This window comes from Dermochelys coriacea, chromosome 11 (genome assembly GCF_009764565.3).
Source record: "Dermochelys coriacea isolate rDerCor1 chromosome 11, rDerCor1.pri.v4, whole genome shotgun sequence".
NCBI lineage: Eukaryota > Metazoa > Chordata > Testudines > Dermochelyidae > Dermochelys > Dermochelys coriacea.
Genome location: NC_050078.2, coordinates 53691686 through 53755218, shown reverse-complemented (window position 1 = coordinate 53755218; position 63533 = coordinate 53691686). Strand labels below are relative to the sequence as shown.

The window sequence follows — 63533 nt, the reverse complement described above, 5'->3', positions numbered from 1 at the left end:
TGCTCGACTTACATGTTCAGAACAATTAAGTGTACATTTTAAAATGCCTTTCATGGTGAGTTTGCACCTAGTGTTGTCAAGTACCAAGTGTTTGGGGAGTTCCACTGTGTGGATGCATCTTAGAATTTAAAAATAAAATAAAAAGGAGCCAGCAGGGGTTATCAAAAGATTATTGTGAGTCATGCCGAGGATACTAAATATGATGAGAACCAGTAATAACAACCACTACTACAAAAAATAGAGACTTGAAGGCCTTGCAATTCTAGGGCCTACTCCTGCTCTCACCAAAGGCAATGGCAAATCTCCCACTGGTTTCTCTGCAAGCAAGGTCAGGCCTGAGATTCGGTGCTTCAGGCATAACAGTGGAGAAGGGCCACACAAGGCCAGATTCTCTTTCAGTTATACATGTTTAAAACTAGAATAACTCCTTTTTATTTAGTGGCCTTTTACTACTGTAACTAGGGAGACCAGATAGCAAGTGTGAATAATGAGGACAGAGGGTGGAGGGTAACAGGCGCCTATACCAGACAAAGCCCCAAATATCAGGACTGTCCCTATAAAAACTGGGACATCTGGTCACCCTAACTGTAACTGAAAGCAGAATCCTGCTACGGGATTCCAAGCTTCCTAGTTCCTGATTGCACAATCAGCTTTTTATTCCCATTTGTGAAATAGGTCCCATCATTATCATGTTTAGCAACAGCTGAAAGACATCAGTGAGCAGGGAGAAATGATGCACATTGCTCTCCTACTACCAAGCAGAGCATAAATGTACAAGAGTAGAGAGCCTTTGGGAGGTGGCTGTTTGTTTAAACCATGCCACCAGTTCAAAGTGTTACATTTGATTTCACATAACTTAAGTCTTATTCCTAGCACGTGAAAGGGGCAATATTGTTAGCTGCAGAGACCTCTAACCTTAAAAAGCAAGGCTGTTGCTGCACGGCAGGGAACTTCACTATGCGTAATGGCAAAGATTCTGTCTGGGTGGAGTGGGCTGATTATTATTTTAAACATCTTGTAGTAGTGAGACATGAACTTCCATCATACAATTTGCCTTTGCTTAATTTACAGAAACTAATTCCATTGCTGACTATATTTGTAGTGACCAATCTTTACACTGAAAAACAGAGGCAATGATTACATTGGGATCTAGCTGCTACTCGGATAGCCACATTAGTAACATCAAAGATAGACTGACAGATTAGAGGAGTATTCATCACTACATGTTTTCAGTTCATGATCATGGTGAGGATAGCATGGCACTTGATATTCTGTTGAGAAAAGTACATATTTTTGTAACAAACAGTCCCTTCTCCCTATTTTCTTACTTGTTTGGGAGGATGGAGAGTGGGGATGGGAATGGAAAATTATTGCAGGCTGCATTTTCTGTTAGATTACCTCTACCTCAAATTCATTGGGCCTGATCCCATTAGGCAGACCTAATAAAATCAAAAGGAGTTTTATGGTTTGCTTGCCTGAAGAATATAATTGGGCTCAATCCAACTTCCAGTTCAACCTATGGGAGGCTTTCCACTACTTCCAGTGAGAGTTGGATAAAGTCCTTTGAAATCTACAGCTAAAAAGCACTCCGTCGCTTATGTAGTAATTTATGCAGGATCTGAATATTAAGGGATTTTAAAAAATGATTCTCTGTGGCCATACAAACCCTATCTCAAATATTTTCAGAGCATTGGATGCATCTCCATAGCACTGAGAATGAGGCACAACCTTCTATCAAAAAGCAGAATGATCCTTCTTCCCCTTTTCAATAGAATTATAAGAATCTAGTGGAATAATCAGAGCTTGAGAGTGAAAATTTCCTCTGTGCAGATCTTAAACTCTTTTCAGTATTTTACTGGAATATAAATGCATTGTAAAAGCATCTAGAAATTGCCCAATTTCCCTTTTCATTCCTATTACTGTTGGTTTTTAATGGGGTATCCTTAAGTAGTTGAAGTGAAGTTAAAATATTCCTGTTTATTCCAATATTTCTGTAAGTGTTTAATTGATAACAGCTATAAAGACAAATACTATCTACACCCTGCACACCCTACCCTGTTATATCTGATACATGTGTGCTCCTGATATTCAGTCATTTCTCACCCCCAGGGCTGCTTCATGCAAGAAACGGAACAAACGTGACAGCCGTGTATGTGGGTGAGTACATGGCTCTGAGCGTAGGCCGGTGTGTGGGTGTGTGTTTGTGCCTCTGCCTGTTTGCTTGTGGGAGTAGAGGATTGGTGAGAGAAGAATACATGTTAAAAATCAGAGCCTTGCTCAAGGTCTTGCACAACAATTTTGTTTGCATTCTCTTTAATTGATTGATTGTTTTGCAATCAAGCCCTCAGGGCTGGAAATCTGACACCGTGACTATTCTACTGAACCTATAACTAGAAGAGTTTGGGATATTTGTTTAACTTCAGGGAAAGCTCCCACAGCTTTTGGGGTCTCTGGATACCTATTTTAAGACTCCTCTGGGTGCAATACCTGCTGTCTCTTGGCACTTGACCACTCTCCACAATGAGCCCTCTTTTTCCTTTTCAGATCACTAATAAAGTACCCAAATGCTCATGGGTGTTGAATGTGTTTGGAACAGGGAATGTTTTTCTTTCCACTTTGTAGTTATCACATCTATTACACATGGATTGTGCTATATGTCATACAGTAATGTAGATACAACATGCACAAATAAATACTCTCTCTATATATATATATACACACACATATACACACAAATTAAAAACAAGTACAGCTGGCAAATCTCAGTTTAGGAATTAACAGAATTCTAAGGAGTGAAAATATAGTGGCATACTATAGAACCTGTCTATAGTATTCATTTTACAGGGCACCCACCACACAGTATCTAGGGCTCAGAACGCTGTGGGCTTTTTTCAGTTTCCAGAATATAAGAAATAAAAGCTGCTGCTATTTTAAAAACAGGCAGGCTGCCAAGGCAGTGGCCTTATTAACCATAGCACTGCATGGCATAGGCAGTGAATTGGATAGCAGCCATCCCATAGACAGAGGACTTGGCTTTAGTTTTAGCTTCCATGCTCAGCTACAGGTACTACTGTTTAGCATTCACCCAAATTTATTGCAGCTCAAGCTTCACATAGTATTTGAAAAATATGTATCTGAACATTATGGAGAATACCCTATAGGACATAATGTACAGTAACTTGATCTAATGTGCTATCAATACATGGACTTAGGCTTTGTCTACACACATACTTGCACCAGTTTTCAGAGTAGCAGCCGTGTTAGTCTGTATTCGCAAAAAGAAAAGGAGTACTTGTGGCACCTTAGAGACTAACAAATTTATTAGAGCATAAGCTTTCGTGAGCTACAGCTCACTTCATCGGATGCATCCGATGAAGTGAGCTGTAGCTCACGAAAGCTTATGCTCTAATAAATTTGTTAGTCTCTAAGGTGCCACAAGTACTCCTTTTCTTTATACTTGCACCAGTTTATTTAAAGCCCTCTGTAGACACTTATTTCAGTTTAGATTAAACCTGTTCCTAGTCAATTTATGTCAAACTGAAATAAGCCTGGTTTAAACCAAAATAAGAGAGTGTCTTTTGAACCAGTCCAACTCAGTCTGTTTAAAAAAAAATAAATCACACCTTAAGTTAAATCAGTGTAAATCTGCATGCAGACAAGCCCATAGTTCACATATTAATGGAAATACACCGTTTGAGGGGCTAGTGTTCCTCTAATTGCAGCTGGTGCCATCTAATCCTGTTGAGAGCAAGACTAACCAACACAGTGCTTAGAACACTGGTGGCAGCTGGTGGTTGTCAATCCTGGTGTTCCCAATTTTACTAACCCCGAAGGACCTAAATGATAGAGAAAGCCTATAATGATCCGGGCACTATATTCTCTGACTCCTCCGATTTCTAAGGGTTAGCTCGCTGGCAAGTAAAACCTGTTTTATTGTACTCCTAAAAGTACTCAGGTACTTGTATGGCCTCCATCATCCCAGCATTGAGCACCTCAGATCTTTAATCTTTTTATCCTCACAACACACTCATGGAGGTAGGGAAAATATGTAGTAAAGTCTATGGGCTGAATTCAGTCCTGGTGCAGGTAGATGCAGCTGCCCTGACTTTGGGGGAACTGCATCCTCTAAACAAAGGCTCAGGCTTGCTCCCATTGGGAGAATTGGACCCTATGTTCTAGATGTTATTTAAATTCAGAATTTCCCACAGATCAAGCTTTGCCAGCCCTAAGCAGTCAAAGGTAACGATAACATCATAAACTACGTATTTTATTCCAGGATAGGCCATGCATGGGGATTCCTGATCAGTCAGTAATAAAGCTTTTGCATCATGCATATTAGGCTGGAAACCCTCCAGAGAAATCTATGTCCTCATCAGACAGCACTGAAGAACTAGCTCTCTAACTGTAGCCCACTTGTACATGGAGTGAATTAATTTGCTATTAAAAGGAAAGTTAACCTTAATGGAGTCATTAGGCTTTGCTCATACCATAATCAGTGATCACGTGATCTTATAACTTTGACACTCCTCCTTCCTTACCCCACATCTGTATTGTTTGTTACCCTCAGTTGGTGCATCATGCCTAGTTTTAGAGAGTCTGCTCTTTGGAGCAGGGACTATGCCTAGTTCTTTCTGTAAGGCACCTATTGCACTTCCAAGTGGTGGCGGTCATCACTATATTCATCTGGTATCTAATGGCCTCAGACATGGTTAATCATGAAATACTGTACCTATCTAGTTAAAGACACCTTGCTTATTAAGATTTTTCTCCCCTTCCCTTTTCAGTACAGTCATTCAGACTTTGATCCTTGTGATTTCCTGTATCCACTGATAAACAGAGATGTTAAGGTCAGGCTTTGGCAGCCCGCTAATGAAAAACCCACACTAGAAAGGAAAGCAAACATGTAAGGGAGTCCTCCACCCACTGGAGGATTTTCTGTTCAATTTGAAGTTAAGCCAACAACAAAATGCCAGGATAGGCTTTAATAGGCAGAAAGGTTTGCATTGGCAACCTTCCTGCAGTGGAATAGTGTGAGTTTACTAGTACTAGCTCACAGGTCTGTTGGTATTTCTATTGTGAACCCCTATTTTCAAGAATAAAAATTAACTGGGCCATAAAAATTAGCTACCAAGAAATGAGCTGAAGCTTCAGTTTGCAGACCATGGGGAGGTGTGTCTGTATGTGTCCTGGGGGTCACTCATTGTTTAATCTCATTATAAAGATATGGGAAACATCTGTATATATTTGTACAGTGCCTGTCACAATGGGGCCCAATCTTGGTGGCCACTAGCACTACAGTAATAAACATGATTATTAATTACTTATAGGGCTCTTATCACTGTAGCATTAAACACCTCGCAACCATTAAAGGATTTTTTCCTCACAATACTCTTCTGAAGTACGGAAGTGATGCCCCTATTTTACTGATGGGGAATTGAGATACAGGGTAGATTAAGTGATTTGCCCAAGGTGTGGCTGAGCTAGCACATATACCCAAATCTCAAGTCCAGTCCAGTGTTCTATCCGCTCGACCATCCTTTCTGTCTACATGGAAAGTTAAAATCCAAATTCAAATGTGAATTGCCCAGTGCATGCGGGTATTCAGATCCAGGGCTGTAGCTCCACCCGTATTATATCTGGTAAGTCATGATGGCCACAGTGCCTGGCATCTGTTCACAACCTCCAGGCTGAAAACCGAGGAAATAGGAGTAAACTGCACTGATGCAAATTCTGACTTTGCCCATCTAAATTAGGGGTTTGCACTGGAGCAGCTATATTGGGGGTTGGTCACAGATGGCTGAAATCCACAGTGCAATTATTCCCAATTTACAGAAGACAAGCCTGAGAAACAAAAAGCGATGAAGTGATTTACCCAAGCAAGCCAGTAGCAGAGTCAGGATTAGAACCCAGGTTTCCCCATTTTCACTCCCATGCGCTAGCCATCAAGCCAAGTTGCATGAGCATCCCCAAGGTGGAATTTGGCCCTCACATTTTTAAATATGTGAATAAAAAAGACTGTTTGATGAGCAGTGTTGTAAAGATTTTATTTCCATGAACTCAGTATTACCCTCAAAAGTGGGGCAGCACCCTGCACAATCACAGTCTGTTCATGCCACATCTGTTCATCTTTGCAGTACTTTCCCCTCTGCATTTTCTCTTTTGAAGTGGAGAAGTTATGATACCATTGCTAGAGTTAGATCTTAGTGATAATTTCTAGAAAAACACTCGCTACACTGATTCTGCAGACACTTACACACATGAGTAAATGTGCATGGTTGTAGGATCAGGCCTTTGGTTTGCACTTCAACCTAAACACTGGTAAAATATAAGGAGATTGTCAGGTCACATGTGGCTTAACATTTAAGCTTTGTAAAAATAAAACTACCACAAAACTTATGTCCAGGAAAAAGATGAGGGAGGAGGGCTGTTTTTTTTTCAATGTATGTATTTATTGAGCATAAGAAGAAATAAGGTAATTCCAATGGAAACAGGGTTTAACCCCGCACCCCCAAAAAGCCCCCCTCCCCCTTTTCTTCTTTCATGTTTGAAACCCATTCCTTGGGGTCTTATGTATAAGGGCAGACAGTGAAAATTTAAGTAACTGTTAACAACAGCAAAATTAACTAGTCTAGTTTCTCTGTCCAAGCTCAGAGACTTGAAAACTCTTTAAAGAGGAAATGGAAAGTTGAAAAATGCACCCCTCTCAGATGCCTGGGCCAGATCTGTCTTACTGTATTCCTGGAAGTAGTCCCACTGAAATGAACAGGGCTACATGCAAGGTGTCTTTTTAAAAAAAATTGGGGCAGAGGTCAAAGTGTAAGCATAGAGAACATTATATTATAATCCTGCAAAGACAGGGGGAGGGGGAACCACAAATAATAAGAGAATATTAACCTATGAAAAGCCTGGGGGGCAAACCAAAGTTGAGGGCACTATGGCCCTTGCCCCATAGCAAATGATACTCCTGGCTACGTAATTTAGGTAGAATTTATCCCTGTGTTGAGTTATTCTTTACTTTGTCAAGTTTCTTCTTTTTCACTGAAGCCTTAATATTCAGGGACTACTGTACACTCATTAATTCCTATTTTGAGCAATGTGGTGGATGCAGACGTGTTCAGGCATGCAGTTCAAAGCAGTGGTATGACCCAACTCTCTCAATTAATTGTTGCACCTCTTTCTCCCCCCTCCTCCATCAGCAGTGGTATGTGGGGGTCTATGGCCACCAGCTAAATATGCTTGTCCACAATTTAAGCACTGATTTCAGGATGCCCATCCTCGTTTTTTCTTAGTTGTGTCAGCTTCCAGAAGCATTGCAGGCTTCCAGCTACGAAAGGTTGTGCAAGCAAGGCAGAGTGCCTCTAATATGTGGAGATGCATATCTGTTGGCACGCTCACTGCTTAAACATCTTATTGATTCATACCCAAGGACTGCCATTACAGATTTGCTTGAATGGATTGTGAATTACTCTAGTTATGGGATAAAGTTCATACATAAAATTAATCAGCCATGAAGAGACGTAACAAGCGAAGATTGCATGCTATAGTTATTTGCTATTTATTTCTTTGGATTTCTACAACAACAAAGAGGTGCCCATCCAAAAGCTCTGGGCGCACTGCCATTATTTAAAAACACACGCACAGCGTCAGCCAAACGCCAGGCAGGCTCACCCCCTACAGAATGCAGCTGCCACCAACCAGCACCAAGCAGGTTGCCACAAGCAACCCAGGGCCTCGGACCCTCCTCCTCGGAAGTCACACTCTTCTTAACTGCTCAGAAAAACAGATGGGCTTTGCACAATGACTTGAAGGTCAATACATCTGAGCTATTTTGGTGGTGGTGGTGTGGGGTAGGCAAATTAATCATATTCCAGAGAGGAAGGGAGAACATCATGCCAGCAGTCCCTCTCTGCAGTATATCACGGGGACCGCTAGCTTGAGAGCCTCTGCTGACTGCAGTTGTAGGGTTATTGCGTGGAACAGAGGCCATCTCTATCTCTCCTCAGACACACTAATTTTTCTTTTCCTTCATAGGGCAAAATTCTGCCCCTTTGAACATGGGGTACTCTCAACTGGGGAGCAAACTCCTAGTGGCTGAGTGGAGGATTGAGGAGGCCTTCTACCCTAGCAGGCTGGCTCAGGGGGCCAGCGAAAATAGGATGCATTGCTCTAGCAGCACACATGCAGGGGTACTTTGGGCCTAGCCAAACCGCTAACAGAGTCACTGGACACAACAGCCTAATGCTGACAGAGTTCTAATTCCATATCGTGCCCTCTTCCTGTGTGGTTGTGCTAGGGGTGAAGAGGGCTCTGCTGTCTCTTCTCTCCTGCCCCCAGTCCACCTTCCCAAGACAGGCTGGAATCCCCTCCCGGTAGTACTGTGGTTTATGTTTTGCTGTGGACCTTAGTTACATCAGTTTCACAAAGGTCCTTGGCTCTGAAGGCAGAAAGAACATCAGTAAAAGAACATTCAAAGCACCAGCTGTTCTAAAGCTGTAGGGACTGGGCTCAAGCAGAGGCTGAGCATGGCTACCCAATGTCACAGTAGCTCAGCAATGAGGGATTTGACTACTCAAGTGCTAAACAATGACTTGCTTATTCCCATTATTATAGCTGTCTCCTAATTGTAATAAGGAAGAAAAGTCAGAGCTGGATATGGAGTAGCTGGCAGCCGAAGTACTTAGTAGCCTTACAAACACAGACTTTGGCCCTGCATGTCAAATGTCGGCATCCAAATTCAGCTTCCAAGTTCTGCCAATGGGTATACAGAGTGGGTAAACTTGCCCCATACTAGGCAGAAAAGGGAGTGCTGCTCTTCCAAACCAGGAAGATAAATGGGAGCTTATAAGAGATGTGGGAGCTGTGTTTCCTCTCCTCCTATCCCCATTTACATACTGTATCTGCTAACTTTAGCCCCTGGATACACGGGCAGCCAAATACCCACTATAGCTGCCAAATGCCCCTTTGAAATGTCAGTTGAAGTGCTCAGATAAGCACCAAATAATTATCACTATAGTACCTAAAGCTAGTGCTGCTCAAAATTTTTGCTGAATCTCTCTCTCAAAGGAAAATTGGGTTCTTAATTAGATGTATTTGGGGTTGTTTGTTTGTGATCCCCCCCACCCCAAGAAAACTTTGACTTTTAGTTGAAAAACCAGAACATCTGAAAACTTTTTAGTTTCCAGCCAAACCCCCAAATATTTCAGTTCAGAAATGGCACCACAATGCTTCAGGGGAGTTATAGTATGGACATCTCCTGTTCTCATTCTTCTTTATGGGCTGGCCTTGCCTGCCAGAGTTCTATCCCCCATGCTGTGGGTGGCTCAACAAGGAGAAACCATAGTGCATTATGGGAGACTTAGAGTAGGGTGACCAGATGTCCCGATTTTATAGGGACAGTCCCGATTTTTGGGTCTTTTTCTTATTTAGGCTCCTATTACCTCCCACCCCCATCCCGATTTCTCACATTTGCTGTCTGGTCACCCTAACTTAGAGAGGAAAATAGGAGATGAAGCACCCAAACTATAACTCCCAATAGGCACTGCAGAATCATTTCTGAATCAAAATGTTTCTGATTTTGATGGAAATATTTTGGTTTTGATTTTTCTCCAAGTTTTGCCAAAATCTAAACCTTTTTTTGTATTCATCGACATTCTCTGCAGGAAAAAAAAAACAACAACAAAGTCTGAGAGGTGATATCTAAGACATAGTTAAAAGACTCAATGGCCAGAAGGGACCATCATGATCATCTAGTCTGACGTTTTGCATATCACAAGCCACAGAATCTCACCCATCCACTCCTGTAACAGGTCCATAACTTCCAGCTGAGTTACTGAAGTCCTCAAATCTTGTTTTAAAGCAAGGGTGGGCAAACTCTGGATGGAGGGTCGTATCTGGCCCTCTAGACATTTTAATCTGCCCCTTGAGCTCCCCCCAGGGAGCAGGGTCAGGGGCTTGCCCCACTCTGTGTGGCTCCTGGAAGCAGCAGCATGTCCCTCCTCCAGCTCCTATGTGTAGGGGCTGCCAGGGGGCTCCACATGCTGCCCCCACCCCTCCCTGTAGGAGCCAGAGCGGGGACATGCCGCTGCTTCTGAGAGCTGCTTGAGGTAAGTGCCGCCCACAGCCTGAACCCCTGGCCCCCTCCCATGCCCCAACCCCCCTGCTCCAGTCTTGATCCCCCTTCCACCCTCCGAATCCCTTGGTCCCAGTTCAGAGCACCCTCCTGCACCTCCAACCCCTCATCCACAGCCCCACCCCAGAGCCCACACACCCTGCTGGAGCCCTCATCCCCTTCAGCACCCCAACCCCCAATTTCGTAAGCATTCATGGCCCACCATACAATTTCCATACCCAGATGTGGCCCTCGGGCCAAAAAGTTTGCCCACCCCTGATTTAAAGCTTCAAGTTACAGAGAACCCACTATTTACTCTACTTCAAACCAGCAAGTGACCCCTGCCCCATGCTGCAGAAGAAGATGAAACATCCCCCAACCCCAAAAATGGAATAGATTAGAATAGCAACGCTCTGCACAAAGGTTGATATTCATACTGTTATGCTGAAAGGTGCTCAAATGTCATCATTTCATGTGGGATGAAAATTGTGAGGTTTGGTCAGCTCTAATGGTCATACAAATGCGGAAAGTATGTATATTGGGGGTATTCTCCACCATCTTCACGTTTCAGAGTAGCAGCCGTGTTAGTCTGTATTTGCAAAAAGAAAAGGAGTACTTGTGACACCTTAGAGACTAACAAATTTATTAGAGCATAAGCTTTCGTGAGCTACAGCATCCGATGAAGTGAGCTGTAGCTCACGAAAGCTTATGCTCTAATAAATTTGTTAGTCTCTAAGGTGCCACAAGTACTCATCTTCACATGGTTCACTGTGAGGAAATGGCACTGCATTCTCCCTCCAGGAGGGTTTAGTGGCAGCATAGAAAGGGCAAAGGGATGTGGATTTGTAGTTATTAGGAGCGCAAGGTTCAGTGCGAAATCCTGGCCCTCATCCTAGATCATGAGGCATCATCAATTCAGCATGCCTTCTCCTTTGTCTGCCCTCCTGGCCCACTCCCCTGAAATCAGTTTTGTTCTTATGTAACCCACTTTAAAGTTACATATGTCATTTAAGTGGAAGCCCTCAAGCAACAGTGCAGCATATGTAAAGCACAACAGCTGTAAGCCAGAGTAGCTTGGCATCATAACTAGTTTGGGTATTTATTTCTTAATTAACATTATACCAGAAATAGCAAGGAGACTTCTTCAATTATTATAATAAAATTAAACCTAGTATTAAATAAGATTTAATTTAAATTAGTTCTTAGATATTGTTCTCCTGTTGAATATTTAGTTCCAGTCTAGGGTCTGATCCTACCCCCTCTCTTGCAGTCAATGGCAAAAATCCTGTTGATGGCACTGGGAACAGAATCAGGCACCAAAATTTACAGGATACGTTACTGGGTGATGAAGAGGGACTATATTTTGCACCAATTCTATTATTCACCTCTTGCTTAGGTACACTTTTAAAGGCTGCTATATTATGAACACTCTTACAGAGTAAAAGTCCTGAGCAGCTCCAACTTCAGAGCCTCTATTTGCATCCTGTATCTGTTTGCATTTTTAGATCTGTTATTACAAAGTAGAGCTAGGGCTCAAACCACAAAATTCAGATTTGAATGCAGATTTCCCAAAAGACAAGATTGGTCAAACGCAGAATTTTGGTCTAGCCCGCTATAGAGAAAAAGGGGATAGTTCAGAACTGACATTTCAAGTTAGTCCATTAGAGAGAGAAAAGATGACCGTGTAGTAAAGGCAATGGACTGGGAATCATGAGAGCTGGGTTCTGTTTCCAGAGCTGCCAGGCACCCTATGTGACCATAGGCAAATTTCTTAAACTATCACTCCCTGCTTTCCCCATCTATAAAATGGGAATAATAATGCTTCCCTTCTTCAGGAGGTTTTTGGCTGCTATAGTGGTAAGCTCCATAGAAAAATCCTACCAATAAATAATATATACACTGAAAGTCTCACTTCTTTTCCCATAGTTTGGGGATGTTTACCTCCAACCTCTTCTCTGTTAAAAATGGAATAGGTTAGAATAGCAACGCTGTGCACAAAGGCTGATATTCATACTGTTATGCTGAAAGGTGCTAATGGCTGCCATCAAGGTGGTCTTGGATCTAAAGCCAAAAAGTGACCTCTAAAGTTAATGGGTGTGCCAAGCATTCACTTTCAGACTCAACAGAAGGAGCAATTTATGTAGTGAGAGAGCTGCAGACAGGGGAGGCTACTGCCCAAGGCACTAAGCCTTATAGCCTGTCTGAGCAGAGCTAAATCAGGTAGATTAGCAGGGGTCTTCTGGTTGCCCACTCAGTCTGTAACCACTATCACAGCTCCTGTGTTAGAGGCAGAAAGTGAGGTGAGCATGGCCCTGAAACGAAGCTAAGAGACAGAGATTCTTGGGCACAGAGCTCACAGAAATGGCATACTTGGGGATTTCTGGCAGGGAAACTGCCTGCTAGTTGTTTCTACTGCATCTTGGGAAATGGGACTTTCTGTACTTTTTTTGTAAATAAAAAAAGATTACACCAAGACTATACCTAACTTGTGGCCCTGATCTCTCATCCAAATAGTGACTAACCACCCAGGCCAAAGGGGCAACATTGTGTGTATTCAGGTATTTGATCCAAAATTCAAATCTGAAGATTACTGTGAGTTTGGGAAATAGCACACTTCCAAACCCCTTGTCTGACTCTTTGCCTTTAGAACCGCAATACAACTGGCTTGATTCACTGAGTCAGGCAACCCTGAAAATGAACTTCCTTGTCTTGCCGGGTTATCTTTATTAGTTGTAATAAAGAGGGGTAGTAGCTTCAATGCATGCTTCTGAAATATTTGACACCAGCAAGATTAACCTTGACTTTTTGCCTTCATCCCACTCCGATGTGCATTCGACATCCAGTAGCACAGACAGAGACAAGACACCCGGATATGGTTTGTAAAATTTTGTAGATGTTTTTGAGTTGTGGTGGGTGTCTTATCCTTTTAAGGCAGTGAAGGCAATAATAAATAACTGAAATGCTGTTATTAGTCCTTAAATCAATTGACACTGACAGTTACAGCCTAAATACAGCACAAAAAGCAAGAGGTTTACCAAGAACACTAGGGAAATGTTTGTTAGCATTAATTCACACAGATTATCTTTCAGAAGTAAAATGGCTTGTTCAAAGTTTATTAGTCAGGCAGCCTCTTCCTCTGTGTAACACAGATCAAGGCAAAATAGGAAAGAATATTCTTAAAAAGGCAGAAAATGTTTAGCAAACTCCAAAGCCCCAAGACAGACATTTTGGGGACAGTAGAGATGCATCTGTCGCCCTTCTGCACCGTCCAGTTTGCAAAGAGTTACAAATTCAGCATAACCGCTCTATCAAAAATATCCACTTGGAGCTTGAAGATAGTGGAGTCATTTAACTCCAACTGACACGTACATACAATGCTGCTGCTGCTGCTGTCCTTCCCGCCTTTCTCCCTCACCACACCCTGCCTTTATAGACCCAGAGCCTGAACACTCAGCACATCATCACAGCCCGGGAGTCAAACTGAGATCTCCTGACATTGCTCAAGCCATCATGGCTGCCTCTTCACAGGCTAAATCCTGACAAGTTCTGAGCATCCTCAATTCCTACTGATTTCCTACTTACACTGCCCAGGATGGAGGCCCCTCTGCAATCATCTTACATGCAGAGAACCTGCTGGTAGCTAAAAGGACTATTGTAGACTCCAATACAAGCCTACCTTGCTTGTCACCATGAAAGGTTTTCCTCTTCCCCCCGCCCCCGCTGCTGCTGATGGCTCATCTTAAGTGATCACTCTCCTTACAGTGTGTATGATAAAACACATTGTTTCATGTTCTCTGTGTGTGTATATAAATCTCCCCACTGTATTTTCCACAAAATGCATCCAATGAAGTGAGCTGTAGCTCACGAAAGCTTATGCTCAAATAAATTTGTTAGTCTCTAAGGTGCCAAAAGTACTCCTTTTCTTTTTGTAGACTCCAAAGAACTTATTCGTCAGCTGGACCACTGTATTATTATAGACAAGGTGCCATGTCATAATGCAGGACACAGACGGTTAAGGAGAGATTATTGGGGAAGAGAAGAGTGTAGGAAGAATTCCTGGGGGGAAAATGGGCTATTAAACGAGGGATCTGAAGGAAGAAGAAAAGAGATGCACAGTCAAGAAATGGAGGTCTGGTTCGGGGTGAGGGATAGCACCATAAACGGCTTGGGACTGAGTGTGTGAAAAAGATGAAAGGAGTACAGGGAAAGGTCTGGGAAACAGGGTGGGAGAGAGCAGGAGACGGTGGAAATGTAGTCAGAGATGTAGACAGTGCCATCTAGCAAGTATGTGACACAGCACTGAAGTTTAGCTACGTATATTCACTCTATATACGTTTCACTAACTATAATGGAGGAGGGGGGAATATCAGCAAAGGAAAGCATGCAGGTTTGGGCACCTGCTTGTACACCCCTGAAACTAACAAACAACCAAATATAAACAGTAACAGATGTACAAACACATCCTTGGACAAAGGTATCGTTAGTCTCTCTCATAGTTACATGATTTCCCCCTTCTTTTCTATACACCTATGACTTGCTGACAGTGCACCTATTTATAGTTTGTGAGAGAGAGACAGATCCAGAACTAGCCCTTTATTTTTCATACCTTACAAGAGTTCCTTTTTTGTTCCCACTTAACCTTTTTACATCAAATGTTGCATATTGATATTAATTCATTAGCAAACAGAAAGCTGGCTTCACTCCTTTATAATTAGGATGATTGTGGAAATAAAAAATAAATTGCTAGATAAATGTTCTATTTTGACCTTACATAATGTTAGTGATGGTCTGTCACTATTTTAATAAGGCTCTGCCCCAATGTTTTCCCCCTTGGCCTATGATAAATCCTTTGTACTGGTCCCTGTGCTCACAGACAGGAGAAAAGAGGGAATGGAAGCTCTAGTCTTTTTTTGTTGTTGTTTAACAAAACTGCTTTCTCATATGCACAAGAGGAGAGGCAGCACCACTTGGCAACTTAGGATCAAATGCACTGGCTGGAAATGCTTCTTTGTTCCTGACAAATATTTGGGGTGAAATGAGGGCCCCACTGAAGTCAATGGGAATGTTGGCATTGATTTCATCCAATGAGCATATTAGGAGTATGGCAAATAGGGTAACCAGATGTCACGATTTTACATGAATAGTCCCAATATTCCAGGCTTTTTCTTATTTAGGCACCTATTACCTCCTATCCCCATCCCAATTTTTCACACTTTCTATCTGGTCACCCTAAGGGCAAAGTGCTTCAGCTGTATAATTTACACTGTATTTGGCAAAGGGGAGTGAATATCCTGTAGTGCAAATCCACAGTGGTGACAGGGACCATTCCTTCCAAGGATATTTTTAAAAAAATCCTGCCATTTGGTGCAATGCGATCCAGTCCAAGTACAAAATGTTTGGGCCTCAGCTTCCAAAAGTGACTAGTGATTTGGAGTGCCTAACCCAAGACACAGTAGAGGGCCTGATTTTCAAAAAGCGTTGAGCACCCAAGCTTTGAAAACAAGGCCCGTTTTGGGTGTCTCAAGTTGGGCATCTAAAAATTGAAGAACTCAAAAATCACTAGCCTTTTTGAAAATTTAGGCCTCAGTCTTCAGAAGTGTCCAGAAGGGACCAGTGATAATCTCCAGCAGATATGATTTAGCAGTATCCAGACTGGGTGAGGGGAAGCTCCATCAGAGGAAGGGAAATCTCCCTAGGTCTCCCTTAATTTGATGGCAGAACCTCCCAGAAGCCTTCTCCAGCACATGGATGTGTGAGTGTTTCAGAGTGCTTACAAATATGAAGTTTCCTTCACAGTATCTCTCTGAGATAAACAATTATTTTATACCCACTTTACAAATGAGGAAACTGAGGCACAAATACATGATTAAACCCAAAAAATCACACCATGAGTAAATGGCAGAACCGCTAAGAGAACCTAGAGACCATTACTCTGCCTTTAACTACCAGGTAACAAGCATATTTGTACCCTCTAATGGGTGCAAGAAAGAGTATCAGAGGTATCTTAAATTCTGAGTGCCCCCCAAAAAATTATTTGTTTCATATCTAGTAAAAATAGTCAGACAAATTTCACATGAATACCTGAATCCAGTGTTTCTAGATCTGCTTTTTATCCCTTTGAAAGTGTTAAGCTGCATATGCCAATCATGAAGTGCTCACTAACACTTAATTTGCTGCTAGAATTTTAATACTATGTATTCAGGATTCCTTGTTTGCCCTGTAAAAAGTTTCTTTTCACACATCAGAAAATGAGAACAAAGCAAGTGCTATTTAGCCATAGGATTTAAGCACCTATTGTAATCCTTTGTTGATTTAATTTTTCCATTTTAATTAAAAGACTTATAGTTTGGTTTGTAGCTTTTTTTTTCCGGCACGTAGCACAAGTTTTGCCATCTGTTGTGCAGGATTCTATTCCGGAATGATGTAGCATATCATTCCTAATTCCCCAAACACGTAATTCCCTTCAAATATTTTTGATTTCCCCCAGAATGCATATGGAAGGCTACAGGAATGTTTACGCCAAAACCTCCGCATGGTTTAAGGAGAGCCATATGAAATACTGTCATGAAAGCCAACAAGATAGGTACAACATTATGGTACACTTCTGACAGGGGTGCGGTTAGTAGAAATTTTTTTGTGCTATGTTTGCAACAAGTCAGCTCAATCCCTTCATAGCAGTTATGTGCATACATAGGTTTGCATTAATTCCCAGGCACTTCATGGGAACAGATTACCAAAGGGATGTGGAAAATTCTCCACCCTTTCAAATCTTTAAATTGAGACTGAACAGCTTTCAGATGCAAGTTGTTCAGTTAAATGCAAGAAATACTAAATGAAAGTCTATGGCCTGTCTTACGCAGGAGGTCAGATGAGACAATCATAATTGATTTTAAGATTAAAATTTATTACTGTATGTTCTAAGCAAGACAATGCAGTTTATCTGGGGACAAATTCTGCCCACAATGTACATGGATGGGGTCCTATCTAGATAGAAGGAGTCATACATGGGCTCACATGAGCACAGAATTGACTTGAGTTTTTCTTGTACTGTCAGGCATATATTTTCATGTAGTTCAGAGGATACTTATGTAACTTGAGAGTTGCCCGCTATTATGTCTGGTGTACTAAGCCTTTGTTCATGTGGAGAGCTCAGTTTGGTCAGCATAATGCTCACGGTAAAATTCCTATTGAAAGGCTTCATAAAATCCAGATAACTACAATATAAATTAAACTGGCCTAAGTCATATAGGACCTGGATGACCATACCTATAATCACATGCCACAAACCCACTGGCTCCCGATTCTGATGCCCTTAGAACATAATCAGATGCATCACTTAATGCCATTGGCCAGTCCACTTACAATCCTAGAATCTAGGCCATTGTCATATCTACCCATCACACTTTATTGCTCCAGTTTTCATCTCTATGTAACTGAGGCTGAATTTACTTAAATGTCTCCTGGCTTTCCAGGGGACTTTAATGAAGAGTAGGTCCACTTTCTCCAGGTGTCTAGACCGCCTATGATTTGTTATCATTACTTCCAGACCCAATCGTAGGAAACTGGTAATTCCTATAAGAACTTTTTCTAGATGGAACAATAAAAACAGTTGCCTCCTCATATCTGCAGCTTCCTGGATTAATTCTCATTGGTCTTACATAAATCTCAACAGTTACTACAACCAGATACATCTTCTGCTATTTCAGGTTTCAGAGTAGCAGCCGTGTTAGTCTGTATTCGCAAAAAGAAAAGGAGTACTTGTGGCACCTTAGAGACTAACAAATTTATTAGAGCATAAGCTTTCGTGAGCTAGCTCACGAAAGCTTATGCTCTAATAAATTTGTTAGTCTCTAAGGTGCCACAAGTACTCCTTTTCTTTTTTCATCTTCTGCTATCTAGCCCATCACATTCTTATAACAGCAACTTTGACTTTCTCCTACCAGTTGCATAAATTAGGGTCTCTTTCAGACCATCTCAATTACTCCCCCACCTACACTTATGGGGCAACCTGATGTATAGCATTTGCATTCGGTATTACACATCCTTCCCCATGATATCATAATGCTGAATAATATTACATATATATTGTATGTTTATACCACATAGATGGCTATGCAAGCCAACCACAAACACACGTGCATCAAAATCATGGTATAAACATTACAAGTCATATGAACCAACTTTATATTACACTTTAAGAGGTTGCTAAATTCCTCCCACAACCGAATTTCAATAACTAATAGCTAACTCAGTAAAAGTTATATTAAGGATCTTCTGCAACTGATGCTCGCCTCAAAATGGCCACTGAGCTATTACACAAGATTTTCAGGTCCATCTTCCCCCCCTCTTTTTTCCTCCCCTTTAAATAAAAAATAAAAATAAAAAAAAAAATCAATCACTCTCTACCAAACAATGGAATGTTGTTAGCCCTGAATCACCTGAAAGGAAGAAAAAGCAAAGACAATTATAAAAATATGATAAAAAAAGAGAGAGAAAACATTGCAACACACATGAGCATAAGCTAAATGTGATGGTGTGGTGTACTTTAAAGCTTTTATTGCAAGTTTGGAAAGACTTCAGTATTCATTCAGGGCTCTATGACTCAGCAATCATCCAGAATTCTTGGTAGTAAGATTTATAACTCTTCCCCACATATTTTATCTATTTCTATGAAGTAACAATTCATTGTTTTTTAAGTAAAGAAAACATTTTAAAAGCTTTTTATAGTCTTGTGCAAAGTACAGGAATAGGCAAGTTTTTAAAAGGGCAAATGCCTCATATAACTAATGAATTTGCGGTGTGAAAACCTGAGCATTTGCACTATTCAAAACATTTTCTATTGTAGATCTAGGAACATACAAGGGCATCCTGCATATACTGAGGAATTTTGCATATAAGCAGCCCTGGTCTACATTACAAACTTCTGTTGGTATAACTACGGTAATTCAGGGGTGTGGATTTTCCACACCCTGGAGTTTTCATTAAGTCCCAGTGTAGACAGCGTTATGTTGATGGGAGGGCTTCTCCCATCAACATAGCCACCACCTCTCAGGAAGTTGAAGCACCTACGCTGGTGGGAGCAACTCTGCGATCAGCATAGGTAGCATCTTCACAAGGCGGCAAAGGTGCAGTTGCCCTACTGCAAGTGTAGACAAGCCCTAAGCATAGCAACCTGCATGGAGCTAGGAGCACAGGTTGCAAAAGAGTAGAATTTGGAGGAGGCACCAGGAAGCCAGGCTTTGTGCCTAGGGTTAGAATGGCAACCGCACCACCTCTGTAAATATTCTCTTAATAAAGAGTCCATTTGGTTTCAGGAACATGGAATACTCATGTTATTTCCCAGCACATGCACATGAAACATTGAGTTACTCTTCTCTAGTTATCTTAGGTTAAACTAGCATTTTTTTCCCCAAAGACCACTACGGTATACCAGTGGCTCTCAACCTTTCCAGACTACTGTACCCCTTTTCAGGGGTCTGATTTGTCTTGCATACCCCAGCTTTCACCTCACTTAAAAACTACTTGCTTACAAAATCAGACATAAAAATACAAGTATCACAACACAGTATTACTGAAAAATTGCTTACTTTCTCATTTTACCATATAATTATAAAGGAAATCAATTGGGATATAAATATCGTACTTACATTTCAGTGTACAGTATATAGAGCAGTATAAACAAGTCATTGTCTGTATGAAATTTTAGTTGATGCTGACTTTTCTACTGCTTTTTATGTAGACTGTTGTAAAACTAGGCAAATATCTAGAAGAGATGATGTACCCCCTGGAAGACCTCAGTGCACCCCCAGAGGTACACATACCCTGGTAGGGTTGCCAACTTTCTAATTGCACAAAACTGAAAACCCTTGCCCCACCCCTTCCCCGAGAACCTGACCCACCTCTTCTCTGAGGCTTCTCTCCCCACTCACTCCATCCCCCCTCCCACAGTATTTTGCTCTCCTCCACCCTCACTCACTCATTTTCACCCGGCTGGGGCGGGGCACTGGAGGGGGTGAGGGTGTCGGCTGGGGGTGCGGACTCTGGGGTGGGGCCGTGGATGAGGAGGTTAGGGTGTAGGAGGGGGCTCCAGGCTGGGGCCGAGGGGTTTGGAGTGAGGTAGGAGGTTCCAAGCTGGGGCAGGGGTGCAGGAAGAGGTTCGAGGTGCAGGCGGGGCTCATGGCTGAGGCAGGGGCGTGGGAGGGAGTTTGAGAGTGGGGGGGGCTCAGGGCTGCAGCAAGGGGTTTTGGAGTGCGGGCTCCAGGCAGCACTCACCTCGGGCAGCTCCCTAGAAGCAGCAACATGTCCCTCAGTTCCTAGGCGGAGGCGCGGCCAGGCAGCTCTGCACACTGCCTCCACCTGCAGGCGCTACCCCCACAGCTCCCATTGGCTGTGGATCTCAATGGGAGCTGTGGAGCTGGCGCTCAGGGTGGGGTGGGGGGCAGCACACAGAGCCCCCATGGCTGTCCCTCCGCTTATAAGACGAGGGACATGTTGCCGCTTCCAGGGAGCTGACCAGAGCCGCCAGGGTCCCTTTTTGACCAGGTGTTCCAGTCGAAAACTGGCACCTAGCAACCCTAACAACTACTGTATACAATAACTGGGTTAGAAGAGCAAGAACATACTGCAGATAAAAATGCCACTAAGCTACATAGATATAAGAAATTAATAGAAGAACAAGCAGGGCATGACTTGCTTAATATCACTTATATTAAAAGTTGAGACAACCACAGTTAACCTCATGATTCAAAGCATTTTACTCACTCCTCCCAGAATTCAAGAAGGATTTACCACCTTAAAAAAAAAAAAAAAGTTGTTTTAGCCATACACCAAAAAAAAATATTCTCCAATACATAAACATGTTACAATCACATTCAGACGCCATGGGGAGTATCTGTACTTCTGGGCTTTTGGAGGAACCTGGCTGCTCCTCATGCCTCACAATGCATCCGAGGCCTGTCAGTATCTGTCACAACATGCAGCATGTCGTGTCTCACTGCTTAATCAAGCAACAAGCAAAAATGAAAAAGATTTGGATATAATATGTGAGTGGGCTGATGTGTGCAAAAGAAATGAATATGAAGTAAAACATACTGGATGCTAAAGTAATAACCATATATATTCAAAAAAAGACTGGAACTGATCCAGGAAGGGGAGATACTAAGAATGTTTTATTAAGAAAAGTTGTATTGAATCAATGTAAAAAGTTCCTAGCATTCCAAAATTTGTAAACAGCATAAGAAACAGCCAGCTTCTGATCTTGGTAATACTGGTATAAGTCTAGCACATGCCCAATGAAATCAATTAAATTATTTCAGGGTTGTTGTTTTTTCCTGTTTTTTTTTTTTTAATATGAACACCCATGTAACAGAGAATTTTAGCCATGGATCTTATGTTCTTGGGAAACTTCATGTAAGCGAGGGAAAGGTCCCACTATTGTGGGGAACTTTCCTGGCTTATACACTTCCCCAGTGGATATGGCTAGTGAAAGGATCTAAGTCCTCGCTCCCACTCCCTTTACCCAGAGGCCTGCCTGACTTCAAGGACTCCCCTTCCACTCTCCTGTGTGGCCAAATCCTTGTAACCCTGACAAGGCTGGGCCCCAGGATTCCTGGGGTTCAACCCCCAAACTTGCTGTGGTCACTTAGGACAGAGGCTAGTGTGTCCCCATTCCAGGGTACTCTCTCTGCTCTGCACACTTCCCTGACACACTGATCATTACATACAGTTCAAAGCAAATACAATTTATTAAACAGCAACTAATTTAAAAAAATAAAGGAAAAATGGGAAAGGTTAAAGGAAAACATGTAGCCCTGCTCTGTGGCAAGGGGAGATCGCAACCAGCGTCTCTGGAATGGAAGGGAAGTTCAGTCTGGTCCTCACAAATCCCAGGCCTCCTGCTCAGGCCCTGGCTGTACTGCAGGGGGGCAGCAGGTCGGCCACTTGCTCTGCCGGAGGCCACATGCCCTCAGGAGCTAGGTGGCAGGACCCTTCTTCCCAGCGTCACCCCTCTCCCGTCAGGATTACGATCCCCCTCCACGTCCAGCCTGCAAGGCGTCTCGGCGTCTCCCTGCACTGGTCCTTCCGCCCAGGGTCCCCCTCGCTCTCCCCAGCTGCTCACCGCACCCAGTTCCAGCTCCAGCTCCAGCTCCTGCCTCAGCTCCAGAGCTGCTGCTCCTCTGCCTCCGGCACAGCTCCCGGGTTGCTCCTCTGGCCCCTCGGCCTGCTGCTGTGGCTCTGCTCCCAGCACAGCTCTGCTTCCCTGCCTCTGGCTCGGCTCCCAACGTGGCGCTGGCCCCTGGGCTGCTTCTCTGGCTGGCTCTGCTCTCTCCTTAGTTCAACCCCTCTGGCCAGTCAGCTCCAGCTCACACAGAGGATGGGACCCCACACTCCTGACTCCCTCATTAGCCTGCCTGCCTTATCAATCAGACTCATCTGGAGCATTGACCTCTCCCCACTGGCCCTGGGAACTGTCAGTCTCAGGATCTCGATTTCCCATCGGCCCTTCCCCCTTTCTTTTGGTACTGGGAGATGGCCAACCAAAACCCCTCTACTAAGTTTTAGTAGGGGGCCAACAGTAGCCTTACATTCATTTTGAATCCAGTGATCAGGTCTAGTTTCTTATTTTTAAGATGATTTCTAATTGGGCTTTTGGGTCTTGGTGAAATAAGTTGGGAAAGCACAGACATGCCTCGTTGGAATTCCTGATGGATGCTGCCTGCTATGGCACACAGCTTTGAGTTCTAACAGGAGCACTGATAGGCCAGACATAGCTGGAGGCCCAGAAAGATGAAAATGGCAGGGCAAGCTATCAAGGGGAGAAAACAACTCTTCAAAACACACACTTTTCACATTACATTTTTTAACCCACTACAGCAGACAGCTGCTTTCAAAGGAAATGGGCCATGAGAATGATAAACATGACCTGGGAAAAATAAATGAGAGACTAGCAGAAGACAAATAAAAAGCCTATGCACACCAACAAACTGAGCTTTAGTTTCTTATTGCAGCCATCTACATTGGCTGTGGAAGCAAAACAGCATGGAAGAAACCAAACTCGGGAACATGTCTGCTCAGGTTACTAATTTAGGCCCTGATCCTGTAGCTAACTCAGCCAGGGCATAAGGGTCAGCCCACTCAGGGCCAATTTCAGGATCAGGACCTTAGGGTCCAAATGCATCATATTTACTTATGTGAGTAAGGCCTACTGACATGAGTAAGGACTGCATGAACATCCTGATAGTAAACCCAATGACTCTTCATAAGAATGTAAGATCAGCCATACTGGGTCATACCAATGATCCATCTAGCACATTATATTGTTTTCCAAAAGTGGCCAACGCCAAGTATTTCAGAAGAAATGAACAAAACAGGCAGCTTCCGGCAATCAGAGGCTAGGGCCATCCAGGGCATGGGGTTGCATCCCAGGCCATCTTGGCTAATAAGTTCATGGATGATAGTCATTTATATCTACCGTAATTCTTTTTTGCATGCTGTTAGTTTGGGCCTTCATAACTTTGGCAATAAGTTCCACAAGTTGACTGGGAGTTGAAATCTGTTCTAGAAAGATTAGAGCTGATGCAATTTAAATTAATGTCCAATCTCAAGAAAAAGGACCTAACTTCTAAGATTTAGATAAGCCACTATACTAACCGAAAAAAGGAAAGATGGAGATATCTTGTGGAAAGATAACTGGAACTGGTAGAAAGCCAAGTAAGGTAGAGGAGTACAGGAATGATACAAGAATCAGCAAATAAGGGACTGCTGAATCCCCATTCTACCGTGTAGCTGAGGACAAAACTTGTCTCCTTCCTAACTATTTGAGAATGCCTATAATATTCTGTGTGGATTTCATGAAAGCAGTTTAATTTGATTTGCTTTTTCGTGGTTGTGACATTTTGTACATCCTCCGCTTTGCAGATACTATATAGCCAGAGAGTTGTTAGGCACATAGTGTAACAATGATCAGTAATTTTAAAAGTACCTTGAACACCTAAGAGAATTCCTCCCCCCCCACATTAATATTTTGTAATGGGGGTTCATGCCTATGCATCTTTTTCAAGTGCAACTGTATTCAACCCACAAGTTCTCTCAATAGCCATTTTGTGTCTCTTGTAAAAATCCATCCCAAATGCAGGGAACGATGAGATTCCACCTACGTACTCACCACTGAGTATCATCCTACGCACTCATGCCTGAGTGACCTATCTGTCAGTGCATACAACAGTAATAGGAGAAAGGCCTAGCTTGCTTAGGATTCTGTGGGTGTTTAACATGGCACTTTTTAAGCAGCTAAACACAAATTTATGAAGTGTAAACTTTTAATGGCATATAGATGAGTCATTACAGGCTTTCAAAATGTGTAATTATGATGCGAATTCTAATTCAGCTCATCACCGGTGGCTTCCTGCTAATTTGTTTGGTTTACCAGGCTGGGCACAAACCTTGGAAATCCCTGCCGTGTCCTATGATGAAAAAAAATTCCCTGCCTTTGCATTCTTGATATGGTTTGTGAAGAATCAGGATTTTCCTATTCTTTTTGGCAGTGATTTTTCACTGACAACTTGTGATTTTTATGATCAAATAGTGCTGTATTCTTGCAGCATTTGGTTACAGTTGAAAAATAAGAAACAAAAGCTCAGTTTGATTGTCTGCATAGGTTTTTCCAAGATACTTATTTATAATTTTTCTAAATAGCATAGAGAACAAAGCCATCCAGAATCCCTCAGGTAATGAGAAATTAACTGTCTATGCATAGGTTTTAAAGCTACAGTAGGAATTCATAATTGCTAATAAGTAGATACTAAATATTTAGGAAAGCAAACATGATATTTAAATAAGAACTGGCTACAGTGATTTAAATTTAATTGGTCTAGGCTAAGATACAAGAGGCTAGTGTTTACCTTCACTTACATGTGCGTCTTCTGATTGGCTGCTGTGGGGCTATACAATCATGTATGTCACCCAGTGTACTATGTACCACATCATATTGTAGTAAATGATAGACTTCGCAAACTAATATTTTGAAGACCCTTGAATTGTCTTTTTAAGATAAGCAAAAACATCAAATATTTCGGTATCAAAACATCAGCTCCTGGGAAAGCAGTATCCTTCACACAGGACATGTTTTATGAGGTAACTATACAAAAACCAAAAAAGCTAGTACAGATGTAGGAGGTTTTGTTAGTTTGTCTGTCTGCAAACTAGATGGCTCAAGGTTTTGACAATAGTCTAGGTTAGGGGTTCTCAAGCTCCGGAGCACGGACCACATCTTACTAGAGAGATTGTCCCATGGACCACCGCCAATTTGCAAGTGCATAATGCTCCCATGGAACCTTACACAGTTGCTTACCAACTCTAATGACCACTGATTGAGACCCGCAGGTCTAAGTCACTGCTTGCTTCACTTGGTTCAAATACAACCTAGTGTAGGAACTAGTGGAAGTTTTTGCCATATTATGAATCTTTGATGGCTTTTGCAAGCATATTGCTCCAAGCAAATAGGAGTACACCTCCCAAAAAACACAGCAAAAAGATGCAAGTAGTTTCAGAAGACAAAACAAAGATTGAAGGGACATAGAAAGTACACTGACTTCCAGTAGCAACTTCCACCAGGTCAGGGTTCAGGCTCATAAACAGGGCTGCATGGGAAAGCTTCCCTTGGAGGATACTCATTCTACTCCCTAACTATTCATTTGCTTTTTTCCTGCATTGGTTAGGTTAGGGATCCTTGAGAGCATACCTTATGAAGGAAGCAATTAGGAATATACATTCTTTCCCCTCCAAAAGGACTTGACAATAGTCATCTTTAATATTCTTCTCCTTCTCTGCCCACAGAGTTCTTTTCCATGGTGGTGTGTAGGTGTATGTGAAGATTTTATCCTTTTCCCACTGAATCACCACAGCATGCCATCTTTTCAATCCTTCTGCAGAGCAGAATGGAAGCAAACATTATTTCTCTTTATTTTCCTGGTAAGAAAATATACAGTTAGATCAGCAGTGCAGTCTAGCTGGAGCCTAGCTAATGATGGAGAAAAGACTAGTACTGTATCTCCCAACCAATGTCAGGAGTGTTACCTAAAGGAAGAATTAAAGGTTAGTCCTTCTCTATAGCTTGAGCCATCAAGTGAACCTATCAGCTTCTTTCTGCTTATTGGCTACATTAAGCTCCAATCAACCCTTCTGTGACTAGTTTAAGAAATACACAGGTGCTGCAAGACCGGATCAACTGATGCAATACAGGTATTCCTGCTTTATCAAAGCCCTGCTGCAGTAGCCATCCCATCCTAATTCTCTATCTGATCTTTGAGTGTCTCTTAGGTTTAACCCTCATATAAGGAACAGGAAACATTTGTATCTCAGGGATTCCATTCCATGCATGTCCATCCCACCCTTCCTATAAGCATTTTTAAAAAGCATTTTCATGCCATACAGCTGGTAACAATGAGTAAAAGAAAGAATTGCTTCTATAGTCACAGTGGCACCTTTTATTCTGATTTAGCTGAATGCTGAAATATCCCATAATAGCCAACTATGAAGAAAGGGCCAGATTCCAAAACCAATCATCCAGTTTAGTAACCTTATTCCATGAGCAGTTCCATTGAGCTCAATGAAACTACTCATGGAGTAAAATACTATTCAGTGTGAGTAAGTGTAGCAGAATGTAGCCAAAACACTTACTAATTCCCAGATCATTATGTTAACAAACATGTGGCTTTTAACCCCGGGTCACCAGAAAACTTCTCAGCACTGGGAACTATTTCTGGAGCAGCTGTTCTATTACAAGCTTTCTTTATTTTTAAAAGATGAAAGAAATGAGGCTTTGCAATTAAAAGAAAAGTTTATAGTCAGCATTATGAATAAAATTGTGGTTGTGATTAGATCCTCTTCCCTCAAGCCACATAAATTGCCTATTCAGAACCTCAGAGATAAGGAAACAGCACTTTAAGCAGGTGGCCAATAACCAAAGTTTACATTACAATGACTTTGTTGCCTGCACGAGGATAGTCACATCCTGGAATGCATGTTGATTGTTAAATAAACACCAGCAGCTAGGCTACAGTGGTAGGTGGTTGGTTTTTTTTTAAAATATTTTATTGCTTTCAAATGTAATACCTTCCAGTTGCAGGTCTTGAAGAACTTTTATAAACAATGTTAAGTTTCACAACACTTCTGAGATGCTTTAGATATCATATTAACCCCATTACAGACGGAGGAACAAGAGGTTAAGGACCTACCCAAGGTCACACCTGCAGTTCATGAGAGAAGAGGAAATATAATCCAGATTTTCTGACTTTCAGATCTGGGCTTTAGCTACTAGGCCAGGCTTCTTAGTAAGGGGAAAAGAGTACATCTAATGACTGGTGTGCACATTAAAAATAACCAAACACCATGAATAAACTGCCTGGTTAACTTCTCAGTCCCACTGTCCTTCTCATTCATAACAACCTCCCACTTGTTTCTATGTTGTCTAGATTGTGAGCTTCTGGGGGTAGCGCTTGCCTACCTCTGTCTGTAATGAGCCTAGCAGTACTAAATTAATGGTGAAGCATGTGCTCCTTCCAAGCTTTCCACATTCATGGATAAGGATAGGGTGGAAGAAAATTATATTTAGTCCTTGGCAGTCATTCTCCTCCTCCTCCTCTTTTTCTCCATTCTCAGGGCCATTGTTTTGTTTTGTTTGGTGGGAGGAGGTGAAGGTGGGTGTTTTCCTCCCTGAGTCCATCTCACCAGTACTGTTTTGAAATGCTCTTCTCTGCTCTGACTTGCAAGTCATTTCTTGTTCTATACCAGTGGTTTTCAACCTTTTTTTCATTTGCAGACCCCTTTGGAAATCTTAGACGGTCTGCAGACCGCTAGGGATCCACAGGCCAGGGGTGCTGGAACAGGGAGAGCCAAGGGCTCATGACCCTCCCACTTTTGAAAGTGGACAGGCCTTGTCCCCTGCTTTTTTTTCTGCCCGAGGCCCCATCCTCCCCACCCGGCCCAGGTAAGAACAGCCCAGGGAGCTCAGAAAGCTGTAGGGAGCCACACACTTTCCATCTGTCTGGGGTAGGGGTGGGGCCCAAGTGCAGCTCCCAGCCCATGTCCCCATCCCCCAGGCCCTCCACCCAGGACAGATGGAGGGTCTGCAGCTCCCACCATGGCCTGGCTGTGGCTCTTAAACCTCCAAGGCCCTGGCCCCTGGGTAAGAGCCTCACAGGCAGCTTGGACCCACCACCTGTCCTGGGGGATGGGGACATGGACCAAGGGCTTCCCCTCCCCCCCCCGGGCAGGTGGAGAGGCAGGACCAGGGCATTGTGGCCCTACACTTTTAGGAAGAATCTGTCACCTCTACCAGACCACAGGCTGAAAACTCTCAGGTAGGGTGCCTTTGTTTTTATATTTCTATGCTTTAATATTCTATCTAGCTTGTTCCTCTTCTCTCAGCCCTCCTATCCCTTAACCTACTCCCCCTTTCCTATGTCAACCCTATATCTCACCAAACCTCCCATTTAGTCTCTTCCCAGAAACAGGCTTCTTTTCAGAAAGTGAGGTGAAGTGTGGCTACTGACCCAGGCACCTGCTGACAGTGGCAGAATGGCTGAGTGGGATAAAGACTTGCCACTTGAAGTGCTAGCCAAGGCCACAGTCTCTGCTTCCACGTGGCTCTAGTCTAACAACAGATGGGACAGCTGGCTTGAGATATCTCTCAGAGTTGTGTGTGCATGGAGGGAGAGGAGAAAAGGACAGGGTGGCCACATAGGGCAGACCATGTTGCAGGACCCCTGTGCCACACATGCAGGCAGCTGGCCAGTTGGCAATTTGACTTGCCCAGGTGACTGAGGCCTGCGGAGTTTACAGCAAATGAAAGAACTCTATTCTAAAGACACCCAGGGCATTCCCTGTTTTCAGAGTCATGGTGCCAACCTTTAAAGAGGATTAAAGTACATTAGCAGAACTACACAGGGGAGAGCGCTTCTGCCAGCAACTAGAAAAGGAGTACTTGTGGCACCTTAGAGACTAACAAATTTATTTCGTGAGATACAGCTCACTTCATCGGATGAAGTGAGCTGTAGCTCACGAAAGCTTATGCTCAAATAAATTTGTTAGCCTCTAAGGTGCCACAAGTACTCCTTTTCTTTTTGCGAATACAGACTAACATGGCTGCTACTCTGAAACCTGCCAGCAACTGTGGAACTTGCAGCTTCTCCTCCTCCCTCACTGCAGGTTTCTGGGCGACTCCTCTTCCAGGAAAAGTAACCCCTCATTTTGGAAAAAAGGAAAATAGGAAGAAAAACAAGAGGGGGAGGGGGGAAGAAAGCTGTCCTGTGAAATTTATTTTTAAGCAACAAATAAGTTCATAAGAACAGGCATCATTTGCCAGGCTGGACTTTGGTCAAAAAGTACCCTGAGGGGAGCCAGAATCCATCAATTCCCCACAGCCAATAGGCTGAGTAAACCTTCCCCTAATTCCTGCAATGGTGCCTCCTCTTCATCAGCAGCACAATAAGGTACCCACTCTAAGCCCAGCCCATCTCTCCTCAGAGGGGACTGCTGTCAGCCAAGACTCCCTGCCTTGGAAAAAATGAGTGATACACTTGATAATGGCAAATAGTCTATGTGAGATCTGGGAACATCTTAAATAGTTTTGTACTTGGGAGATTGAAACTATCACACAGCTGCAAATTTAACATGATAAAAAGTGCCTCATATATTGGGAATGACATGGTCCATTGGATTATAAACCAAAATACCATCCTAGAGCTAACCCACTGACGACAACTTAATCATACTGTATTTACAAACTCAAAATAAAAATATTATATACTTTAATTTTTAGTAAATGTAATACATTAGTGTTTACAAAATAAATGTTGTATTCTAATGAAACCATGATTAATGAAATGAGCTATTTTCCCCTCCCCCTACTGTAAACCAGACCAGTAAACTCTTAATATATTTAAGAGCTTTGTGCGGTGCAGCAGAGATTCTGAGCATGCTAGATGTTGACAAAACGAACAAAACAAAACAAACCAGACGGAAGTTTCCTGAATCTTTAAAAACTTGTTGCTTGTTAAATTCTATTACTAAATTTGTACAATTCAAGTCTTTACAAGCTTCCAAACTGTAATACTGTACACGGAACTACCCAGATACAAACCAGTGCCATGACTAACATCATAAACTGAAGAAACATACTTACTACCCATTCTATTATCTCTCAACATAAAGGAGCAAATATAACACATTCAACCTCTTATTTCTAGCAATGAAGTCACAAATTCCACTAAAAGTAAGTTTCTTCAGTAGTGAGACAGTACAATACAATTCAAGAAACATTTAAAAAACCCAAACATTTTAATAGTATAAAAAGTTGTTTACTGGTGTTTCTACTATAAAGCTTTGTTCCACAAATCAAAAGTGATAAAATTAAACATGTTTACAGTGATCAGAGACTGCAGCGTAGACATTCCAGCTCACATTTTGTTGACAATTTCAGTACAACGTACATTATGATTGAATAATCATTACATATCTAGGACACAGCAAAACTGCAGATGAAGTGCACACCTCACTGTGGAAGTTTATCCATTACTTGGTGACTTACTTCCCCGCCTCAGAGAGCACAGTGGGTAAAAATTATATTCAAAACTAAAGGTGTATAGCTATTTTGACTGCAGAGATGCAACTATACAATAGGAGTTACACTGACATTATGGATGTATACACCCCCCCACACACATTAAATACCAAAATCCCTAAGTTAAAAAGCTAATTCCTTATCTTTAGGCAAAATGGCATCTGCGAAAATGAAAAACATACATAAAAAGGGTCAAATAAATAACGAATACAGATGTTAACTAACATATGCAAAGGAATATATTGGCATACTGTATGCAGTATATGATATACTCATAGAATCATGTGGGTTGGGAAGTACCTCATAATGGGTCATTTACCAGTAACGTATCCCCTTCCCCCTCTTCTCTGTTATTTTATTGTTCCTGGATATTGAATATAACCTTTTGAATACTGATGCATGAATCCTGCATTTTCCATCTTTGCCACACTTGTGATGCATTTTGTCTTTAACATCCACAGAGAACTTCAAAATATTTTAAGTGCCTGAAACACAAACTTTTGCCATCCTGTCCATAATGTCTAGTGTTCTGAGTTCCCTCCCATATGAGAGCATAGGAGCCCTGGCTTAGCTACACAGTATCTGAAATGATTGTTCTGTCTAATGAAATTGGAGCCAATAAATAGAATGCTCCCATATTCTGGCTGATATTTTCCTATTCACCATTCCCATGTAGTGGATAGGTATATACTGTAAATGTATTACACATAGGCTGCTGAAACCATTAAAACAACATTAATAAGTGTCAAATGTGTCTGCTATAATACAGGATCAGCTTTATCAAATGCTATATTCACATAACATTTTAAACCATTAAATATTTTATGTATTTGCTATTTTTTCCTACAAATACCATTGCAAACTTGCTGTTAGTTGTGTCACTCTAGGTTTTCTTACACTTTCTCCAAGGATTTTTAACTCAAATGTATAACAATCATATCTATGTTAGATACATGTAAAGTAGACATTGAAATTTCAAGTAAAATGAACTGTAGCCACATCTACTGGACTCCATACGTGTCCCAACATCTAGATGTACTTTGATAAGTTATACAAATACATAATACATTCTTAAATAAAGGAGGCTCACAATATTAATTTGTGAACCTTTCCACATTATAAAACCATTTTAAAGGAATGTGTATCCATCTGTATTACTGTTTGGATTGCAAAGTCTCTTGTTTTTCAGTCTTCACAGACTGCTGTACCAGTTCTTAGGCTTTGGCTATGAAATCTCTTATTTGAATGAGGCAACACTGGTTATTAAGGCTTGTTTGTTCTCTTCTAAAGATTTATTCTTTATTCTGATGCCATTTTCCAGAGTAGGATGACTATCTTGTATCTTCAGGTTCTGTTTTTATGACTTTCCTTTCTATGTTGTTAAAAGCTGAGTGAGGAAAGTCTTTTAAAATACCAAGGCCTTCTGCAAAAAAAAAAAAAAAGGGGGGGGGGAGAGGAGCTGTTAAGAAATATCGTGTTGAAATAAATGTCTTCCGTTTTTGCCCACTGAACTACATGGGTGCTGATGACATCTGAAAATTCACAGAAGACAAGATTCTGCCCCACCCCCCTCCCAAGGCATACGAGCCCTGAACTACGTCAGAACCACCACAGTTCCACTATCACTTCTCTGCAACTCCCCATTCAACAGGAAGCAGAGCTCAGCAGTACTGCTCTCTGCATGAGCACGTGGAATATTCCTGGGTGTGGGAAGACCATGGACTAGAAGGTTGCCAACCACACAGACCCTTGTTACAGGCAGCAGGTTGCAATAGGGAGGGATTAGGATAGACACAGACATTCTGCCAAGCGCTCAAACCGCACAACAGTCTCAAGAGGAACCCGCTACCATACACCCACCCTTGAGACATCTCATTATTATTCCTAAACCTTGAGGAAGAGTCTCAAGACTGCTCTTAATATTTTACATATAAAACTGGTGCATTGGCATAATGCTTTGCCAAAACACACAGGCATCCAATTCAGACTTCATAGTGGAAGAAATATTCTTAACAGCATTCGAGTTTTCCCCTGTATGCCGGCATTGAACAACAGAAGAAACAGTGACCATAAGTCACTGCATAGAAAGGCTAGCAGAAACACTTAAAAGCCAAGTCCACAGAGTCAAAACAACAGAAACTCTGCTGTGGCTGAACCAGGTTCTAAAATGGTTTGGTCCAACCCAGATAGATGGGGCTAAATCTTTATGAACAGAGCTGAAGGCACCTTTTCAAAAAGTCTGATTGTAATAACATTTGGTTCCACTCACACAGACTGAGCCAGATCATGTTACAACCATGTTCTGCCACAAGAGAGTTCAACAGCAGTTGTTCTGCTTGGCTGTTTTGTCTGTGTAGATGGGTCCCAAGACTCCTGCCTTATGTGTGAATAGTTATTGCATCTCCTGCCCAAAGCATAACTGAAAACATGGCAATACTTAAATCTCTCATCAAATGTTCAGTATGTTTCTAGATTAACAAGTCATTCAGAGGTTTCAGTTGCAGCTTGGTTTCAAGGTATCAATCTGCAGACGGTGTCTAGGAACTAAATTCTTCTTTGAAAGGGATAAGTAGGTGTGTGGCTCCCCGCAAACTTTCTGAAAGCCACCTGTCAAAGGATGTTACGGGGCAGCTTGTGGTGCTTTGCAATGGATAACACTTACCTGAGGGCAAAGATTTTGCCTCACCACTGGAGTAAAGTCGAATCAGGTCACTGCACAGAGGCTTTCCTACGTGCTGCTCTCCATCTAGCGAAATGTGTTGCAACTGTCTATTTTGCAGATTTGACATTCGGAGATTCAGGGGCCTCTCACCTGAAAGAGATCAATACTGAAATATTCAGTATTGAGTATGAATCAAAGCAATGCAAGAAATCAAAATTAAGGCTAAAAAAAGGACACCGCCATTTGGTCAGTGAAAAACATCCTAGATTTCAACCATGCAGGAGAGATTTCTAGTACGTAAAATGCTGATTTGCAGATGACCTTTCTTCCTCTCCAGGCTGCTAGTGCTGCTACAGATTTGGTATGGCTGAGCATCAATCCCTCATTTTGCTCAAACACACATCAAGATCCAACTTCCCCTTCCATGCTGAGCTGTGTTAGTCACAGAATTTAAGGCCACAAGGTACCACCAAGTCATCTAATCTGCATACCACAGACCAACACCACACTAGTGCTAACAATCAAAGTTAGACCGAAGTATTACAGCCCACAGGTGGCTTGACTATCATGTGCCACAGCAGAGAATAGGAGAGACCGAAGTGCCCCAATGCCCAAGGCTCCTGCAGCGGCAGGGAAACAATTGAGACACACTCAGCTGGCAAGTGACCCTCACCCACATGCTGTAGAGGAACTGAAAACCCCCCAAGAAGGCCACTGCTAATCTGAGGGGGGAAATTCCTTCCCAACCCCACATATGGCACTTGATCACTCCCTTAGCATGTGAGCAAGAAACAGCCAGTCAAGAACCTAAGGGAATCACATGAGGGTACAACAAGCCTGCTACGTTGTGACTCTGTTTAAATCTTCACAACTGTACTCTCTTTACATGGCATTCTTCTGAAAATTATTTGTCCAAAACTCACAAAAAATTTGTAATGTAAAAATAATTTGTAATGTCCACTTAAGAAATATTTCCTTCACTTCACCTTCTACTCCGTCTTTTTTAATCCTTACCTCCTTAAATATTATGTTCTTGTTCTAAAAAGAAAGACCTTTTTATACATTATATTTTGTTACATTACTAACATTTAATTTCATTTCACAGTAAAAAAAAACATCATTTAAAGCAAAACAAACCCTCTCACGTTCTAAATGTAACACAGTCGCCAGAATCTAATCTTATCCTTCTTCCAACAAAAAGCCTCTGGACATGCTATGGGGATTACCATGGAACCCTTTTAGAACTCTAAAGACTGTCAGGTGTAATTAAAATGTTTTTAATTCTTGGGGATTGACGTAACCAGCTCCCCATCTTTTGTTCAACTATTGTATACAGAGATAGTTAACTAGAAGTGATACCCACCAAGTCACTAGCTTTACCTTCTAGGTTAGTAAGCAAAAGAGTAAAACTCTTCTTCCTGGGAAAGGACCTTCTGTATCTCTGCCAGAGACCCAGAGGATCCCTTCCCTCTCCCATACACTACTTCTCTGAAACCATCATAGCTCAAGCAGAGTACTAGGATTCCTTCTGAATGCAATGCCCCTCCTTAAAAATCAGTTGGAGTAGTCACTGAGAGATGCCCCTGCAGCACCCCCTGGATAAGGTGCAAGAGACAGGGAACAAGACCGCAGTACAGCTCTCCTGCATGGCAGTACACTGAACCATGGTTTCTTGCCTATTTGTAAAGTTTTAAATAGAGGTAATCCAAGGGCCAAATTCTGGTCTCAGCTACAAAAGTCTACATACAGAACATCTCCACTGAAGTCAATGGGGTTTTCCTAGAGTTACTGAGCAGAATCTGGCTCATTTCTGGTTGTATCATTTAGACCAGTGGTTCTCAAACTTTCCAGACTACTGTACCCCTTCCAGGAGCCTAATTTGTTTTGTGTTCCCCCAAGTTTCACTTCAATTAAAAACTATTTGCCTACAAAATGAGACCTAAAAATACAAAGTGTCACAGCACACTATTACTGAAAAATTGCATATTCTCTCATTTTTATCATATAATTATAAAAGAAACTGATTGGAATATACATTTTGTACCTACATTTTTGTGTGATACTTGAGTCTGTTTTTCACTTGTGAGCCTTGTCTGAAGCTGGAGTCCCAGGGGGTGGCAGGGCTGAAGCTGAAACCCAAGCCCTGCTGCCTGGAGCTGAAGCATGTAACTTAGCTTCGCAGGGCCCCCTATGGCATAGGGCCTCAGGCAACTGCCCTGCTTGCCACCCCTTAAGACCAGCCCTGCACTTGTGATCCCTCAAAACCTATCCCATGACCCTCCTGGGAGTCGCAACCCCCAGGTTGAGAAACACTGATGTAAATGAGTTGACTAAACCCTGCAAGACCTCTGCGTACCCCCATGCACCTGTAGTTGAGAAACACTGATTTTGACTGTAAGCTCTTCCAGGCAGGGATCTTACCTGCTTAGCTTCCTCCACAGTGCTGAAGCTATATGAATAACATCAGTATTAACAATGTTTGTATAACACAAGACAAATTCGATGGCAGCAATATCATGCCTGGAAGCTACTATACCTTGTCCATCCACATTATCTAATGTCACGCCATTGGGGCTGTGCTCTTCTGAGCTTTGTCTGTAGTATCCTGTGGAAAGGCATCTCTCTGAGTGTTGCAGTCTCTCTAAGCCTGCTTGGTTACAAAGAAACTCCATCTGTTTTGCCATCACCTTTTCAGACTGCAAATAAAGCAAGAATATATATTATATATATGGATGTTGCTCTACAGGAAAAAAATAATATCAGCAGGTAATCAAGCAAGCAGTCTAGATATAATTCTTTGTTGGCTCATATGTACGTGTGTGCTTTACAGCTACCTCAAAACTATCAAGCAAACAAAATATTTTTGCAGCCACTAAAGCAATGGAAGACAGTGTCATTCAAAGTGCATAAAAACACGTGTTCTGTTTTAGCCAGTCAACATGTTATTTCTTAGTTCTTACCTTAGGAGAACAAACTTTCTGCACTTTAGGACTGCAGTCTACACTTACAGAAATTCCCAAATGCAAGATCTGTCTCTTACTTATCAAATTTAGCCCTATTGGAATAAATGGCTCTACAAAATATTCCAAGAGCAATGGCAACATCTGCTAAAAACTTATGCCAAGATTTTACCAGACATCTTGGACTCTTTATTTTAGGAAACAACATTACACAAGTTTAAAAATCTGCCATTGTGAAAGTGTAGGATGACAGTATGTTTGTGGGGGATAAAGGTGTGAAATGTCTGTCTAGAAGATGAAGAAGACCTATACACCTCTAGAGAGTGAAATTAAACAATGTAGAGCAATGTGGGAGGGAATGGTGTATAAATGTTTGTCATCAACTTTAGTTCGAAGAGAATTTTAACTTTCAAAATGATCATGTTCCCAAGGCTATGACTAAACATCGTATGAAAATAAAAATTAAAAAAATAAAAAATCACCAGTTAAAAAAAATGTCCATTTCAAAGAGCCACACCGAAGCATACAAATAGAAAGGGAAGCAAAAATATGTAGAATTAGCATCCACGGATGCTAGCAAACTGTGAAGTTCATTGATTTCTCATTGTAGGTATTTTATAAGTTTTAATAGAGACAAGTAGTAATGGTGACAAAGAAAGAGCTGATTCTTGCAAGGGGCTGAGCATCTTTTGGGAAATGTGAAGTGACCTCAACCCCCACGGACATCTGTGGGCTCAGAAGATAACACAAATTAGCTGACAGTGTAAAAGAGAAGACCACGTCCTAGGTTCTCCAGTAAACTGGATGACATTTAGAGCAGGGAAGGAACCTGTTCTATATTTACTCACACCACTTTAGAGATCATCATATTCTATAGGAGAAACACAGAACCTTGACCTTAGGTCTCGGCAGATGGGTAAAGGGAGAAAATTTTTAACAGTTTACTTTCAAGTGTATTTTAAATCGATGGTCTACCTGGGGTTCTGTTAATATTTTACAAACAGAAACATTTCTTTTATTTTTAAAAGGGTTTCACTTCTATGCGGCACGTACTGTAATGTCAGTATCGCATTCGTTCCCAACAGTAGATGGTGCATTCCTTCTCTTGTCTCAAGCCTAAAAGGTGAGATCCTTTCTTCCTTGCAATGAATGAAGATATAACTATAGAGTGTCATAACAGCTCCAAGAGTTAAACCCATACTAGCAGTGACATTATCTCAGCTAGCCCAGGTGATCTTTGAGAAATGGAGGTAATGATTTTAGTCATCAAAATATTATATAAAAATCAGCCTAGAAAGCAACTGTTACTATTCTAGACAGCATCTCAGTAGAAACCTGATAGTTTCATGTAGTTTGTTTACCTGGGAATTAAGAGCTGCCAAATCTTCACTTTTGCCTTTCGCCAAGGCAAGTGGTACTTTCTCGTGTTGATAAAGCGTTTGGACCGTGTCCTGGAAATCAGGAAAACCATCCTGTTGAGCAAAAACAAACAGGGCATATGATTTTGTTTTGCTTTTAAAGAAAAAGCAATGTATCATACGACTTAAAAGAGAATATTCTTTAACTCCGGTGAAAAACCTGAACTGGGACTTAAGACCCTGAAACAAGTTAATCAAACTATGCTTCAGCAGTGTAAGATACTGCAGCAAATACGATCTGGCTCATATCACTTGCAGATCAGAGGCTTATACCACGCCTAACACATCCAGGTATAAATCCAGAGTAATGCCATTGACTTCAATGGAGTTACTCTGGAGCTAAGCCAGTATAACAGAGCAGAATTAGGCCCAGTATTTTGTGGTTTTCTTTTTGGATTTCTTTTAGCAGCTTGGGTTTTTTGGATTTTTTAAAGAAATCAATGTTATAAATGCAGATTATTGCTCTAACTTTGACCATGTGCATCTGTAGCATCCATGAGGCTTGCCGTACATGCAGAGTAAGACCTTGAGACTGATCTTAGATACACAGTAGTAGAATTTAGTAACTTAGAAAACCACCACAAAATTCAACATGCTGCAAAGACACACAAACTACACTGGTCTCACTGTAAAATGGTAGTGGCTTATCTTTACAAGTTCTCTGCATGGCAAGCTGCCCACTGAAAAGCAAAGTAGCATGGACTTTGTATGCGGCAGGGAACAGTTCTGCTCTGCCAGGTGCATGGATGCTAAGCCCCAAAAATTATTTATCCATCTCTAACTTTTATGACTTGCAAATCTCCCAAGTCTCTTCTGCATGGGAAAATTGCAAGTTGCCTTACAGTCGCTTGCTGTATGTAGCAAGGTTCAAGATTAAATATTCATGCAGTTTAATGCTTTACAAGCAAAACGCATGTAAAGCAATGGAGATGCATCATTATTCACAAGAAAATGCAGCAGGGAAGAGAGCTAAATCAAGGGAGGAGGCTGGAGAAAGAAGTAGGATCTAAAAACAATGAAATTCATAACTAGGAGATCATAGGCCTCTTGTCCCAAAGTAACGTTTTTAGGAGGATTACAGGCAGTGCCTATAGCAGGGTTCGGCAGCCGATGGCCCGCGTGTCAAAGACGGCATGCGAGCCCATTTTTAATGGCATGCTGCTGCCTGCTGGGGCAGCAACACCGTGCCATTAAAAATCCTTTTCTGCTCTGCCCTGCCCGGCCCACTCTTCTCCACCCGCCCCCCGCTCCCTCCCGCAGGGGCAGGGGGCAGAAGCTTGGTCCTGCCAGCTCCCCTGCCTCTTCCCACAGTGTGCTGGGTTCCTGCCCTTCCTCTTCGTCCCTCCCTGCCCAACGATCAGTTGATGGCTTTTGAGAGGGGGTGGGGGAGGAGCGGGATCAGCGTGCTCGCTGCTGCTACTCCCAGCAGAGGCAGAGAAGAAGCGGGGGCAGGGCCTTGGAGAAGGGCGGGGGTGTGCGTGAGAGAGAGAGAGAGAGAAACAGGGCATACCCCCTCCAGTCCCCTGCTGTGAGCACCCTAGCCCACACCCCAAGTCCTCTGCTCTGAGCCTCCCTCACACACATCCAGCCCTCTGCCCTGAGCCCTGCAGCCCCGCACACCTCCCAGGCCCCTGCCCTGAGCCTTGTACCCACCTAACACACACCCAGCCCCTGCTCCTTCACCCCAGCCCTGTGCTCAGTGCACTACCACCCTCGGCTCAGTGCAGAGAGAGAGAAAGAGAATGGGCTAGAACCAGGGAGAAGGTAGGTACCCACTGTATGTGGGCAGGGCCGGGACCCCAGACCGGCAGCGGGCTGAGCAGGTCCAGCAGCCGGGATCCCAGCTGGCAGGAGCTGGCGGATGGAACCCCTGAGCAGCAGCAGGCTGAGCCGCTCAGCCCACTACTGGTCTGGGGTCCTGGCTGCCAGCCCCACACAGCCCGCTGCAGGTCTGGGGTTCTGGCTGCCGGCCCCTTCCGGCTGGGGTCCTGGCCGCAGGCCCCGCTCAGCCTGCTGCCGGCCTAGGTGAACGGAACCCCAGACCAGCAGTGGGCCAGCGGCATAAGAGCAACATTTTAATTTAATTTTAAATGAAGCTTCTTAAACATTTTGAAAACCTTGTTTATTTTACAGTACAACAAATAGTTTAGTTATATATTATATAGACTTTTATAGAGAGAGACCTTCTAAAAAACATTAAAATGTATTAGTGGCACGTGAAATCTTAAATTAAAGTGAATAAATGAAGACTTGGCACACCACTTCTGAAAGGTTGCCAACCTCTGCCTATAGCATGCTTGGTACTCACACACAGGAAAATAGTGCTTGCCCAAAGAGTTTATAATTTAAGAAAGGGAAAGGTAGCATTCCCAGAAGAAAAAACTGCGGAATGATACACTGCCTCTGACTAATAAAGGAAAGGGAAAAAAGACAAATACCTAGTGAACAATGAGGCCTATGCAGTCAGTGGCCTACGCAACAGTGATCAGACACAAGTGTAAAAATAAAAGGAGTATTTGTGGCACATTAGAGGCCAAAAAATTTATTTGAGCATAAGCTTTCGTGAGCTATAGTTCACTGCATCCGATGAAGTGAGCTGTCGCTCACGAAAGCTTATGCTCAAATAAATTTGTTGGCCTCTAAGGTGCCACAAGTACTCCTTTTCTTTTTGCGAATACAGACTAACACGGCTGCTACTGTGAGACACATCTGTGTCACTTTAAATACTGTCAGGAGGTCTGCTTCCCCCTCACAGTGCAACTCCATTCACTTCAGTGAGGTTAGTCTCGCTCCTTGAGAGGAGAATCAGTCCCTGGGTGTTTTATGCAGCTCTACTCCACCCCAATTTCCCCAACGGAAAAATACAATCCAATAAGTATTTACCACTTTAGAACAGTGTAAATTCTCCATAAAACCTCACCTGGAAACAGAAAGATGCTGGAAGTGCACTAGAAAACATTAGCTACTTTTACACTTAGACCTCAGTTTATTGTGGGGTGGGAGTTTTGTTTTGTTTTTTAAGAGGCGGCCTCAACTCTGCCTGTGAATGCCTTACATTCATATGTACATGTAGCTGAAATTTTGAATATGGACGTACAACAGCACCAATGATGTAATTTAGTGCCGTACAATATGCTTGAATATATTTACACCAGCATTTGTATGCCAGTGTAAAATTGAAGTCTGTTTTTCAAAAGCAGTCCCACTGAGTACGATTGGTTTCTGCTGCTTTGTGTTATCCTCACATACATTTCTTCAATAGGCAATTGGATTCTGAATCACCTTTCCTGAGATGTACCCCTACCACACTGTTCTTTTGTTCACAAAGACTTATGATATAGGAATGGATGACTAAGAAAGAGGTAGCAGAAAGTTAGGCAATTCAGCATGACATCCGTCCATGGCCTACTGCTAGCTAAGCATGCCTCTCCCCATTCCTCCTCCCTACTGCGTACTAGGAGTCTGCAACACACAGCACATGTGTTTCTTCCATGCTGCTGCATTGTTTTTAAAGTGGTTTCTTATAGCAGATGTTCTCAATCTCACATGTGTACTTTCTTTCCCCGCCAATAACACTTTTCTTACATGAACAGCAGATTTTAATGCTTCTGTTCTTTTGATCGGGAGAGAAAGAGAAATCCCACACCTCTGATCTTGGTTCTCTTTTCAACCTGCCTGGCAATGGTGTAGGTGGGCATCTGCCTTCCCTCTTCTCTCTCCAGAGCCAGCACTGACTGCAAATGTTTCCTCTGAGCTTCCTCTTTAGTCTCATGTTCCCTCTCTGCGTCTCTTACTCTCACTGAGCTTTTTGAACTTGGCTGTCTTAGGCTCTCCCACTCCCCCGCCTCTGTTTTAACATTGCCACTCACTTGAAGATTCCTTTGTTATTACCAGCACAGGGAAGAGCAAGAACTTTATAATTCTCCTCTTCTTTCCTCTCCTGGCCGTCAATACTATATGTGAAAAGCCAAGCCAGAAGAATGAGTAGCCATTCGCTCTATGCCATTTGCACAATATACCTGTGACTTGTTTTGTTTTCTGAATTGCTGCCACAGCAGCTCATTGCTTTGCGCAGCATTACCAGTGACTCATCAGAGATGACAACATAAGGGTCCCCCCGCCATACTCGTCACAGAAGGAGATGGCTGCTTCGTGGGAGAACGGAATGCTGTTTGTATCTTTGCTCTTCCCTACTGTGGTTTATCCAGAAGAAATTTAAGAGCCACAGCACTTTCTTTTTAATCACTCCCAACTCCCATCCCAAGTAATTCCAGTTCTTCTCACTCCCTCTATTCCTTTAGCCTGCTGTTTTCCTAGAATCTCTCTTTTCTCTACACTCAACTCCCACAGCCTCGCTGCCCACTCTATCAACAAAAAGGGAAGGGCACACAGAGGAAGAGAAAGGCTCTTACAGGTAATCTGAAGTAATTCATCGTATTCTGTTTCTTTGTAATGCTTGTGTGAATTTAGTGCTCATGAAGAGGAAGGATTTGCAAGAGTGGCTGGAAGCAGGCAATGTGTAACTTTGCCCACACAGCCCTGCTGGTACACCTACATCAAGCCTAACCTGCAAAATCCCAGATTTTTTTTTTTTTTTTAAAAAGGTCACTTTGCCTGCTTCAGAAAGCAGTCATTTACACCCATGCAACGTGAGGTCCGAAACACTTCTAAATCAGGATATTGGCCTTTCACACTGCACTTTGCAGAGGTATGACTACCTAATTGGCAAGGCAATGACAAATCATGCTCCAATGTTCCAATCCTTCCTCATGCAATAAGTGAAATTACCTTTTAAAAAGAAAAGCCAAGGTCAGGCCTGATGTCTCCACAAGCGAAAAGCCAGAATACTAACTCACTGTACTTCCTCACTCTCTGTATCAGAGACAGAAGATGCAGCAGTACACCTTTCAAAAGCATGGATGGACAATATTTCCATGCAGTATGGAGAGAGCGAATTCTGCAATATTTGCTACATTTCCTCATATTCTACCTTTTGTTAGAAAAATACTGCTAACAAAAAAAATAAAAAGTCAATAGTGAGATATGTTTCCCCAAGAAAATAACCCTGCAAAGGAAATGTGTAGTGAAACAATCTAATTATATATTTTTGAAAAATTAATATAACCTGCCATGTAAATTAGAGCCACAACTCATTAACACAAGTGAAATAACTGTCCTGCCACATAAATGCTATCTACAATAATAAAGAACTCCCGAACTTACAGAAAAACTGGTGGTAAAGTTGGGCGTGTCACCACTTTGTCAGTCACTCTGTATAGTCGGGATTATGACCTCTTTAATGAAACAATGTTTTGCTTTGGTACATCTGTGCAGCGCACAGCAGCAACAGGAAGATTCAGAAAAACATCATTTTGTAGATTGAGGACATTCAGTTCTTCAAGGAAAAATACCATATGATTGAGCTACTAGTCTTTTAAAATAAGTAGAAAGCGTGTGAACATATTTCTTCTGAACTATGGTGCTGAAACAGTGAACAAAAAGCCTGAAGGTTCACTACTCCGTAAATACGAGAATATTTTCTCCAATGGTGTGCAAGTCTCCTCTCCAAAACAACAGCTTCCCAAACAACAGGCTAAAGCAGGGGTGAGCAAACTTTTTGGCCCAAGGGCCACATCTGGATTTTAAAATTGTATGGCGGGCCATGAATGCTCACAAAATTGGGAGTTGCGGTGTGGGTTCCGGCTGGGGGTGTGGGCTCTGGGGTGGGGCTGGGGGTAAGGGATTGAAGGTGCAGGAGGGTGCTTTGTGCTGGGCGGGGCATCCAGGCTGGGGCAGGGCACTGGGGTGCAGGAGGGGATCAGGGGTGCAGGTTCCAGGAGGCGCTTACCTCAAGCAGCTCCCAGAAGCAGCAGCATGTTCACCCTCCAGATCGTATGTGGTGGTGCGGCCAGGTGGCTCTGCGTGCTGCCCTGTCCACAGGGACTGCCCCTGCAGCTCCCATTGGCCGTGGTTCCCAGCCAATGGGAGCTGTGGGGGCAGCGCTTGGGACGGGGGCAGCACGCAAAGCCCCTACACGTAGGAGCTGGAAGGGGGACATGCTACTGCTTCCGGGAGCCGTGTGAAGCAGGGCAAGCCCCCGACCCCGCTCCCTGGCCAGATGTTGTCCCCAGGCCGTAGTTTGCCCACCCTGGCCTAAAGTCTCATCTTAAATCTACCATGTTTTTCCATGTTTCCATGGTTCCCCACAAAAAAAAAAATCCTATAAAAAAAAAAAAATCAATCACCCACCCATGGCTTGTCATTTCAGTTGCTTAACCATTGTTAACTGCTACTGAGCAAAAGAAAAAAATTCCTAATGGTGAGATCTCAGAATGTGGAATAGTATAGCAAGAGAAGCAGTGGAAGCACTACTGCTTGAGTCATTTAAAACTAGACTGGGCAAAAAACATTGGAGAATATCTATAGGGAACCACCGTACTGAATATTGGCCAAGGGTAGTGATGGTGTAGAGATGGAGTAGATGACTTAATAGGGCTTTTCCTAGCTCTAAATTCTGGGTTTATAATACAAAAAAGCCAAGACAGGTCAAATCCAAACACAATCACACAGAATTACTGGCATGGGAGCTGTGAGTAAACCTTCAGAGCACACATTTACACAATTCAAATTATGTATTTGTAAGTGCTGTCCAGGGCTGTAATCCATGTATTGCACAACAAAATGACCAGAGTGCAAAATGACTAAATTTTAAAAATGCTTTTATTTATATCTGGTTTTCAAACTAACCTTCTCATTTTCAAGGGGAAAAAATGTACCTGGTTGAGTATTTGCCACAGGAGACTGGCCTTTGCATAGATAACAAATGTAAATTCTTGCACTACTTTGAAATAGTAGAGTTTATATATGACATATCATTCCTCACTGAAGGAATTAAATATGAAAAAAGTGCTATTCCAGTGTATTGCAAACCCTTACGTTATGGTTACATGATGAACACAGCATGCAACTTGGAGGTATGTGGTATTATAATGCAGACCCATACTTAGCACATCTTAATGTGCTATACTATTTATTTTAGTAGATGATACAAGGAGAATTGTAGCTGCATCAGATGGATACCCAAGCATCAGTGAAAAGGCTAATCAGTTAAAAAAATCATAAAGAAAGATGAGCCAGTCATATTGGATACTTATGCATATCTATGGAACGAGCTATTTAAAATGGACTGTATTTACTTTCCAGCAGCAGAAACTTAAGATACTAAGTAATATTTAAGGTACTGCATATGCTCTCAGTCTGACCTTGAGACTATTTCTTCTTAACAAGGAATTGCCAAAAGAACTTACGTTTAATTAAAGTTGTGCGTAGATGTGAATTTTTATATTTTGTGTGTGTGTGTGTGATATATGCATGCAGACAAGTAAGTACACACTTTCTATGTGCATGTGCGTACATGTGCTGATAGATACATTTTCATTTGCAATTAATTTCTCACTTATTGACAGTTTTGGTGATTTATTTATAGGCACATATGGCCCATATCAATTTCTATGCAAAACTCTCAATTAAGTCAATAAAGAGTTCTACATTTTAGATCTGATCCAAAGCCCACTGAAGTCAATGGAAAGACGCCTACTGACGTCAGTGCAATTGGGCCCTATAGGAAATAAAGCTGATGGGAAGATATTGCCTAGAACTTGCAGTACATTTTCCAATGGGAAGAGTCCCACTCACACATGGAAAGCAGAATACTTGGACTGGACGTTCCACAGGGATCAGAGGACACAATTCTGGCCTCTGTTTTCATAATCTAAAGAAAACCAGAGTCCGATGCTCTTTCTATACATTTAACTTTTTTTTTAAATTAAAAATAGGATACAAAAAGTATCAGAGTCATCTATTCGGTGTTTATTTTTCCTAAATTAATATTAATACTGTGACAAGGGTTCCTAATTAAAAGTAAAAATTATTTTCTCTAAGTTTACAGAACTATGTCAGAGCCTTATAAGAATTTTCCTGAGCCATAGAAAAATAAAATAAAAACATACAAGACTATCGAGTTCAATGGAAGGAAATCTCCACGAGGAACCTCTGATAGCTTCCCCCACACTGGTGTCTCAGGGGTGGACAGGATTTGTCTCCCAACCTCATGGCCCAAGTCAGAGAGACTGCAGAAAACACCTGAAAATCCCTTGGGATCTGCAGCAAGCCCAGTACACAGTGGTAGCCATACATCTATGTCAGTTCTGTCCCAATAGTGCAATTCCCCAGTCTCTCTTCCCCAATCCACCTAGTATCTTCCCCCCCTCCACACAGAGATCCCTGGACAAAAAAGGAAGAATGTTATCACAAACAAAATGGATACTGCTAAACAAAATTGTAAGCCATCAGCATATCAGGTGCTCTCTAAACTATTTCTTTTAACAGGTTCTCTAACTTAGGGGCAAATCAATTTTTTTGCATGTAAAACTTGGCATGTAGGAGTCACAATATCATACCTCTAGCTTAATTCTCTTCGGTGATAGTTCATCTCTATCTCCACATTTAGATCTAGAAGAAAAACCACACACAGTATTGATAAACAATATAAATAGCCTGTCTTTACATAAAAAATAAGGAGACAAATTTATCTCTGCTATAACTCACTAGATTTAACACCATTAAAATCAAGGGTGAATATGGCCCACTTAGTGTGGGGAAAACATTAATTTAGGGTCCCATCCTGCAACTCTTAACCACCCAACTGATACAGTGGAAATCATTGGGAGTACTCAGCAAGCAAGGATTTGCAGTATTGGGCACTTAGACAGGAAAGCAGTTGAAACTCAAGTAAGGGCAAGAAAGTTTGGTCAACACGATAAGGTGATGGAGCTGAAAAGTCTACTGTTTGTGCTGATCAGCTGTTAGGTAGAAAGAGCATTACTGGGGAAAAACAAGGGGAATGGAATCAGGGCAAAACCAGACAAGATCATGCAGTGGGACTAAAAAAGGCCCCCCAATAAAATTAATCTAAATTAGGGTGAAATTCAGCCCTGTGCAGAGTAGCAGCACAAGGCCCATGCACCACTTAAGTCCTCAGTAAAGCAGTACATAGGCCTATTGCTCATGTTTTGAACAGAGATGATTTTCACCTTAAAGCAGACAGTTCCAGCATGATCTTTATGACAAAATGCCCTTTAGCCTCTGTTACCCAGGATGGGAGAAGATGCTAGTGCAGCCAGGCATGTGCATTAGACAATATTCTTAAAAAATTCCTGAAAACATATACAAAATATATTTTCAGCACCATGTATAATATCCAAGAGATATCAACTTTTGATAGGTTTCAGAGTAGCAGCCGTGTTAGTCTGTATTCGCAAAAAGAAAAGGAGTACTTGTGGCACCTTAAAGACTTACAAATTTATTAGTAAATTTTATTTTAGTAAAAATAAATTTGTTAGTCTCTAAGGTGCCACAAGTACTCCTTTTCTTTTTGCAACTTTTGATAGTAATATATAGGCTATACTGAAAAATATCTATGGACGTGTTTTGTAAAATACATGTATTCTATAATATTCAGATAATAACCTGATATTAAAACATATCCTGTTTTCCACTGCTTGATATGATAACTATTTTAAAAAGGGACACTGTACATTTAAATTTGGTCCCAAATTATTATTTTTTAAAACAAGTGTTTATAAACCACCCTCAACTACCTTTGTCTTTCATACATGCTCTGGCTATGTTGTTTAAGCCCTGCCGATTTATATTAGCCTTGAAATAACAAATGACTCAAAATTTAAAATACTTGCTTCTTAGAGATGGTATATTGAAGGAAATATACTGTTCTTGAATCTGGAGAACCAAAAGGTAGGTGAAAGAATTAAAATAGCTACCTGCCAATAAAAATGATTGTAACAATATGAAAGATTCCATGGGTTACACAGTATTACTGATGTTTTCTATTTTCCATATGTATGTGCTCCCTCTGCCTAATGTAAACATTTTGCTAGCTGCAGAGGTGGAAGAATGAAAAGAGATTTCTAATGATTCACAAGAAATTCTGTTAAACGGATTACTTAATTGAAAATAAAGTTCCCCTGAGTTTATTAAAAGCTTACTTGGTGGTCCTGTAAGTGTACTTGTACGTAACTTCTCGAGAGATCTGCCGAGCCAGCGCAAAGAGTTCATCTCTCCTGGTTAACAATGCATTATCTTTTACACACAGCTGAGCGGCTGCTTCATTAACTGTTAGCTGGAAGTTAAACACAAAAAAATATTCTTGACTTCCTCAAAACATAACTTATTGACCCTTGTAAAAGTATCCAATTGTATGAAACGGTGACAGATTTCAGCACTGAGTCACATTACTTATTTTATACTGAATCCAGAGGATTTCCTCAAATTGTGAATACTCATCCTTTCCCAGATACTTGCCTCAGTTATGAAGAGACATAAATATGGTAGATACATTTAGTATTCTTTAAAGTGTTTATTATAACACTCTCTGATATAAGCTACCTTTTCCTCACCCCAATGTTAACTAAACCCCAATATGAAACAGCACCTCCTAATGTTCAAAGCACTTGACTCCCAAAGATTATTTTTTATAAATACCAGTGCAGAAGAACATGCACAAGGCTTGAAAAATCTACTTGACAGTGGTGCGTAGGAAGATTTCCCTGATGAATGACATGTAAGCCATCAGTTTCTGCAGAACGTAAACTGTCTTATAAAAAAGCATGTTTCTCACCCTTAGGCTTATGAAGATTATATCTGAACGCAAATCAAATCTAACCCAATGCAGTAATGTCTTCCTGAGCCTGCAGGGACACCGTCCTGGTGTGTCTGAGGCTGCCCATAGCTTTAAAAAGCAGCAAAACGAAATTAACAAGGCTCAAGTCAGTTTCACTTCTGCTATGAAATCCTGTAGGGCAGTGGTTCTCAACCTACTTACCATTTTGGTCCACATATGAGGCCCACAATGTGTTATCTGGTCCACATCCAATACTACCTGTCTGACCCTGAGGATGTCACATGGACCGCCGCTGTGTGCTGACTGGGCCACAAGCTGCTCATGGGCCACGGTTTAGAACCACTGCTGTAGGGAGTGGTGAAACTGTTAAGAACTATAACAGTTTCATGATGTTGCTATTTGAGAAACCTATCAGCAGCAGCAAAGAGACACACTGAAGATACTAATGGAGGCGGACAACTCAAAACACAGACACTGGAGAAGTAGTAGATCCTCCCTCCTGTCACAGCAGCCAAGAGGGTGAGGAGCACTTTGTATTTATCAGAGGAATACCAGCCAAAGGCTGATATGACAGATGTATCCTCCAAGAAAGGTCCAGGAACAACATCTATTAGAAGTCTCACCACCCCTCTGTTTTCCAAGAGCTGGATTTTTAGGGTGATGGGCTTCTCACTGGAGCATTCTCCCTAGGCCTCAGATATCTATTAATCAGGTTACTGGATACCCGCAGCAAATATGTTTTTCAAATGCAGTCAGCATGTTCCTTATGAATCAAGTTCTGCTGTTCTCCAATTGCCATACATACCCTTGTGGGAGTACAGAGTTCTAAGGGCAACAGACCAATTGCAGTTCACTGCACAGGGACATGGCTGGCCACATACTCATCAGCACAATACTTAGCAGCTTCCTGCAGCAGCACAGAGGTGGAAGAGTCTGGGAGCAGGACAGTAGGCTTGCAATTACACTGAAGCATTGGCAAAAACAATGAACAACTTGTCCCCCACTCACCCGCAACAGTGCTTTATACCTTGGTATCTGGGAAACCATCCCCACATCTCTTATGAAGATCCCCTTTGTAAGCAGACCTTTAAAAAAATTTGCCTTAAAGGATGAAACTTGTCATGCAAACTTTTTATTCATCAGACAAGTTTATTGGCTTGAGTTGGAAGTTCTCTGGAAATATAACTTAAAAATTATCTTCAATTCAATTAGAGTCTGTGACGTGGCCTGTTTTATGGATTTAAAGAATATTAAGAAGCTGAGATAAAGGGGTATTCCTGAGACTGTCAGGTCTAGCAGACCTCAGAAGTAAATACTGTTCATAATGACATTTCTTAAGCATATTTCATGTACTCAGTGTGAATTTACACTAAACTACACTATTTACAATATAGACCTCAAGACCCAGGAAAGGCGTTCTGGCCTAGCAGCTATTGCACTACATATATTTAATAGATGAACTACATGTATTGTTTGATCCTACAGTCACTGAAAGACCAAACCGCTTACTGAAGTCAGATACACTAAAGTGACAGGATTAGACCCATTTTATAATGAGGTATATTGTTAACACAGACTGTATTAAAATCATGAGTAAGACAGTTACCTAGCAGACCAGAAAACTCAAGGGGTGTTTTTAAAAAAAACAAAAAACAAAAATACCCTATATATTCTTTTACAGAAAGAATACAGCAAAACAAATAAATGCAATGGCAAGAGATTTATGAATACAACACTCATATAAAAGAGCTGGTATTCAAGTGTTAATCTCTGTATATTACTTTTCATTTACTATGTTTTAGATATCCTTTGAGGACCATTCTTCACACACAATGCTTGCTACTTCAGCATCAGTATGATATTCATACTGTACACTTGCATAACAATTTGCATTACTTCGTAACTGGATATAGTCTTAGAAGGTTACAATAATAAAAAAAGATTGCAAACATTTTTGTTTTCGCCTGGCAAGCGCTCTATCATAATACTCAAGGATAGCCAATTATTTGGTGGAGGTTTTTTTTGTTTGGGAGGGGGAGGAGAGTTTGTTTTTCTTTCTTCTCTTAGCCATTTTCCCATGATCACTGCAAACCCAGCCTTACTGAGCCAGAAGTACATGTCATGGCTTCTTCCTTTTTAATCGGCAGCAGACTGTAGCTAGCAGGTAGAAAAATTCAGTGCTGTGCGCCACAAAATGAGAATCCCTTCCTGGGAATCCTAATTGTAAAAAGCAGGGATTCTAGCAACAATCACAATTAAGTATACATTTCCATCAACAGAGTTAGATGATTTTCCTGCCACACACAGACACAGAGAAAATTAAATACAAAGTCTCTCCCCCAGCTCCTTTAAGTCAACAAAAGTAAATAACCTAAGTAAAGTAAGACCACATTTATTACTCATGTTTGCTATTCCTGTGTTTTTTTCACTCCATGATTTTCTTGTTTTACATGTAGTCATACAAACACCAAAATATTAAATACCCCAAAGTTATATTTGTAAAACGGAGATGAATCAAACACCTAGGAGTCACCAAGTTCAAGGGTATGGCTGAAACAATCTTCCTTTAATCCAATCCATTGTGCCTCCGTCTCACAGTGTAAGAACGCCCCATATTTGGAAACCTGTGCAATACTAAGACAATGGGATAGATTAAAGACACCGTTTTAATATTAACTCAGAACTTCCTTGTTCTGAGGGTTTTATGTCAGACCTTAACATTAAGTCAATGATGGTTTTAGTTTTTTTCTTTTTTCCTTTGCTGATACTCATGACAAAAACCCAGAATAAGCCTAGTTTTTATAGAATTCCTAGCACCCACACCTCTCTCTGGCTTCTACTGACTGCTCAGCGCTTTTGACAGTTGGGGTATTTATGTGCACCTGACATGGTAACGAATGGGAGGTCTGAAGAGGAGCTCTGTGTAAGCTTCTCTCTCTGACCAACAGAAGTTGGTCCAATAAAAGATATTGCACCTTACCCACCTGGTCTCCCTATTATTATATATTAGCAGAAAGGAGTGAATCCTGCCTCTTCCACAATTCTTCAACATTCTGTTTAGCTTGTAGTGTCAACATGCAACTGCATCATTCATTGTAGCAGCTCCTTCAGAGCCATGCACTAACAAGACAACTTAATGTTCAGTAAGGAACAAATCATTTCTGCAACATTCAACCCAAGAAACTCAGCTGGGGGATGCTGGGAAATTCTCCACAGGAAGAAGCTCCCCAAGCTTCAGCGCCTCTCTGCAGCTGCTACTCCAGACAGAAGGCTAGAGTAGAGGCTGCAAACCGTGCATGCCTCTATTCTATGAGAGGGAAGAGAATGAAGGATCACTGAGGATCCACCCCGCCCCAAATCCTGACTGTGCAGCAATGTACATAGATCTCCCAGAGCCGGCAGGGATTGCACATGCCTGGCAAGGACTCTTCAAATTCTGCCTCCATCGCCTGTGCACTGAGACTACACTTGGCCTGCAGTCACGGAGTAACAGGACAGGATTTGCATCGGTATGTTGGATGACCTCATAACACTGAGCTACGCATTTTCAACATAGTGCACAAGTAGGAATTGCACTGCTAAATGAGTGTGTTAGTCACATGGCCAAATCGCCACAAGTTCCATCAAAAATGTATCCTCAAAATGTAGTAAAAATTCCTATGAGACGTAATTACTGGGTATGTGCAATTGCATCTTAAAAGTAAATAAGTATTTTAACTGAGCTTGGTGTTTTTTCAAAAACACCAAGAGGGTCTAAGTTTACATTATGGATGACACACCTACAAAAACTTATTTTTAAATTGTCATTTTAAGTTACAGAAATGAAAACAAGTGTAAAACCAGTAAGCTTCTTTGACACGCCTGTAATGTGATGATAACCCTTCCTTTTGGGAAGTACACCTAATGACAAATCTCAGATCAGATTGAAATGTTGCAATCACTTAACTGACAAGTGGTGATGCAGCATTCATTATATCAACACCTATCTGGCGCTGCTGTAGTTTATGTTTATTCTTCTGTAGTATCCTACTTCAGCACTAAAACACCAATTCCCAACAGAGACAACCCTACTGCATTACAACATATACAGTTACTAGCTTCAAGAAAGAAGGCTAGAATGAAAAAGTACGTGTGTGTATGTTTAAAGCAAGATATGTAAGCAACTCTGCCATTCTTCAGGCGTCCAAGGATAAGCCCTCAGGTCAGAGCCTACTCTGCACTGGGGCTATCCTCCACCCCTACAGATGACATCAACACATACTTTTTACAGCCCAGGTAATCACCCCAGATTACTTGTACTGTGCCCAAGGAAATGTAAAGGTTTTACAACTAATCTCGAACCCAATCCAGATAATAACTAGGTCCTGTGGGCCCTTGTCTTCAGAATTCCCTCTGCCTTACACCACTACACAACGAGGCACAGAGCAGGGTGGAAGGCAGTTGAGCTGTATTAATCAAGTCAGGTAACAAGGTCATCTGAAACAAGCAGTTTCAAATATATACAGAGGAGACTTGCTTACTCTCTAAAAGTGGAAAGAGGTACAGAAAGGCAGGACTAGTCTGGAGAGAGGCCCAGAGTTTAAAAGCCTTTGTATAATAATGATTTGCTGTTTAAAGGATTGATCTGTTCATTTCTTTTTGTTCAGGTCATCTATTTCACAGAGACTTAGAACTCAGAAGATGTGCATTTTAAATCACTAATGCAAACACATACAAACACAGGAAAGGTTTCCTATTTCATCCCATAACTCCATGGCAGTGCTGACTTGCACAGACACACTCTTCTCATTATATAATAGGAAGTGAAACAAGTGTCCATAAGAAAACTGCATCCTACCATTTAAAAAGGGGGATGGTAACAGGGAAAGCTCATTCCAGACCGAGTTATTTTTACCTCGTGGAGTGTGAGATGTTTGCCATCCTTTCTTTTTGAGTCAAATCTGCCATATATTGCACTGTATTTTCTAATCTCTTCCTCTTTGCGAGGGTCCTCATCACTCATCTCAAAGATGTGACCAATCATCTTTGCCAGCTTCTTGTTCGTTTTCAGTAACTCCTTTACTTCATTCAAGTCACTTTTGGGCAGGGAGGGAACCATGCGTTCCACGCATTCAGCAACTGACAGAGCAGCCGCAGCATCTAGGGTCTCAGTGTTTTCCTTTGGTGAAGCTGGAGAGCCAAGGTCAGCAGGGGAAAGGCTGTGTTCGCTCTCTGTAGTGTGGTGACCTTGCCAGAGTCTTGGTTCATTGCTGCTCTGAAGCGATAAGTTTCCTACCACATCAGATTTGCCCGCACCCACACTTTGTACGCATGTGGTGGCAGCACATTTTGGAATCTTCAAGTGAGGCTCCCTGCTATTACTATTCCTTTCATAACTAGGGCAGGATATTCCCAGCCAAGCAGGGGACCCTTCTGGTAATTTATAGATTGGAATGCTACTGACTGGTAAGGAAGTGAGAGGCTGATTAAAAAGACCAGGGTTCGTGACCCAGTCCCTCAAAGCCTTTTGCAGTCTTCGGACATGAAGAGGCTTGCTAGCCATGCCTACAAGAGCCATTATCTCCAAGAATTCCTCTTCACCTGCTTCACATAGCTGTTGCACATCATCACCTCCCTGCTGAATGAAGGCATCAAAGTAGAATAAGAGATTTGCTTTTTGTAATATTCGATAGAGTTGCAACTCCCCAAGGGTTCTGGGTAAAGCGGACGCCATCACAGATGATAAAACCTGCAAAGAGGAAGAACGTTAACAACAAAATAGTTTTTAAACTATAAAATCTTACTCATATTCCTAGACCTAGGATGTTAGACAGACAAGGTGGGTGAGGTAATAGCTTTTATTGGACCAACTTCTGTTGGTGAGAGAGAAGCTTTCAAGCTTACACAGAGTTCTTCTTCAGGTCTGGGCAAAGAAGAGCTCTGTATAAGCTCGAAAGCTTGCCCCTCTCACCAACAGAAGTTGGTGTAACAAGATAATATCTCACTCACCTTGTGTCTCTAATATCCTAAGACCAACACAGCTACGACACTGCACAGACTTTGGGTTATTAACTCAGAGGAGAGGGTATTTTTCCTCATTATAAGATCTTTTACAGCTCCAAAGAAAGGTGCTGCATTTTCCCCTTTGACTAATAGCCATGCTATTGGATAAGGAACTTCCATTTTTAGGGACAAAAGTCCACGGTTGAAACATTTCTGAATAAAGCTCAATGGATCCCATGCTGAAATCTCAATGAAGCTGTGAAGGAAAAAAGGTAACTCAAGGATGGACTTAGCTTATTTTCAGTTTCCCCCTTCAGATTTGTTCCTAAGAATACACCACCATATTTCTTTTGCTGCTGCTTAGTGGAGCTCTCTGCGACTATTTCAATTCAAAATATAACAGACTACTTCAATGGTAACATAATACTTGCAGACACAATAAAGGAAACAGCCCCCCCCCATCTCTGACTTCTCTTACCCCTGGACTCATCCTGTCCCCAAATGCCAGGATTAGAGCTGGAAAAATAACCTTTCAGGCATCTTGTAAAACCTAACAAATCTGTGCTCTGGTGGACTGTGATGGGAAGGTGTGAAGTATCAAGAGTTCCTCAGACATCTTGTGAAGATCCTCCCATTTTCAAACAGAGGGGGACCTAGTGCCTGCCTCTTCTCATCTCAATTTTGGCAATATCACACAAAGGGATGGAGAGAGAGAGACTGACTGATGGTCTCTCTCTCAGTTAGCAAAGTACTGAAGAATTCAGAGTTTTTACAGCTTAAATCCACATCTTGAACTCTGCCTGGAACCTAATAGGCAGCCCATGTATATTATACTGATTGATGTTCATACCCTTGACATGAAGCCCCACTCAGTAAGAGGGCTACTGCATTCTGAATAGTCCCAATGTGCAGCCCCACCTAGAGCACAGTGCTGCAGTCCACGCTCCATGGAAGAAGTGGTCTACTTTCATATCTGCAGACAGAATATTTGTATTCATCTCAATATAGGGAAAAAGGCATCAAAGCCCCTTGCTACCCATAAATCCTGTGAATATTACTGCTGATAACCAGCAAATTTCTACTTTTTTTAAATTATAAATATCAACTCAAAGGTTAGTTTTACAGATTCAGTGGGGTAGCTTCCAGTATTATTGTTTTAAGCGAAATCATTGGTCATGAAAGGCTGGATTGCATAATTTATAGTCTGCTATAGAAGTACTGGGACTACAACATGAAACAGGACAGCTAATATTCTTCCTGATCTCTTCTGACTCAACTCTGTAAAATGGACAGATTAGAAGCCTACAAGGAAAATTTGACAAAATGTGATGCATTCTACAAATTACTGCTCAGTGCTATAGCTTTCAAAAACACTAATACCAGAATGGATAACTGTGCGTGTGCAGGGACATTGCTAGTAAAAAATTAAGCAAAAATTATTTTTACATTTATATGATCTTTTGCCATCATTAACAGCCCTTAAACATCCCAAGAAAATTGCAGGAACTAATAATGTTAGAGCTGAACTTTTGGTAACAAAGGTTTAGTTTTTAGATGCCTATTAAAAAAGCTTTGATTTGATTAAATACTACCGATGAAAGTGAAAATTAAGAGAGCTATATAAACTTCACAAACTAGATATGGTAGTGACAGGATGTATGTGAACATTCAGGTAAGAAAAGGAATTGCACAAGTAGTATTAAATTTTGTCCACTGGTGTGTCTGAATCACAATTGATAGCATTAACGGTTTTGTTTTGAGCAGCGACCTTAAGTGTCACAACTAGTTAGACAAAGTATAACCTATGAAATGCAATATGAAATTGTATAGATTTATAAACATTGAATATTGCTGCAAAATAGTTCAACTTACTGCAGATACCAATACAGATCACCATCATCCTCACAAGAAAAGTTATGCATTTGACATATTTCATTAAAAGCTACATAATTCAACAATTTATGAACTCTCATTAACAGAATGACAATACACTAAATGGACTTCATTCAAATTTTTGGGAAAGCAGCCGTGGAACTACATCCAGCCCGTAAGCCCTAGGCAAGGTATGGAGCTGCCTTTCCAGTCTATAGGCTGGAAGAATGGCTGCAGCCCAGCAGCCCTTACCCAGAGGTTCTAACCAACGCATCTGCTCATGACAGATAAAACTATTCATATATACTATGAAGGCATCAGTAATGAGTCCACAGTACTGGCTGTGCTGGATTCCCGCATTTAGAGCGAGACTAAAATCCCTCTGTCTTGCACTTTAAAAACTGAATTTAGTCTTCAGATTTACCATTGCAACTCTTCAGAGGATGAGTGAATTTTCTATATAATTTTTTAAATAAGATAGTTACTAACATTTGCAGAGGAGACATTTACAAATGCTCCTTTTTGAGACATTGCCCTCTTTCCCCCCCTCACATTTAACTGGGTTCTTCTAGTTCAATTTCACACACACTAATATCTAAGACACGGGGCACCTCTGGACTTTTAAAATTAAACAGAAACTGTCATTCCCCTTGCTCAAGTATAACCTTATGCGGTCAAACTCTGCCGTTTTCTGATGCTGCCTGCCTCCCTAACTTACCAGCTCCGTTCAGCCCCCACACACTAAAGCCTGGGGGTAGGCAGGCTGGTCAGGAGGAGCATGAGGGAAAGAGATGGTGCTTGAGCAGAAAGGAAAGTTACAGGAAGGAGGATTGTGAGGAATGCTGTTCAGGGAACTGGAGTCTCTGTCCGAGCCCATACTAGATCTAAGCTCACAGACTGGACTCCCAGATGTATTGTTGCCTTGTGTGCTGAAGGAGTCAGGCAGCACTGTCAAGGCGTCAGTACATCCATCCAGGGCTCCTCATGGCTTTGCTGCTTGCCATGCCAGGGAACTTGAGGCAGCATGTCAAGACGAGACATATCGTCAGTACTTCAGCATTGCTGCCATAGCTTCCTGGTACAGCAAGCAGCAGTGCTGAGGAGACCATGAGAAGCAACTATATAAAGAAATGCAATAGCGAGACCTCTATGCACACCTATCCAGGAACCTAATTTATGCTCCCCCGAGGGGAAAGAGTTGGAGATTTTACCAAAGGAGGATTGGGGTCTATATATGTGCCCTTCCTCATACCCTTCTTGGAAGATCTCAGCCTCCCAATCTCTAGTCCCGGTGCGATGGCTGGCTTGGGTCTGGTAGATTCATACTCTCCTCTGGCTACACACAGGAATGTGTCCAGAAAAAGCCGACACTGCAGGAGGCAGCCAATAGCTCTGTCTGTCAGACACTTCCAATTGCAAGTCTCTGCCCTCTGTTATGGTGTGAGAAGGAGACGTGAACTACCCACACACTAGCATTACAGCTGGGGAACGTGAAGATCTCTCCACAGAGCCCGTGGGGACCATGGTTTCCTCCTCCCCCGTCCTCTATCCTTGCTAACCCTTCCATGCCAGCTTCAAGCCACATTCTTCCTGTCAATTCACTGTGGGGGAAGAGGCAGGGAAGAGCATTAGGGGAGCAGGTGTGTGTGTATAATTAAAGAGCAACCCAGACTGGGCATGGAGGACCATGGGACTCTACAGAGGGCATATGGGGAAGAAATGTATAGAAAGCCAGAACAGAGAGCAGGGTGGGGGACACAATGAGAAGAATCCAAATTAACGATTCATGTGAATATGTACAAATAACACTGATGCAGACTTTTTTAAACATACAAAACACCCAACCTAGGAAATTCCCCAAAACAAGAACACTTTAAAATACATTTAAGGTTGCATATACCAACAATACAGCCACTAGTTAAATCTTCACCCATCCTTTGCAACCCACAGCCATGCATTCTTCTTGTGACATCTCCTCACTCCCATTCCCCACCCACCGTGTGTGTTCTCCCTCTGAACACCACGTCATCTTAACTCTGACCACAAATATTAAATACTGAAAAAACAAAACACAGCATTATTACAGACTTTCAACAATAACTTCCCAGAATGCTAAAGCTTTATTACAAGCAATTCCCTCCACTAACACACAAATGTATCAGACGTCTACGCTACACAATCATTTACTTCAATGCCACCCCAACATCCTGAACAATCAGAAAGCAACCATTTCTAGCAATTCCAGCTGGTAGGAGTAGAGGATGTACCTTTTGTGTGGAGGTAGAGGGAGGAGGCATACTAGCTGTACGTGATGGATGTGGGGAGGTAATGCAGAGAACTCAGGGTTGTGAGCTGCAAGTGATTTCCCAGCTTTTTTAAGGTTGTGTTGTTGCAGCTGAGCAATTTTAACAGTGTTTTTAGTAGAAGTGTTTGTTTAGGAGAGATAGTATTTCAATTAAGCTGTCACTAATTAAAATAGGAGTTGGCAAAACAAAAAAAGTGAAACATCTAGCTTTTTTTTTTTTTTTTTAAAAAAAAAAAACCACCTTTAAGGTTAAATTTATTACAGCCAAAGCATGTTAGCACTACAGTATTTCTGCATCATTGCAACGTAAGACAAGCAATTTTGTTTTTGTTACCAGCTTGTATTTTTGAAGAATTTTGAACTGTGACATCAAGGTCATTCTGTCCTGAAATGGAACAAAAGGATTACACCTAAGAGTGTGTTTAGAAGGAAACTGGTAAGGTTAGCAGGTCCAAATTTGAAAAATCTTTTCAAGTGTTTGAGCAGACCGTGCTAATTTACTGATTTCCCCACCACTGCTACGCCACATTCTCAGCTCACACGCATTGAAAATTAGGTGCTACGAGTTGGATGTCAGTGCCAATCTTCAATGAACCACTGTGTGCATATGTTGGGAGGTTCAATAAGAGTTAATGATTACAGTGAATCTTCACTGCATCTTTTAGATTTCAAATATAATCTAAACTGCTTAAGTCTCTCTAAAAGGAGACAAAAATAAGGTACCAGTGCTCTGATCCCGCAAGCTGCTCTGCACAGGTGGAGCTCCACTGACATCAATAAAGCTTCACATGGGCACAAGGGTCTGCTATGCAGAGCATGTCACAGGATGTATTCTAGTCAGGTTCCTAAGTCACAATCCTTCTTACTATGGTAGCTGGGCTCAAGTTATTACAACAGTATCCATAAGTAAGTCCTGCATATAAAAAAGTGATTATTCCATAATATATTCTGATCACGCGTGGTGTTTTGAAAATTATCTGAAGACTAACTAAATTCAGGTTTGAGAGTTAGCTGCTATGCTTATTCATTATATTTTTGTAGTCTTTCTAAGAAACTTAACTATGGAAACAAGTTGCAGTAGCCAGATTTAAAAAGTGGTAAGAGGTAGACAAGATTATTGTACCAAAATAAAAAAAAAATTCTAAGGTGATTCTCAAGTGTAGTCTATTAAATATAAATTTCATAGTCATATACAACAAGATGTGTATCTACATGATAAATATTTTGAAACCGAAAGACAACCAGGTACTGGAAAAATGATATCACTGAACCTAAATATTTATTTACCAACCACAAAATATTCGCTACAGATACTCCATTTTTAGTTAACCTTGCTATGCCAAGGTAATTATCAAGTTTTGTTTACGGCTGCCAAGATATTAGTTACAACCAAATTCACAGATCAGATGTCCACTCTTTCACACAACTAAGGTGCAACTTGGATCATAACAGAATTGGCTTGAAAGGAAAAACAAAACCAGATACCAGAATTTTTTTTTCAATATTACATTTAAATTTGTATTAAAAAAAATCTCTTTACAATCCCTGAATTTGGAAGAAACAAGACACCTAGAATCAGAAACCTAACAGTTTCACCTAGGTTTTGGGAGACCCCCTACAAAGGCACATGACGTTTGTAAGTCCATTTATTAAGGTGGTTTTGATTTTCTATTAATGATGTGCATACACAAGCATGCACTATTACTGCATATGTGGGTGTATGTACTGGATATGAAGTAAAACAGACACCCAAGCACAAAAGAATTGCACTTATTTTTTCCTAAACTGTGTTTCTACAGATCAGATTATTTTGAAGACAAAATGCCTAGAGAGATTTTTAGTGTTTCTTTTAGCAATGAGATACAACAAACCCAATCGAGACAAAACTAACGAAGCAGTAAATTAACATTTACAATGCTTTTTATGAAGTAGAATTATTAACAATTTGTGCAATTGCGAAATCCTTCTACTACTCTGGGGCACCGAGCCCACAACCTCACATGCACTGCCCTAACTGGTACAGTTGGGATTGCACCCCCTCCCCCAACTCCGAAGGAAGAGACAATGCAAGGATGTTTCTGTACTTTCCGCCTACTCCCTTATCCCTTTTGCACTGGATTTCTCTGGGAATCACCCACACACACACACACACACACACACACACGAATCCGCCCTCTCCTTCCGGCAATCTGCAGCAGCAGGAATAAACTCCTCAGCAGCAGCAACGAAAACACCCCACAGGGCAGAGAAGCAGCATTTTTTTTTTTCTTTTTTACAGTCCATTTTATCCTTCTCTTCCCCCTCCCACCCCCTCCTTAACGTATCTACAACTACAGTACACAGCCCCTCATCCGCAGCAGCATCCGAGCACCTAAGCAAGGCTGAACAGCAACTTTTCACTTCCCTTGCCATAGCTAACACAGCCCCTTTGCTGTAGCATATATTTATAAAGACATGCACGCAAGCGTCCGTCCTCACACGCTTTCCAGAAGATAAAGCACACTTTGCAAGAGGAGCCGCACTCCTGCGCGGGCACGCTACACACGCTTTACCCAAAGGCAGGTACACGTCTAGGCGATGCACCGTCCGCAGCAGGGTAACGCAGGGGGGTTAGCACACGCTCTGCGCCGGGCTGCCGGCACCCGCACCCCCCGGCCAGACTTTGCAGCGGGTCCCAAGTTTTGCAGCAGGCGGGGCACTCGCCGCCTCCATGCCCACTCGCCGCGCAGGAGGGGACATACGTACTTCGCAGGAGGCGGCGGCTGCCGCCGGCGGCCGGGGGGTTTCCTCCGTCCTGCCCCGCCGCTGCAGACTCAGCCCCGAAGTTACCGCCAAGGACCCCCCCTGCCTGCGCGCTGCCGGCCCAGACGCCTCCTCTCCCATGGATGGGGCGGGTGGGCGAGCCGGGGCTCGGCCGGCGGGCGCGCGCGCAAGGAGGGCGGGACGGAGGGAGCCGCCTCCCGCTCCCGCCCCCGCCCCCGCCGCCCCCTCCCGCGCGGTCACATGGGGAGATTCCGCTCTTGCTCCCCGCGCCGCGCTCCGGCGCCCTCCCACGCGCGGCCGCGTGACGCAGATCCTGGCGGGGGCGGGCCCGGAGGGGCGGGAGAAGCGGAGCTGCTTCAGGCGGGGAGTTCCGTCCTGCGCAGCTGCCCCGACCCCCGCAAGGAAACCTCTGCTGGCGGTGACAGGAGCCCGCCCCGCGGCCCGGGTGCAGCCCCTCAGGGCGCCCCGCTGAGGCGCACGGCCCTGGGGGCCCGAGCGGAGAGAGCCTCCGGGCGCTGACGGTCCCGTCCCCTGAAGCTCTCGGCGTCCCCCTCAGCCCTGATCCGCGGGCGGCCCGGCCTGTGACCGTAGAGGGAGGTAACCGGCTTTTCCGGGCCGCTTTGCTGGGATCCTCTTCAAAGCCGCCCTGCGGCTCGTGAAGACTCGTCTTTAGTCCCTGCTCTCCTCTGTCAGCCGCCGCAGGTTTCCCCTTTACCTCCGCCAGAAACTTCCACAGCGCCGCTGCGATAGCCCAGAATTCAGGGGGTTCTGCCCTAGAGACAGCAGCTCTGTCCTGCTTAGCGTCCAGGTGCCTTTGCCTCTTTCACGTTTCAGAGCAGCAGCCGTCTTAGTCTGTATTCGCAAAAAGAAAATGCATCCGATGAAGTGAGCTGTAGCTCACGCTCTAATAAATGTGTTAGTCTCTAAGGTGCCACAAGTCCTCCTGTTCTTTCACGTTCGTTTTCTTGGTGAATCCTTCTCACCCAAGGGCGAGGCAGGTCGCTGAAAACGGACGTTATTCTGGGCCCTTCTTAAAATTCCCTGTGGGGCAGGTTGGGTCTCCTCCCTGGATCTTCCTCCCCCAAGCTAACAGAGGCAGGGGGAAGGGTCCTGCCGCTGAACTGGGCTGTTGTAAATTTAGCCAGTGTGAAAGTGGCAGCGATGGAAGATGCAGAGGTGGAATTGATAGTAGCAGAATTGAAAAACGGTCTGTGTGCAGGTGCGTGGTTGAAAATCAGGAGTCAAGTGCAAATGCTTCTAAGTGAAAATAGTGTGCTGAGGAGAAGTGCCAATGTGATAGTCTTTGGGGAATGAAATTCTGTATCCCTAACGTAGTTAAAGGCTTTCCTACGTCAATCCTCAACACTAACCCAGAAGAACCACATCTAGGGATGAAAAACCAATTCATTTGTCTTGGCCCTCCCGTTCCTGCCCTCTTATCTGAGACTGCCAACAAAGATGCAGATTATTATAACTCTGTTATCATTGATGATTGACAGTTGTGATGGTGGCTTACTAAGAACCAGACCACTTATACACAGGCCTTCAAATGCTAACAATTTTCAGCCACTTCCCAACATGAGCTGCATTCAAAGTGGGGACCTAAAAGGGAAAAACTCCCCCTCTTGAGCCAACTGAGACCCAGTATGTTCTCATATTTAGCTATAATTCCTTTGTCTAGATCTGAAAGCAAGTGAACAGTAAACCACTGTGTCCTCTTTCTCCTCTTACATGTCAATGACTGTAATATACAAACATTTATTCTAAACTCGTAATCAGTCAAACAAGTAATAAAAAGTGAAACTTTTATAAAAGTAAAGGAAGTATTTGTAGATTTAATTAAATAATATGTTAATAATCTTAAAATTATGCTTTATATGACATTGTTCTTTCCATTTCTTATTAGCTCTTTAGTGGGAATGCAGTCTGTTATTTACATAGACTTACTGGGTGGGGTCAAGAATCAAACTGGTAATTTAGGTAAAGTTTCCTTGAAGTACTGATAAATGTAGTCATGACCCAAACTATAAATTAATGTTTCTAAATAAATGTTTATAAATTGTTGCATATATTAACCGTGCAATGAATCAAAATAATAATCCCAATGGAACCAGAAAAAATAGTGAGCTGTGTACAGAATAATA

General features: G+C 42.2%; 1 protein-coding gene across 1 annotated transcript; it reads right to left on the bottom strand.

Moving 5' to 3' along the window:
* Nucleotides 1–30426: 30426 nt before the first annotated feature.
* Nucleotides 30427–61588, bottom strand: NAB1 (NGFI-A binding protein 1). The gene is made up of 8 exons (XM_038422171.1): nt 61372–61588; nt 53362–54195; nt 47833–47966; nt 46228–46279; nt 37712–37822; nt 35927–36086; nt 33391–33540; nt 30427–32151 (listed from the first exon to the last, which is right to left on the bottom strand). The coding sequence occupies exons 1-8, from the start codon at nt 61507–61509 to the stop codon at nt 32060–32062; spliced, it is 1671 nt and encodes a 556-aa protein (XP_038278099.1). The 5' UTR covers nt 61510–61588; the 3' UTR covers nt 30427–32059.
* Nucleotides 61589–63533: the final 1945 nt, after the last annotated feature.

Bases quoted from the DNA above. Each gene is read 5' to 3' on its own strand.
- NAB1 (XM_038422171.1), bottom strand. From the start codon at position 61,509: ATGGGAGAGGAGGCGTCTGGGCCGGCAGCGCGCAGGCAGGGGGGGTCC. The intron at 46,280-47,832 runs GTAAGCTTTTAA...TTTTTCTTCTAG, and splicing joins TACACTTACAGGACCACCAA to ATCTAAATGTGGAGATAGAG. The intron at 36,087-37,711 runs GTAAACAAACTA...CTTTATTTGCAG, and splicing joins TGGCAGCTCTTAATTCCCAG to TCTGAAAAGGTGATGGCAAA.